Source organism: Pseudophryne corroboree, chromosome 10 (assembly GCF_028390025.1).
Source record: "Pseudophryne corroboree isolate aPseCor3 chromosome 10, aPseCor3.hap2, whole genome shotgun sequence".
Lineage (NCBI taxonomy): Eukaryota > Metazoa > Chordata > Amphibia > Anura > Myobatrachidae > Pseudophryne > Pseudophryne corroboree.
The window spans coordinates 242,762,042-242,834,130 of NC_086453.1; the positions used below are offsets into that span (position 1 = coordinate 242,762,042).

Sequence of the window (72,089 nt, forward strand, 5' to 3'; positions counted from 1 at the left end):
TACTGCTATATATAGTATACTGGTGGTCACTGTGTCAGCAAACTGCAAAACTAAAATGCACCACAGGTATAGAATGTAGATGGATAGTATACTTAATGAATGACGACACAGAGGTAGGTACAGCAGTGGCCTTCCGTACTGCTATATATAGTATACTGGTGGTCACTGTGTCAGCAAACTGCAAAACTAAAATGCACCACAGGTATAGAATGTAGATGGATAGTATACTTAATGAATGACGACACAGAGGTAGGTACAGCAGTGGCCTTCCGTACTGCTATATATAGTATACTGGTGGTCACTGTGTCAGCAAACTGCAAAACTAAAATGCACTACAGGTATAGAATGTAGATGGATAGTATACTTAATGAATGACGACACAGAGGTAGGTACAGCAGTGGCCTTCCGTACTGCTATATATAGTATACTGGTGGTCACTGTGTCAGCAAACTGCAAAACTAAAATGCACCACAGGTATAGAATGTAGATGGATAGTATACTTAATGAATGACAACACAGAGGTAGGTACAGCAGTGGCCTTCCGTACTGCTATAGTATAATGGTGGTCACTGTGTCAGCAAACTGCAAAACTAAAATGCACCACAGGTATGGAATGTAGATGGATAGTATACTTAATGAATGACGACACAGAGGTAGGTACAGCAGTGGCCTTCCGTACTGCTATAGTATACTGGTGGTCACTGTGTCAGCAAACTGCAATACTAAAATGCACCACAGGTATAGAATCTAGATGGATAGTATACTTAATGAATGATGACACAGAGGTAGGTACAGCAGTGGCCTTCCGTACCGTACTGCTATATATAGTATACTGGTGGTCACTGTGTCAGCAAACTGCAAAACTAAAATGCCCCACAGGTATAGAATGTAGATGGATAGTATACTTAATGAATGACGACACAGAGGTAGGTACAGAAGTGGCCTTCCGTACTGCTATATATAGTATACTGGTGGTCACTGTGTCAGCAAACTGCAAAACTAAAATGCACCACAGGTATAGAATGTAGATGGATAGTATACTTAATGAATGACGACACAGAGGTAGGTACAGCAGTGGCCTTCCGTACTGCTATATATAGTATACTGGTGGTCACTGTGTCAGCAAACTGCAAAACTAAAATGCACCACAGGTATAGAATGTAGATGGATAGTATACTTAATGAATGACGACACAGAGGTAGGTACAGCAGTGGCCTTACGTACTGCTATATATAGTATACTGGTGGTCACTGTGTCAGCAAACTGCAAAACTAAAATGCACCACAGGTATAGAATGTAGATGGATAGTATACTTAATGAATGAGGACACAGAGGTAGGTACAGCAGTGGCCTTCCGTACTGCTATATATAGTATACTGGTGGTCACTGTGTCAGCAAACTGCAAAACTAAAATGCACCACAGGTATAGAATGTAGATGGATAGTATACTTAATGAATGACGACACAGAGGTAGGTACAGCAGTGGCCTTCCGTACTGCTATATATAGTATACTGGTGGTCACTGTGTCAGCAAACTGCAAAACTAAAATGCACCACAGGTATAGAATGTAGATGGATAGTATACTTAATGAATGACGACACAGAGGTAGGTACAGCAGTGGCCTTCCGTACTGCTATATATAGTATACTGGTGGTCACTGTGTCAGCAAACTGCAAAACTAAAATGCACCACAGGTATAGAATGTAGATGGATAGTATACTTAATGACGACACAGAGGTAGGAACAGCAGTGGCCTACTGTACCGTAATGCTATATATTATATACTGGTGGTCACTGGTCAGCAAACCTGCACTGTACTCCTCCTATATAATATTATACTGGTGGTCCCCAGTCCCCACAATAAAGCAGCACACTGAGCACAGATATGGAGTGTTTTTCAGGCAGACAACGTATACTGGTGGTCACTGTCAGCAAAACTCTGCACTGTTCTCCTGCTATATAATACAGCTGCTCCCCAGTCCCCACAATTAAGCAGTGTGAGCACAGATACAGATGTGTCCACATACATCTTTGCTATATCCCGCCATGTATGGCACAGTTTTGTATGCCTTAGACTCAGAGATTTAGCCATGCCTTGTTAATTTTCTTAATTTGCCTCTTTAATATGTTACTTTATACATATTCTATTATGGCAAACAAAATTTTTAAAATTCATTAACTCGCTACTCATGATAAACAGCTTAGCCGTGTTTTGCATGTTGTGCCAAATTTGTAAAAAAGCAAAGATGTAAGTGGACACATCTGTATATGCAGCACACTGTGAGCACAGATATGGAGCGTTTTTTTCAGGCAGAGAACGGATAACTGGTGGTCACTGATCAGCAAAACTCTGCACTGTACTCCTCCTATATACAGCTTCTCCCCAGCCCTCCCCACAATTAAGCAATAATGCACAGCACAATCAAGTTCAACAATAACGGAGAGGACGCCAGCCACGTCCTCTCCCTAACATTTCCAATGCACGAGTGAAAATGGCGGCGACGCGCGGCTGCTTATATAGAATCCGAATCTCGTGAGAATCCGACAGCGGGATGATGACGACGTTCGGGCGCGCTCGGGTTACCCGAGCCATACGGGAGAATCCGAGTATGGCTCGGACCCGTGTAAAAAGGGTGAAGTTCGGGGGGGTTCGGTTTCCGAGAAACCGAACTTGCTCATCACTAATGCTAATGTGACTATCTGTTCAACTCATGTAGGGGTTCATTAGTGTGCAAGTGGAAATCCATGCCGCCCATTGATTTTGCACTGGTCACCGCATTCATCATTATTATTTTCTGCATTTGCACTAGCCCCATTCAGGGTGCAAGATTTACATCAGACACAAGCTTCCCTACCCCATATACACAACTGAGCTTTTGATACATGCAATCAACGCTACATTGACACTTTACTAAATTTACGTGCACCATGCTATGTGTGTATCAGCTGCCCCGATAAAAAGCTGGTAGCATCTGGGGACCGAAAGTATCACATACTTCCAGTCTCCAGCTTAAACATTAATACATTCATGTTTGTTTATTTTATATAATCATTTTAATGTTCAGCAATTTTTGAAAAAAACAACAACATATAGTTGTTTACAAACATACCTCTACCACACAGTGTAATACAATGCTCCTTTTTAAAATATAAATGCTACCAAGACACTCCCACAAATGAGAGTGGTTACATGCAATCCCATTGTCACAGCAACAGTTCACTCCCAGAAACACCCTACTTCACGGAAACAGAAGCCAAGCAGGGGGTGCACTCACCAGACTTGAAGATGAGCCAGAAGTTTATTCAGACATACATGTGATATGAAATATCAATGTTTCGGTCCCCACACTCACCTTTACCAAGATATCTGAGGATAGCCCACACTCACCCATATGTACCACACATTTCAGATGTGCATGGGTCTCATCAATACTAGTCAAATACCTCATAATATTATCAGCACTACCAAATGAATCATAGATTATATACAGCGATTACCTGCCTCAAAAACTGCATTCCAGTTTTGCGACCATCTGTGCTGCTGGGTCCAGGAACCGGAAGTGCGCCATCTGGAGTTCAAAATGAGGTCCAATGCGCACTCACCAGCCACCGTTGCCATACAGGAGGCCCCAGATCCCTAGATCCCGAGATCCCACTACTGGAATTGAGTCATTTGATGACTAGGATGTGGTCCAGAGTGCACAAATCTGCTACACCACACAATAGGACACAGTGACCAGAAGTACATCATCCAAAGACCAAAATGAAGTCTGGAGCGCACTGGTCCTCCAACGTTGCTAAGCCGCATATATCACTCTAGCATATTCTCTGGGTGACCGCTATGGAGGCTGCATAGACAGGTGTTCCCCAGGTTGCTAAGCAACCACAAGCCACCAAAATTAAGGTTATATCTATTGACCATCTAGTGGCAAACCCATTGCATTGTGGAACTAATACTATTTATAAGACCATTATAATGCCATTGATTTAATCGGTACACATGTACACCAAAAGGGGAAGAGGAAACCAAAAAAAAAAGTAAATGTAGGCAACTGTAGTAGTCTTAGCTTTATAGTGTAGTGACAAACATCAATTGTTTACAGTATGTAGCTTAAATACCAGCATCAAACCCACAGTTATACACAAAAAACAACAATTCAGATCTCAACAAAAAATTGTGAAAAACCAAAACTAGAAAGAAAAAAAATGAAAAATAAAAAATAAAGATAGGCAGCATCCAATGAATGAAGAAACAAACTTCCAATGGAGATGTAGAAAATCCATAATTTGTAAACACATCAAACTCGATCATTTAGTTATGTGTCCAAGAAGATATCAAAACAAATAGAATCGTTGAGTTCTCTGGGCCACAATGTGTCCAATTAATTATTCCACATAGCCTCCCTACAAAGAAGCATTTTAGCACGATCACATATCTGGGATGGAGGCAGTATATGATCAATGATCATGAATCTCAGGGATGCCAATGAATGTCATGCCACTGGCTTATCTGATGTGCCACCCTCCAGGACCATTTGGATTGACGATCTATGGTTGGCCATGCGACTCCGGAAAGGCCGAATGGTCTTCCCAATGTAGAATAATCAACATGGCCAACATAAGATGTATATCACATAATAGGTAGTGCAAGTTACCCAGTAATTAATCCTCAGTCTGCGTCCTGTATAGTAATGGTGAAATGTTTCACCCATAAGCATACTTCCACAGGTGGTGCATTCAGTACAATTGTAGCACCCCAGCTTCTGGGTCTTAATCCATGTAGTAGTTGTTTGTTTTGAATATAGCACTGGGCGCATCAATAGATCATTGATGTTTCAACCTCTTTTGTAGGTTATGAGAAGTTTATTTGGTAAATTCCCCTGGAATGATGGATCTGTGGTGAGTATTGGCCATTGCTGTCTAATGCTTCTTTGTAGTAATGGACCTGCGATTTCGAAGGATGTAGTGATAACAAACGGCTCTTTAGAATCCTTCTTTCTCACAATGGGGCAGATGTATTAACCTGGAGAAGGCATAAGGAAGTGATAAACCAGTGAGATGTGCAAGGTGATAAAGGCACCAGCCAATCAGTTCCAATATGTAAATGAACAGTTAGGATCTGATTGGCTGGTGCCTTTATCACCTTGCACATATCACTGGTTTATCACTTCTTTATGCCTTTTCCAGGTTAATACATCTGCCCCAATGTTCTTTGCATAGATCTTTCGTGCTTTAAGTAGGCATTTCGTAACCCCTTTGTTTAAAGTGGATAGCCAAGTTGGCAAGTTGTTCTTTAGCAGTATTGGGGTCAGAGTTGTTACGTAAGACCCTAAGAAATTGGGATATCGTAAGATTGCATTTTAAACTTTAAGGATGGAAACTCAAAATTAAGTAATGTGTTGAGATGGGTCAGTTTTCTGTATAGCCTGTGTCCATAGCCCATATCGTTGGTATAGATAGTTACATCCAGAAAATCTATTGAATCTATATTTATATCCATAGTGAATCTAATGGGTGTGTCCAAAGTATTTAAGTCTAACAACATGGCATTAAGGGACTCAACAAAGCCCTGCCATATTATTAAGACATCATCAATTTACCAACGGTAATGGGCAAACTTCCAAATCATGGGATGATATACAGTAGGTGCTCTTGTATGCATCCATGTATAGGTTTGCATATGAGGGCATGATGTTATTACCCATAGCGGAGCCCGAGACCTGGATGAAATAATGCCCACCATTATTTAAATAATTACAGGCTAGTGTTAGTTCCAGGAGTTCAATCAAGAACTCCACTGGAGGGTAACCATGATGTGATTGTATAAGTGCTTTTTTAAAAGTGTGGATATCCTCATTATGGGGGATCACTGTATAAAATGATGACACACCAATCATCACCATGATGGAGTTTTAATTTTTTGGTAATACAACAATGCTGTTAATAAAGTCATTAGTATCTCTAAGAAAACTGTCATTTTCCTGAACAAACGGTTGAATGAAACTATTCAAGTATTGTGCTATGTGTGAAAAGAGAAAATTCCTGGTAGAGATGATAGATCTACCGGGTGGTTGTATCAATGACTTATTAATTTTTGGAGTAAAATATTATATATATATATATATATATATATAAATAGAAAAGACAGCACTCCAAGCCATAATGTTTTATGAAAGGGTGGTGCAAGGCAGCAAAACAATAGTGACACTCACTTTCCCAGCGCATTGGAAAAAGCAGAACAAGCCAGCACTCACGGTTTGATGAAAACTTGTAGAAGATTTATTCCATATTAAAGCGACATATGCAGGTACAGGACAATAGGCACAGCCTACAGCCCTATAGGCTGTGCATATTGTCCTGTACCTGCATATGTCGCTTTAATATGGAATAAATCTTCTACAAGTTTTCATCAAACCGTGAGTGCTGGCTTGTTCTGCTTTTTCCAATGTGCTGGGAAAGTGAGTGTCACTATATATATATATTATATATATATATATATATATATATATATATCAGGACAGATGGGATAAACAGTTTCGAGAAAATGACTTGTGTCTCGGTCAATCCTTTGTTGTTGTAATGTTGTAGTGAGAAGTATATCTACTTTTGTTTAAATGAGGTATTCGGATCCCATCTTAATTTACAATAAATAGTCTGGTCCGCTAGCTGTCTTTTAATCTCTATGTCATAATCACTAGTTTTGAGTACCACAACCACACACCCATTGTCCACAGGTCTAACTGTAATGGATTTATTGTGTCTGAGTTTATTAAAAGCAGCTTTTTCTGCTGTTTGATGGACTGTTGAAACTCAGTCTCTAATAGTCGCAAAAAAGTCTTAATACTGGGATTTTTTGGTAGGTGAGGTCGTGGGTACTTTTCCGCTTAAACGTTGCCATTTTAGGAGTCTCAATTGTAATATTAAAGAACATCTCCTTAAGACGTAATATTTGTGTCATGTTATATCTGTCAATGGACCATCTAAATTTGTCAAAAGGGACAGTAGGCATGAAAGATAATCCTTTAGCCAGTACATTAATCTCTGCATCACTAAAGGTAATCAATGATAAATTTATTATTGACTCTTTGTGGTCTTGGGTTGTTTCTTTTTGGAATTTTTGATAATGGCCCCACCTTGGGTGGGGACTCCTACGTCTAAAGGGGGATTGCTTAGTTGAGATCATGTATTGGCATGGGGAAGCAGTGATTTGCCGTTAGTATGTGAATCTGAAAATCACGTTCAGATGATGAAGCAGAATAACCACTGTCTAACTCAAAGCGGTACTTAGTGTTATGCTGTATAGGTAAATGTGTCTCTGCTCCTGAGATCCACTAGTACACAGGGTGTTCCTGATAGTCACGTCTAACCCTCTCAAGCTTGGTACATTTAAAGGTTAGAAGTTCTTTATGATATCTGTCAACTTGATTTTTCAGTATGTCAAGTCAAGCTTCCAATGGATCTGACTGCAGTTGGTTAAGAGCTGAGAGGTGAAAGGAGCTAATATCAGATCTCACCTTATTAAGGTCAGATCCCACCTCCTCTATCACCAACAATAGCAGATCTAATGAGCATCTGCTGAGAACTACTTCACGGAAAGATATATTCATCTATGGTGTGGCTGACTCCGAATATGACAAACATGTGCAAGATGTTTAGGGGGTAATTCAGATCTGATCGCTGGGTTGCTAATTTTGTTGTCCTGCGATCAGATAGTTACTGCCTCCAGGGGGAGTGTAAATTCGCCGTGCAAGTGTGCGATCGCATGTGTACGCCGAGCTGCAAAAATCCTCTTTGTGCAGTCTGTGTGCAACCAAGGACTTACTCCTCCAGTGCGATGAGAACAGGCTGATCAGGGCCGGAGCTGATGTTGGGCACCCTCCCTTAAAATACTTGGGCACACCTGTGTTTTTCCAGATACTCCCTGTAAATGCTCAGTTGCCACCCACAAACAGCCTCTTCCTGTCAATCACCTTGCGAACACCTGTGCATTTGGATTTTTCGCACCATCTTGTCGCTGACTGGCGATGCCCATTATTGATGTCCGATGCACGTGCACATTGCTGTGCATACACATGCACCGTTAGGACCTGATCGCCCGCTGTGTAAAAACGCACAGCAGCGATTAGATCTCAATTACCCCCCTAGGTTTGCTTCTGCAGAGGTGCTGTATGCAAATACTCACCTTTTATGTCCGTGAACAGAGATGTGAGTGACTCAGAATCAGCCCCGTAACTGGGTTCTGGATGTGTTGTTTGGGAATTTGCCATCTGGTGTCTCATCACAACTTTATTATTACTAATACTTTACTCAACTTTGACTTACTATTAACACTAGAAATTCAAAGGCAAATTCTAAGGACAGTAGTATAATTTTTGGTATCGTCATTACCATCTATATCATCACACTATATTATTTGAGTTGCACAAACACTATAAGCTGGTATAATTGGAAAGGATACTTACCTGTATAACAACTATGTACAAAACTGTATACTAACTGATCTATAATAATCACCACTAACCCAACCTCCATCATTTGTTTTTATAATCTTTATATAGTGGCATTATCATACCATCATTGATTTGTCTCTCCCTTAACTTCATCATTATACATAGTTTTTGCTGCAAATGCTGTAAATTGTCTGCTAAGCGCCTTGAGTCCTATTTGAGAAAGAGAGCTATATGAATAAAATAATATTTATTTTTATTATTACATTTTATTTTAAAATGGCAAACAAGTTTGCATTGTCAATACCAGCATACAAATATCTTTCTTTTTCCCCAAATCCTGCCATTATTGGTTAATGTATTCTTATGTCAAATACATGCTTGTAACATTATGATGTTCAATGCTGTTGTTACTAAGGAAATGTACAATATTTTAACACCATAAATGTGTAAATCAGCTTGTTCCATTCAAATTGTGTAGCTCAATTCAGCATTATACCTCTGCGTTAAGCTTTATAAGGCTGGATAGAGTTAAACAAATAGCAATTGAATTATGTTATTGAATTTGATTACTTAAATTTTAGTAGATTACCTCTCTTGAGAACCATGTTACTGGTCTGCATTTGTACCATATTTTTTTTTTCCTGAAATCTCACTTACTGTAATATTATTTATTATTACTCTATCAAACAAATGGACTGCAATGTCACACAAAAAATAAAAACACACATTTAGCGTTAATATATGGAATTGGGGTTATGCAATGGAGAAAATAAAACATTCATGTACTGAAGTAAGAAGTGGTCTAAGAGAAGAGAGGACCCATGTAAAGCCCCCTCCTTTCTGGCAATGCAGTAGACTAGATATTATGTAGATCAAACTCAGAATACAACTGAGGGATCATAGAACTTAGAAGAAGGGAAGGTTAAGATTTTTAACCTTAGTTCTCATACACTAAAGAATAATGAAAGAACCCTACTACAAAAGGGTCTAAAATCTGGCCTGCAACTAAAATTATTTTGACCTTTTGTGGATATGCAATAATTCATACAAAATTGACCATTAAAAAAGTTATTTCTATGGGAATTGGACACTGGGATAACGGAGGAAGGGGTAACTACCCAGTTTAGACCAAGGTCCAATTTTTATCCCTCACATGTAAAGGGGAGTTTCATAGATGCATTTGGAATCTAAGTGCTAAAAGATATGAGTAGCACAGAAACCAAGAAAATTAAGTATAATTTGAGTCATAACTAGAGACAGGCCCTAAAATAGCTAAAGAGAAGTGAAAACTTGGTTATAAAGAAAAGCACAAAGCACAGACAACACTAGCAGACTAATTTTAAAAAGATTTTATTTATCTTAGATCATAAAATGAATTGATAATTCCTTTCTATACCTCTATATTTGGTTCTGTATAGATTTATATTTATATATTACTATCTCACAGACATAGTAGAAACAGAAACATTTGTCTCATTTCATCTCATTCAGTAATACAATGTAACTAAGCTCCACTCTATACTTTGTATCCTTATCGGCACAAGCTTCAGATATTAATTTGTTAGTGATATTAGCAGGCTGTTGCAACAAAGTCTCTTTATCCAATTATAAAGATGTTGATTATCCAATGACCCATACAGCTTTCATAAACCTTGAAGCATACTATTTCTGCAGCTGTATTTATTAGTTGATTAACTTGCAGGATCTCAAAGCAGTTATTTAGATAGAACAAGTTTTTTAATGCAAACAGCTGTTAATTAAACATGGCCATGTTAGTGCATTACCACATCCTCCACCTGGGTTAAAATACTTTTCAAACTCCGGCTCTGGTGCTTAAAACCTTCTTAGCAAGCCTTATCCGGAGATCAGATGGAGATTCCCCCAGTCATGAGGCAAGTTGTTTTGATGATGTATACCAATATGAGGTAATCAGGATCAATTTTAAAACTTTAAAAGACGTGCTTCCCTGCCTGTAGATTCATGTCAGCATCTTCCTCAGTCAGATGTTCAAACTCTCCGTTCTGCTTTTATATCCCCAGTATTTGCAGTCTGCGCTCCAAGCCTCACTTTCATTTACAGCCGTAACTCGGCTGTCCACGGTCTCTGCTATCATCCATGTGTTCCATAGTAATTAATTCAAGCTCACACAGCTGCATACCTTCTCATCAGTCCTCATCAAAAAGGACTCAAAACGGACTTCAGATTTAATAGAGCTTATCAGATCTGTAAATTCTCACCATTAAAATCCAGTATATATAGATTATCATAAGTCCAATATTATATAAAAGTTGCTTATTAGTAAAACAGAGTGAAGATCTAGAGTTCAATACTTATAATTAAACATACACACGTTTAGAATATCTGAGCTAATAAATACACTTTACCGCTCTTTTAGCACATTACATAAAATCCTACCAATATTTCCTGTCTTTTATTTACATTGCAGGATCCTCTTTGATAAAAATACATGTAATGAGGTGCAGGCATCTTTAATCTATCTCTTATTTATACATACAATCAGGACAATTTTTTAATATTATAATATTCCTTTTATCTTATCTTCTACATCCCACGTATTTTCAGCAGAATACTAATTACTACATCCAATTCTCTTTATGTTCCCTTCGCATGTCAATGCATGGTATTTCATTCCTTATAGTGCTTTATTAGACAAGTGTTCCCTTCCGATAATTAAGGAACTCTAACAAGGGTGACCCAGATGGACCTCTGATGTCTACCCAATATTAGAATAAACCTTTAACCCCATATCAACCCCCCACATAAACCTGAAAAGAAACCCAAAGGACCCCATATCATCTAAGCTATATTTATTACCTTCCCTAATTATAGTATACTTTATTCAATATGGTTCAGTTCCACCATATAATTTAAACGATTAGGGTACAGTGTACCCAGCCAATATATCCAAAAATCTTCTCTTCAGCAGAGGGTATTAAATCTATGGATAGTCATTTTAATATGTTAAATTCCCATTACTTTGATGGTGCTAGATGTATAGATATTACATTGTGCCATGTGGTTGGACCAAGGGTGTGATCTCACATTTTTATTTAAGTTCCGCCAATGTTCCATAAATCTTGTATGTAACATTCATGTTGTGCATCTGACATATTGTTTGTCGCAACCACATTGCACAACATAAATCACAAACTTTGATCTACAATTCATAAAGCTTTTTATTTGGAACTTTTCGACACTTTGGTTTGAAACAAATTCTGTTTCCTTTTTATTTGTATGTAAACATGTACTGCATGTAGGATTCCCACATTTATGGAAAGCCAGAGGTCTAATGGGTATCCATGTATGGGTTATCTGAAATGGTTCCAATTTTTATTGTTTAAAATTACTGGTCGTTAGTATTTGTTTCAAATTATCGGATTTTCTAAAAATCAATTTCCCATCTAGAGTCACTGTTTCTCTCAGCACTGTATCCAATTTTAATAATTCTGAATGTTTCTTTATTATTTTTTTAATATCATATGAATAATTGTTATATTGTGTAATTAATAGGGATGATCTATCATCCTTAACTCCATTTTCCAAATCCATATTTCCACATGTATCCTTTATAGTCCTTTTCTCCATATTAAGCAGTGTATCTCTCTCCGTATTTTCTACTTCTCTTAAAGCCCTCTGTAGAGTCTCCCTTGAATACCCTTGTTCTAAGAAAGAATCAAAGATCAAACCTGCCTGTCTTTTAAATGACTCTTCAGTTGAACAGTTACATCTGATTCTAATGAACTGTCCCTTAGGAATGTTCATTTTCCTTACCTCCGCATGAGAGCATTTAAAATTTAAGTATTTACTTTGATCTACTGGCTTTATGTATGTCTCTGTTGAGGTCTCTCCTTCCTCTATCAATACTGCAATATCCAAAAAACTTATCATGGTTTTGCTTTGATTGGACATAAATTTCAAACCATAATAATTTTTATTTAAATCGTGAATAAATGTGTCTAGCGAATGTGCATCCCCATCCCAAACAAAAAAATAAATCACCTATAAATCTGCCATAGAGGACGAGGTTTGCACCGAACTCCCCGCCCCACACATGCTCCTCCTCAAACTGCCTCATGTATAGGTTAGCGAAGCTTGGCATGAACCTCATCCCCATCACAGTCCCCTGTGTCTGTAAATAAACTTTAGTGTCAAACAAAACATAATTGTGTTTCAAAATAAAATCTATTGAATTTAATATAAAGCCACGTAGGGAGTCGGACACCATCTCCAAATCTCTGTCCAGAAAATATTTAACCGCCTCCACTCCCAAATCATGTGAGATATTTAAACACAGTGCCTCAATGTCACAGGTTATAAAGGAATATCCCTCTTTCCATTTTACAGTTTTTATTAAATTTAGAAAATTCTTAGTGTCCTTGATATGGGATTTAAGTCTCCCTACGTGGCTCTGTAAAGAATAATCCACAAAAAAGATAAATTATTAGTGAGTGACCCAATTCCTGAAATTATAGGATGACCTGGGGGTAAAATAAGTGTCTTGTGGGTTTTGTTGTACTTTGTTTTGTTTTGGTTATAAAACCCACCAACAAGAGTGGAGAGGGGTAGGGGGGTTTATCACGAATACAGTGGGCTATGAAAGTGAAGTGTATAGGCAGTTGGAGGATAGAACCACCTAAAATATATTGTGGAATGGCACCACTGAATCTTTTTTAATTGAACTTACAACATTAATTTATTTTTATGGAAATATGGTACCATAAGTAACCCAGAGACCACATTTTTAATTCCAGAGAGTACTGTACACACTTCCAAAGGTACATAAAGATAAAAAAACCTGGGCATCTAAAGATCTCAGAGATTACCGCAATGAGTGCAAATCTTTCTCAAGATATAGAATTTCACCTCCAACCCCTGGTAGCGAAAAACAGGTCCCAGTTGAAAAACACAAGGGACTTTCTGAACATCTTAGAGAATGTTAGATGGGAGGAAACATTCTGGCTGGTCAGTGCTGACATCAGCTTTCTTTTCACTATAAATGAGAATTCACAAGGTATAGAAACTTCTCTAAGAGTGTAGAACTGTCAAAAATTATTAGTTACAGACTTTACTGTTAAGAGCATTCATCATATTTTACAACATAATCACTTTTTATTTAAGGATACCTTTTATCTACAGAATAGAGGCACATCCATGGGTGCCAGGTTTTCTCCAAGTTATGCCAACTTATTTATGGGACAATTGGAAGAGATAAACATCTGGAATAATAACCCATTTGGAGCAAACCTGGTGTCCTGGTCACACAATGTTGATGACATTTTCTTTATTTGGAGAAGTGATCAAGTCACTTTAAATAATTTTTGTAAATCACTTAACAATAATAATATCTTCAAATTAACATTTGATAAAAGTAAAATATCATTAGATTTTTTAGATGCCACAGTGTATATTAAAGATAACAAAATTCATACAAAAAATTATAGAAAGACCACAAACTCCATGTCATATATAACAGCTGCAAGTTGTCACCATACAAACTGGCTTAATTCAATCCCAGGGGAAGAATTTTAATTTTAATTTAAATGCTTAAGGCATAACTGTACAGAAATGGAAATCTCTGAGGACATAAAGTGAGTCTTTATATCATGTGGCTATAATAGGGAAACACTGGGAAAAGTTCTAAATATAGCACACAATGCCCAAAGGGAAGATCTATTGATGACAAGAGCAAGTGATAAATCTCCTAATGACAAAATTTTATTGGGATTTATCACTGATTATAATACTTATCATAAAGAACTAGAATGAGTCCTTAATAAGCACTGGTTCCTTTTGCTAAGAAACACTGTCATAGGACCATGTGTCCCCATGAAGCCATCTTATATTTATAGGAAAGCTTCAAATCTGAAAAAATGTTTAGTGACTAGTGCCCATCCTAAGAAAGAAAAATTAGATGGGAATAGATGGGAAAATTATGTCAGTGGGTTTTTAAAGGTATTTTATGGAGGATGCATTTATAGGTATGGAGGATGTATTGTACTTAAGAATGCTACACACTGGCTGATTGGCTGACGAGGTACCCGATGGCTAATATGGCTGATGGACAACCTGGTGGGGGAGTGGGTTTGATGGGGCCCCATAGCCCTGCATGCTAATATGGACAATATTGTCCATATTGGCTTGCCTGCATAAATTAGCTGGCACCAACGATGATCTAGCGCGGGGCCGTGCATCATTCAACATTGGTGCATACACACTGAAAGATATGAATGATATCTCATTTATTAATGAACGACATCATTCATATCTTTCAGTGTAATCGACCAGTGTGTAGGGCCCATAAGAAGTGTGAATCCATTATGAATTATAGGAAAAAAAATATGAAACCAAAGAATTTATCACTAGTAGCACAAACAATGTAATATATGCAGCAGAGTGCTCCTGTTATAAATTCTATATAGGGAGGACTACTAGACCCCTAAAAGAGAGATTAGGAGAACATTTAAAAAAACACCAAAAATGGGAAGAAATGCATTCATTATCTGCACATTTCAACAGCAAGCATTCATCTTCAGTGGTATTCAATTGGTGAAACAGTCAGAGATGTAATGTAGTAATATTAACTAGACTATTACTAGGAATAAGATGAAAATGATCTATCAGTATGGCACACTTATACCTGGTGGCTTGAATAGTGATTTTTAAGTAAATGGCTTTTATAAGAAGCAGTGTACGCACGATGGGCCGGCTTCCACCCGCTGGGTCCGAAGACAGCGGGAATCCAAGGCTGGCATGATAAGACCAAGCAGCCTGGAACAGCCTGGTGAGCCAAGTATTTAATCCAAAAGATCCAGGCAAAAGCACCAGAGACGTCTGTGAGTGCTGTATATTAATTCAGCTGGCGTGCTAAATGATGTGGGTAGGGAAAAATCCTAAAACCTCTCATAAGGCTGTATGAATGAATGATTACTAATTTTGTGGCCACTAACAAATGGAGCTGTCTATGTTGTGTGAGATCAAATATACTAACCAAATGCTGAGAATATTGACTGCTAAATTTGCACGTTGCTTCTTGAACTAAGGAACTTCACTAACTGAAACAGATTGCTCCATATCTGCTTCTGGCTAATACTAATATACTAATTATGTTCTTATCAGAAAAATCTTTTAATTAATGATCACACAGTTGTTGATGAATTAACGTGAATAGATTATATTTATGTGCTATATATATATATGATAATTTAATTTATGTTTATTGAATAATTACCCATTTTTATATGGACAGCACATTCTTCCTTTTTTTCTGCTTATTGATGTGGATGATGCTTGACTTCCGGCAGGACGTGATCCACCTAAGGCAACATTTGGACCATTGGAATATGATCACTTCCAGTCAGAGATGCCAGAAGTTGTGAAGTTTGACGGGAACCAGAACTACGGGAGAACCTTTATATTTATATGTTTATGTTAGAGATGAGCGGGTTCGGCTCCCTGAGAACCGAACCCTACCGAACTTTACGTCCCGAGCCCGGATCAGAGTCTGGCTTGGGACTTTCCTCCAGACTCGGAAACCAGAACGAGGCAAAACGTCATAATCCCGTTGTCGTATTCTCGCGGGTTTTGGATTCCATATAAGGAGCCGTGCGTCGCCGCCATTTTCACTCCAGTACTGGAGAGTGTAGTGAGAGGGCGTGTCTCTCTCCTCAGTGTCTGTCTGTGTGGGAAAGTGGTGTGGCAACCTGCTCTGTCCTATGTATCATTCCAGTGCTGTCTTGTACTGCATCAGTCCAGTGGTGGTGTCTTGTGCTGCATCAGTCCAGTCACAGTGGTGGTGTCCTCTGCTGCCATATGTCCAGTGCTGCTGTATAAGTCCAGTCCAGTGGTGCTGTGTTGTGCTGCATCAGTCCAGTGGTGGTGTCTTGTGCTGCATCAGTCCAGTCACAGTGGTGGTGTCCTCTGCTGCCATATGTCCAATGCTGCTTTATAAGTCCAGTCCAGTGCAGTGGTGCTGTGTTGGCTTGCATCACTCTAGTGGTAGTGTCCCTGTGCTGCGATAAGTCCAGTGATACTGCCATATAAATCCAGTGATACTGCCGTATAAATCCAGTGATACTGCCGTATAAGTCAAGTGATACTGCCATATAAGTCCAGTGGTACTGCTATATAAGTCCACTGGTACTGCCGTATAACTCTAGTGGTACTGCCATATAAGTCCAGTGGTACTGCCATATAAGTCCAGTCCAGTGGTGCAGCCGTATAAGTTCAGGGGTACTTCCGTATAAGTCCACTGGTGCTCTCCTGTGCTTTATATTACTTACTCCAAATAAAGGGGTTTAATATTTAATCCAAATAATTTTTACAGGGTTTGCCCTGTGTGGTTTAGGGGTACGCTCTTCTGTGCTACATATTGTTACATATCTCTGTCCAAATAAAAGGGTTAATATTATCCAAGTTATTTTTAAAGGCTTTGCCATGTGTGTATGGTTTAGGGGTATACTCTCCTGTGCAACCAATATTCTACGTGTATTACATCTGCGCAAATTCCAGCATGTCCTATGTTTTGCACATACAATTCATTTGGTGATGCAGAATTTTTTGAGAAATGACAGGGGCGTGCAGGAGATGCTGTCGGTGGCCCGAAAAATTGCGGGCCACTTTTGTCATTCAGCCACTGAGTGCCACTCCTAGATAGGCCAGGTGTTTGTGCCGCACAATTGTGTCGCTTAGCTTAGCCATCCAGCGACCTTGGTGCACCTCTTTTTTTCTTTGCTTGATGTGCTGTTTGGGGACTAGTTTTTTTAAGTGCCATCCTGTCTGACACTTCAGTGCCACTCCTAGATGGGCCAGGTGTTTGTGCCGCACACTTGTGTTGCTTAGCTTAGTCATCCAGCGACCTTGGTGCAACATTTAGGCCTAAAAAACAATATAGTGAGGTGTGAGGTGTTCAGAATAGACTGGAAATGAGTGAGAATGAATGTTATTGGGGTTAATAATACCGTAGGATCAAAATTACCCCCAAATTCTGTGATTTTAGCTATTTTTATGTTTTTTTCAAAAATCATCCAGATATAAAACAAAAACCCGAAAGTTTGGTTTTGGCAAAACCTGTCCAGATCCAAAACACGAGCAGGTATCCAGATCCAAAACCAAAACACGAAAAGTGCCCGCCGCACATCCCTAGTTTATATAGGCATGATAACAGCTTGAATATGTTTATAAATGGTACAAAGTTTAGATAGTTTCAATTGGTGGATGGTTCATTGATCAGGGTATATACAGGTATATGTAATTTTGTCAAAGTCCCAGTACTCATTGAAAAAGATACTGGATGGATCGAAACACATTAGTGGGACATCTGGCTTGTACAATGGACTATACCTAAATGAATAAGACGGACTTCATGTGACTTTTTCAGGATCACTTATCATCTATCACTCAGTCTTTTCCTGTATGGGTATGAGAACCACTTACCTGTTTTAAATATTTTAATAAATTGTTTTGACTTTTTATCTAAATCTGGATATCCCAATAAATATGTACTACACATCTGGACCATGAGAGAGTGCTACTGGAATTTTTGTTCAAAGATTTTATGACATCCCCAATTGCAAGCGGTATGTTGTGAGTGCATCTCCAAAAACTTTATTGCACTAAGGTGATGGTGCTTTATAGTCTGGCTTTGTGCCAGAGTCTACTACTCATGTGCTAGTTTCTGGAAACACGGCGCCCATTATTCATTCCAGGAGACTTCTCTATTGTGCCCTGTGTCATTTACCCAGTGACTTCTGGTGTTCTGCAGCACAACACAATGCGGGACTCCAGAGCAGTGAGTATAATTATGGGTGCATGGTGTGCGTGGTGGGTTCCATGGAACCAGGGGCCCATGTGCATTGCACACCCTGCAGCTAATGCCTGAAATGTTATTAACCTACCAGTTGTCACGATCCGGGTATCTGGACGCCATTTCTTACCCATCAGATGCCTCCTAAGGCTGGCTCAGCGCTCCAGGACCGGATCCCATCTGTTATCCTAATGTTCACATTCCTGCATCCTCTCCTGTCTCTCTGAGACGCTGTCACAGTAACGCCTTATTACATCTGGCATGGCGTCTCCCGCGGCCTCCGCCGCCGTCCCTGAGCTTCTGCATGCAGAGTGTCAGAGTGGCGATTACGTCAGCCGCGGCCTCCGCTGTGTCCGCGTGGTTGGATGTGCACTTGTCAGCCTGGCGTCTCCTGTCTCCAGTGGCCGGCGCCGCCATTACTGTTTTCATTACCACATGGATTACAAACCAAACTTCCCTCCAAGTGTCTGCATGGGCGCAGCCATCTTGGATTCTGTCAGCTGATCATTTCCTCCAATCTGTTGTCAGTATTGTTAATCTGCATAATTGCCTAGCCAATCCCTTCCTTGCTGCAGGTATAAATACACTGTGCCTGAGCAAGGAAGGCGTCAGTGCTTTGGTTGTCAAACCTAGTTCCTGTTTGTCTCTCTCCTGTGATTGTCTTCCAGGTTCCAGCTCCTGTCTCAAGACTTCCACCATAGAGACCCGCACCAGCATTCCACCTGCGGTGTAGCCTGACTCTCCAATCCATTGTGGATTCATTTGTTTCCAGCTACAACATTACCTGCTTCCAGCCCAGCTTCCAGCAGAGTACAGCTTCTCTTAAAGGGCCGGTGTCCTTTCTACACTTTACCACTCTCCACCGGTATTATTATTTCTCCGCTCTCAAGTTCTACATTTCAGCTCATATTTCATCGCTCCCAAGTTCATTTATTATTTAACTGGTTCCAGCCAGTATCCACTCCGTGCTAACAACAGTCTGGTTCCAGCCAGTATCCACAGCAGCCGTTTTATCTTCAGCAACCCAGCTTTTCCTGGAACACCAGCTGGTACAATCCTGGGTTATCTCCATTGCTACAGTCGGGCCTGGTAAGGACTTTCCATCTAGAAGATTATAAGAACTATCTCACACTACCAGTGCCCTGTGGCTCCTGCCATCCTGTAGTACCCAGGAACTGTATTTATTCTTTGCTGACTTTTACGTTTTCTTTTACTGCTGCTGTGTTGCGGAGTTGTCATAATAAACATCATTGACTTTTATCTAAGTTGTCGTGGTCACGCCTTCGGGCAGTTATTATTCATGTTACTTACATGTCCAGGGGTCTGATACAACCTCCCAGGTTCCGGTACATCTCAGCCCCTACAACTGAGGCTGCCTCCCGTCAGCTCAGGCCCTCAGTTGTGACAGTAAGCACTGACCTAATGAATCCAGCCGGAGACCAGGATCAAGCGGCCAGGCCGATGCAAGAACTGGCAGCCCGACTAGAACATCAGGAGGCTGCACAGGGCCACATCATCCGCTGTCTCCAGGATCTCTCTACTCGGCTGGATGGGATTCAGACAACTCTCCGTGGATCAGGCGCGTCTGGTGCGTCAACCACAGTGACTTCAGCTATAACCCCACCCACCTTACCCATTTCTGCTCCACGTCTTCATCTTCCAACGCCAGCAAAATTTGACGGATCTCCAAGATTCTGCAGGGGATTTCTCAACCAGTGTGAGATTCAGTTTGAGCTACAACCTGGCAATTTTCCCAGTGACCGTACAAAAATTGCCTACATTATTTCTCTTCTCAGTGGCTCGGCCCTTGATTGGGCATCACCGTTATGGGAGAGGTCCGACACCCTGCTATCTTTCTACACTGCCTTCGTGTCAACATTCAGGCGCATCTTCGACGAGCCAGGCCGGGTAACCTCAGCTTCATCCGAGATTCTCCGTTTACGCCAGGGGTCACGTACTGTAGGACAATATCTGATACAGTTCCAGATCCTGGCATCCGAACTGGCATGGAACGACGAGGCCCTGTATGCTGCATTCTGGCATGGCTTATCTGAGCGTATTAAAGATGAGTTAGCTACCAGAGACTTACCCTCTAAGTTAGATGAGCTAATCTCACTCTGCACGAAAGTTGATTTACGTTTCAGAGAGAGAGCAACTGAGCGTGGAAGATCATCTGCTCCAAAATCTTCTGCTCCTCCTCCTCGCCAACTGTCACCAACTAAAGATGAGCCCATGCAAATTGGCCGTTCCCGTTTAACTCCTGCTGAGCGCCGAAGACGTCTCTCCGAGTCTCTCTGTCTTTATTGTGCAGCTCCGTCTCACACCATTAATGCCTGTCCCAAACGTCCGGGAAACTCCAAATCCTAGCTCGCCAAGGAGAGGGCCGGCTAGGAGTAATGATCTCCTCTCCATCTCCTCAAGATTGTAATCTCCCAGTCTCGCTTCAAGTTGCTCAGCGTTATCGGAACGTCATTGCCCTCCTTGATTCCGGAGCAGCTTGGAACTTTATTACCGAAGCCTATGTTAAACGGTGGTCCCTACCCACCGAGAGACTTCCTTCGTCCATTTCTTTAACTGCCGTGGATGGCAGTAAAATTTTTGATGCAGTTATTTCTTTAAGGACTCTACCAGTTCGTCTGAGAGTGGGAGTTCTTCATTCCGAACTTATTTCTTTTTTAGTGATTCCAAGAGCCACACATCCTGTGGTCCTGGGCCTTCCATGGCTCCGTCTTCACAATCCTACAATTGATTGGACGACTACGCAAATCCTGGCATGGGGTTCCTCCTGTGCTGAGACATGTTTGTTTAAAGTATTGCCTGTCTGTTCTTCCTCCCCCAGGTTGTCTGATGTTCCACCTCCTCCATATCAAGATTTCACGGATGTGTTCAGTAAAGCTTCTGCTGATATCCTTCCTCCTCATAGAGAATGGGACTGCCCGATTGATCTCGTTCCAGGGAAGGTTCCACCTCGAGGCCGAACTTATCCGTTGTCTCTGCCTGAGATGCATTCTATGGAGGAATACATTAAAGAGAACCTAGCAAAGGGGTTCATTCGACCTTCTTCTTCCCCAGCCGGCGCAGGCTTCTTTTTTGTAAAAAAGAAAGATGGTGGTCTGCGGCCGTGCATCGACTACAGAGGTTTGAACGACATTACCATCAAGAACCGTTATCCTTTACCCCTGATTACTGAGCTCTTTGACAGAGTTAGCGGAGCTACCATCTTTACAAAGCTGGACTTGAGAGGTGCATACAATCTCATCCGGATCCGTGAGGGTGACGAGTGGAAGACCGCCTTTAACACCCGTGACGGACATTATGAGTACCTCGTCATGCCCTTCGGATTGAGCAATGCTCCAGCTGTCTTCCAGCATTTTGTCAATGAGATCTTCAGAGACATTCTATACCGTCATGTCGTGGTCTATCTAGACGATATCCTCATTTTTGCCAACGATTTAGAGGAACATCGTTTTTGGGTTAAAGAGGTTCTGTCCCGTCTCCGTGTCAATCATCTCTATTGCAAATTAGAGAAATGCGTCTTTGAAGTCAAGTCCATTCCGTTTCTAGGGTACATTGTGTCCGGTTCCGGACTAGAGATGGATCCTGAGAAACTACAAGCAATCCAAAATTGGCCGATACCCTTAACCCTCAAAGGGGTCCAGAGGTTCTTGGGGTTCGCCAACTATTACCGAAAGTTTATACGAGACTTTTCCACCATTGTGGCGCCTATTACTGCTTTCACTAAGAAGGGTGCTAACCCGTCCAAGTGGTCTGAAGAAGCCATGCAAGCATTTCATCTTTTAAAACAAAGGTTCATCTCTGCGCCTGTTCTGAAACAGCCTGACATCGACTCTCCTTTCATCTTAGAGGTGGATGCCTCCTCCGTTGGAGTAGGAGCGGTGTTATCTCAGAGGGCTAAAGATGGCCATTTACACCCTTGCAGTTTCTTCTCCCGGAAGTTCTCCCCAGCTGAGCGCAACTATGCCATTGGCGACCAGGAGTTGCTAGCCATCAAGCTCGCTCTAGAAGAGTGGAGGTATCTGTTGGAGGGAGCTTCTCATTCAGTCACCATACTTACAGACCACAAGAACCTTTTATATCTGAAAGGCGCACAATGTCTCAACCCTCGTCAGGCCAGATGGGCACTTTTCTTTTCCAGGTTCGACTTTAAACTTCAGTTCTGTCCGGGCTCTCAGAATCGCAAGGCCGATGCCCTTTCCCGCTCATGGGAGCAAGAAAATGTGTCAGAGTCTTCAGACAAGCATCCTATTATAAATCCGTTGGCATTCTCCACGGTAGGGATGGACTCTACGCCCCCATCAGGGAAAAGTTTTGTGAAACCGATGCTAAGGAAGAAGCTCATGCATTGGGCCCATGCTTCCCGTTTTGCCGGACATACAGGTATCCAAAAAACCCTGGAGTTTATCTCTAGGTCCTATTGGTGGCCAACTCTGAAAAAGGACGTCTTGGAGTTTATTGCATCTTGCCCAAAGTGTGCTCAACATAAGGTATCCCGCCAGTCGCCTGCGGGGCAACTGGTTCCACTATCTGTTCCCCGTCGACCTTGGACCCATTTGTCGATGGATTTTATTACAGATTTACCCATGTGCAACAAGTTCAATACCATCTGGGTGGTAGTTGACCGGTTCACCAAGATGGCACACTTCATTCCTCTCACCGGTCTTCCGTCAGCTTCCAAGTTGGCTCAAGTATTCATACAAGAGATCTTCCGACTCCACGGTCTTCCTGAAGAAATTATCTCAGATCGAGGAGTTCAATTCACAGCCAAATTCTGGCGAAGTTTATGTCAAGTCCTTCAAATCAAGCTAAAGTTTTCCACGGCTTACCATCCTCAGACCAATGGTCAAACCGAGAGGGTGAATCAGGACTTGGAGGCCTTCCTCCGCATCTATGTGTCCTCCTCTCAAGATGACTGGGTTCAATTACTTCCCTGGGCCGAGTTCTGTCATAACAACCAGTATCATTCTTCATCTGCTTCAACACCATTCTTCACTAACTTTGGATTCCACCCTAAAGTCCCTGAGTTCCAACCGCTTCCAGCAACTTCTGTTCCCGCAGTGGATATCACCTTGCATCAGTTTGCCAATATCTGGAAGAGCGTACGATCAGCTCTGCTCAAGGCATCGTTCAGGTACAAGAAGTTTGCGGATAAGAAGCGTCGAGCAGTTCCTGCTCTCAAGGTGGGTGATCGGGTATGGTTATCCACGAAGAATTTGAGGTTAAGAGTTCCCAGTATGAAGTTTGCACCTCGCTATATCGGTCCTTTCAAGATTGAACAAGTCATCAATCCTGTTGCTTACAGACTTCAGTTGCCTCCCTTCTTAAAAATACCCAGGACATTCCATGTTTCCCTGTTGAAACCGCTGATCTTGAATCGGTTTCATTCCTCACTTCCTCCAACTCCGAAAGTCCAAACTCAACGAGGCGTTGAGTATGAAGTGGCCAAGATCCTGGACTCACGTCACCGTTACGGTCAACTACAGTATCTTATTGACTGGAAGGGTTACGGCCCTGAGGAACGTTCATGGACCAATGCTTCTGATGTCCATGCTCCTGCCTTGGTCCGGAGATTCCATTCCAAGTTTCCTCAAAAGCCAAAGAAGTGTCCTGGGGCCACTCCTAAAGGGGGGGGTGCTGTCACGATCCGGGTATCTGGACGCCATTTCTTACCCATCAGATGCCTCCTAAGGCTGGCTCAGCGCTCCAGGACCGGATCCCATCTGTTATCCTAATGTTCACATTCCTGCATCCTCTCCTGTCTCTCTGAGACGCTGTCACAGTAACGCCTTATTACATCTGGCATGGCGTCTCCCGCGGCCTCCGCCGCCGTCCCTGAGCTTCTGCATGCAGAGTGTCAGAGTGGCGATTACGTCAGCCGCGGCCTCTGCTGTGTCCGCGTGGTTGGATGTGCACTTGTCAGCCTGGCGTCTCCTGTCTCCAGTGGCCGGCGCCGCCATTACTGTTTTCATTACCACATGGATTACAAACCAAACTTCCCTCCAAGTGTCTGCATGGGCGCAGCCATCTTGGATTCTGTCAGCTGATCATTTCCTCCAATCTGTTGTCAGTATTGTTAATCTGCATAATTGCCTAGCCAATCCCTTCCTTGCTGCAGGTATAAATACACTGTGCCTGAGCAAGGAAGGCGTCAGTGCTTTGGTTGTCAAACCTAGTTCCTGTTTGTCTCTCTCCTGTGATTGTCTTCCAGGTTCCAGCTCCTGTCTCAAGACTTCCACCATAGAGACCCGCACCAGCATTCCACCTGCGGTGTAGCCTGACTCTCCAATCCATTGTGGATTCATTTGTTTCCAGCTACAACATTACCTGCTTCCAGCCCAGCTTCCAGCAGAGTACAGCTTCTCTTAAAGGGCCGGTGTCCTTTCTACACTTTACCACTCTCCACCGGTATTATTATTTCTCCGCTCTCAAGTTCTACATTTCAGCTCATATTTCATCGCTCCCAAGTTCATTTATTATTTAACTGGTTCCAGCCAGTATCCACTCCGTGCTAACAACAGTCTGGTTCCAGCCAGTATCAACAGCAGCCGTTTTATCTTCAGCAACCCAGCTTTTCCTGGAACACCAGCTGGTACAATCCTGGGTTATCTCCATTGCTACAGTCGGGCCTGGTAAGGACTTTCCATCTAGAAGATTATAAGAACTATCTCACACTACCAGTGCCCTGTGGCTCCTGCCATCCTGTAGTACCCAGGAACTGTATTTATTCTTTGCTGACTTTTACGTTTTCTTTTACTGCTGCTGTGTTGCGGAGTTGTCATAATAAACATCATTGACTTTTATCTAAGTTGTCGTGGTCACGCCTTCGGGCAGTTATTATTCATGTTACTTACATGTCCAGGGGTCAGATACAACCTCCCAGGTTCCGGTACATCTCAGCCCCTACAACTGAGGCTGCCTCCCGTCAGCTCAGGCCTTCAGTTGTGACACCAGTATATTTTGGGATTGTGGGAGGAAACCAGAGCGCAGAGTATGGGGAGAATAGACAAACACCACACAGTAAGGGCCATGGTGAGAACCGAACCCATGACTTCAGTGCTGTGAGACAGTAATGCTAACCATTAGACCATCCACACTGGTGATTTGATCAATAGGTATTATCCACTGGCCAGTGTGCAAAAATTAACCAGTTTAGTCATCTCTATAGTAATGTACATGGAAGAAAGATCAAAATGTATGGTTATAATGTAATTGTGATGGATATAGTACAGTGGATCATCAAGATCAAAATGAATGGTAAGGATTTCAACTGCAACCACAGCTCTACTGAACTGAGGGCCTAATTCAGAGTTGATCGCAGCAGCAAAGTTGTTAGCATTTGGGTAAAACCATGGCCCTCATTCCGAGTTGATCGCTCGCTAGCTGCTTTTAGCAGCAGTGCAAACGCTAAGCCACCACCCTCTAGGAGTGTATCTTAGCTTAGCAGAAGTGCGAACAAAAGGTTAGCAGAATAGTGTTGAAATTTTTTCAAGCAGTTTCAGGGTAGCTGAAAACCTACTCCTTCCTTGCGATCACTTCAGACTGTTTGGTTCAAGGTTTGACGTCACAAACACGCCCTGCGTTCGGCCAGCCACTACCCCTTTTCTCCCTGCATTTTTACCTGACACGCCTGTGTTTTTTAGCACACTCCTGGAAAACGGGCAGTTACCACCCAGAAACACCCACTTCCTGTCAATCACTCTACGATCAGCAGAGCGACTGAAAAGCGTCGCTCGGCCTTGTGTGAAACTGCATAGTTTTGTGTGAAAGTAGGTCGCGCGTGCATACTGCGGCCTGTACGCATGCGCAAAAATGCAGATTTTTAGCCTGATCGCTGTGCTGCGAACAACGGCAGCTAGCGATCAACTCGGAATGACCCCCCATGTGCACTGCAGGGGGGGCAGATATAACTTGTGCAGAGAGAGTTAGATTTGGGTGGTGTGTGTTCAAACTTTAATCTAAATTGCAGTGTAAAAATAAAGCAGCCAGTATTTACCCTGCACAGAAACAAAATAACCCACCCTAATCTAACTCTCTCTGCAAATTTTATATCTGACACACCAGGGACGTGCGGTGAGCTAAAAAGCTCAGGAGGCACTGACTAGCACCAGAGCCAGATTTACATGCAATATATGAGCCAAAACGTACATCTGGGCATTATACACAAGTGCAGCAGTATAAACTCCTAGAAATTTGGTGAGTTTTGATCAGAGATGTGTGGAAAAGATAAGTAGGTGAGGCACTGCCTCACCTGCCATAGACTTTTTACTCCAGAGTTTTGTCTATAAAAATTATTAGAATAATGCAAAGAAGATATTTCAAACATATTTTTTGTATTTTTCATATACTTTACGCAGTCAAAACTCTGGCACAAACATTAGTATGACAGGAAAGGCTCTGCCTCACCCCACCGCACGTCACTGTGACACACCTGCAGCGCACATGGGGGGTCATTCTGATCTGATCGCTCGCTGTATTTCTTCGCAGCGCAGCGATCAGGTCAGTACTGTTCATGCGCCGGCACCGCAGTGCGCCGGCGCATGGCTGACAGTCGACAGCTGTCATTGCCTAGCGATTGCCTCTGCCTTATTGACAGGCAGAGACAGTCACTGGGCGGGAGGGGGCGGCACAGCAGCGCTTGGATGCCATTTTGTGGGTGCAGTCCTCTTGCACCTCTTTTACATCTTTGCATGATGTGCTGTTTGGGGTCTTTTTTTATATCTGCCATCCTGTCTGCCATTGCAGTGCCACTCCTAGATGGGCCAGGTGTTTGTGCCGCAAACTTGTGTCACTTAGCTTAGTCATCCAGCAACCTCATTGCTCCTCTTTTTCTTCTTTGTATGATGTGCTGTTTGGGGCCTAGTTTTTTTAAGTGCCATCCCGTCTGCCACTGCAGTGCCACTCCTAGATAAGCCAGGTATTTTCGCCGCACACTTGTGTCGCTTAGCTTAGTCATACAGCCACCTCGGTGCAACCTTTTGAACTAAAAACAATATTGTGATGTGTGAGGTGGAAATGAGTGGAAATGAATGTTATTGAGGTTAATAATATCATATGATCAAAATTACCCCCAAATTCTGTGATTTTAGCTGTTTTTATGTTTTTTTTCAAAAATCTTTCTGATCCAAAACCAAAACACGAAAGGGTGGTATTGGCAAAACCAATCCAAAACCAAAACACGAGCAGGGAATTAGAACCAAAACCAAAACACAAAAAACTCTCGTTGCAATATGTCTGCATTTTTGTGACCATTACCCGATTCCTCCCCCAAATGTCCACTGTTTGTCAGTCACTCTGCATTTTAATCCTGTCTGCATCTGCCGTCTCAAGACCATTGCGGCACATGCGCAGTGTGACTAAGACACGTGCAGTACTAAAACCATCAGTCAGCTGCATCCGAATCATCATTGCTTGCACCTCTACATCAGGCCCAGTATGAGCAATAATAACCACACACACTTTTTACGTCTGTGAAAGAAAATAAGTACAATACGTAAATACAGTACAAAGCACCCAGTGATCAATACTGTACATCTGTTAGCAACTATTAGCCAGTGAGATAAAATAAAAACCTAATAGCCAGTAATAATATAAAATTTTTCTGTGGCACAATGAAGCAAGATCAATATAAATTGTACAAATTTCAGATGCTCTATAGCAGTGATGGGGAACCTTTGGCACTCCAGCTGTTGTTGCACTACACATCCCAGAATGCCCTACTACAGTTTTGCTATATGGCAATGCTAAAATTGTAGCAGGGCATGCTGGGATGTGTAGTTCAATAACAGCTGGAGTGCCAAAGGTTCCCTATCACTGCTCTATAGAGTACAGCTGCGCCTAACTGACAGTGGCCCTCATTCATATCCCAAAGGGAGCATCATCTGCAGATCTGCGGTGTATGCTGCAAAGTACCTATGTTTGGTACTTTGCACATGCAACGGACTCGTACTGCGCATGTGCAGTACAAATCTTTGACGGCCGATGCATGATGGCATCAGACTGTCAGTGATTGGCAGCCTGATGCCATTTGGGGGCCGGGGCAGTGATGGCCTCCGTTTCATAATACGGAGGTGTGACGACAGCATTGTGGGAGAGGGAGAAGGCCAGGATCTCCATCTGAGGATGGAGATTTCCTGGCCTCCGTGTAGCAAATGGTTCAAACAGCTAGCCGATGGTATCAGAAATGATCCGATACTGCGTCCTAGGACACAGTTCGGATCAGTAATGCATGCAGGATGCATTAGGCCTCCTGCTGCATTACTATATTAGTGCTATTGCTGCTGCTTCTACGTAAGCATCAGCTATATCCAGGTCCACCATCAAGGGAGGATGGTGGGTACTGCAGTCCTGGGCCAGGACTGAGATGGGGCCCAGGTGGTTGTAGTTATTATTATTATTATTATTACATTTTATTTATAAGGTGCCGCATGTGTTTCGCAGCGCCGTACAAAGGACAGTACAGGGAGACAAAACATAGCAGTACAATAAATAAATAACAGAAATAGAGTACAGGTAACAGAGCACCACACATTCTCAAGACATAATACAGCTAAGATGTAATTAGTGAGGGAGTGATCATCGTACTACTAGTGGCTGGTGGCCATAGATGGAGATGAGCATTTACTAGCAGGGTAAAGATGGTCGTTGAGTAGGGGAGAGATGTGAGTGAAATGTGTCGAGACGAGGGCTTAGATAACAAGTGGAAAGAGGGCCCTGCTCTGAAGAGCTAACAATCTAGTGGGGAGGGGCGACAGACAGATGACAAGAGGTGCAGGCAAGCGGGAGGTAGCTTGGATGCAGTGTGGAAGCAAAGCTGAGATGATTCATGGCATGAGGCAGGGGGGTGGAGGCGTGGCTTCAGGACTGGGTTATGCATTGGGAGGGTATGCTTTGATGAATAGGTGGGTTTTTAGTACCCGTTTGAAGCTTTATAAAGTCAGGGAGAGTCTAATGGAGCGGGGGAGTGCGTTCCACTGAAGGGGTGCAGCACGGGCATAGTCTTGAACACGAGCATGGGAAGCAGTGACCAGGGCGGTGGAGAGGCGACGGTCATTGATCGACCGTAGGGGGCGAGAGGGAGTGCAAAGGGAGAGGAGGTTGGAGATGTAGGGAGCAGTGGGATTAGAGATTGCCTTGTATGTGAGGGTGAGGAGTTTGAAGAGGATTCTGTAGGGGAATGGGAGCCAGTGTAAATTCTGTCGAAGGGGAGTGGCAGATGTGGTGCAGTGGGAGAGGAAGATAAGCCTAGCTGTGGAGTTCATGACAGATTGGAGGGGAGCAAGATGTGAGCAAGCGAGGCTAGTGAGGAGAACATTGCAGTAGTCAAGTCGTGAGATGACCATTGCAATACGGAATATTCCGAAATACGGACTTTTTTGAGTGAGAGTGAGATAGTGAAACCTTTGTTTTTTGATGGCTCAATGTACACAAACTTTGTTTAATACACAAAGTTATTAAAAATATTGTATTAAATGACCTCCCGGCTGTGTGTTTATAAGGAGTATATGAAAAATAAATGAATTGTGTGAATGTAGACACACTTTGTTTAATGCACAAAGTTATAAAAAATATTGGCTAAAATGACCTTCAGGCTGTGTGTATAAGGTGTATATGCAACATAAATGCATTCTGTGCTTAGACTTAGGTCCCATCACCATGATATCTCATTATGGTATGCAATTATTCCAAAATACAGAAAAATCCCATATCCAAAATACCACTGCTCCCAAGCATTTTGGATAAGGGAGACTCAACCTGTACTGAGCTTCAAAGTATGACATTGCTTTTCATTTTCTTTTTTTCCAGTTTTTGAAGTTTTGGCATGTAGAATGTTTATGTCTGTATGTTTATGTAGGGCAGTACAGATGGTGTAATGGTTAGCATTACTGCCTCACAGCACTAAGGTCATGGGTTCAATTCCCACCATGGCCCTTACTGTGTGGCGTATGTATATTCTCCCCGTACTTGCGTGGGTTTCCTCCGGGTATTTCGGTTTCCTCCCACAATCCAAAAATATACTGGTAGGTTAATTGGCTTCTGACAAAATTAATCCTAGTATGACTGTGTGTGCATATAAATGCGCTAGGGAATATAGATTGTAAGCTCCACTGAGGCAGGGACTGTAGTTTATGGACAAAATATTCTCTGTAAAGCACTGCGGAATATGTGTGCGCTATATAAATAACTGGTAATAAATAATAAAATAATATTCCAAGTGTCAGTTTGTTATGTATATTTCTGTTTGACTGCTCTATTTTTTTTTTATCTGGTTAAAATCTCACATAAGAAAAAAAACACATTTCAAATAAGTAATACCCAACCCACTAGCACCAAATCATCTATTCCACTTTTATTCTGATTAGCCCCACTCTAGTGGAACCATACTGGCCAATTAAAACCCTCTTCACAGCAAAAGTCCAGCTTACCAATCAATACTAGGTTAACACAAGGATGAGATTAAAATTAAAGTACATTGGCCCATTCACTCTGGGAATAAAACCCAAGAAACAGCTAATCAGCACGGCTGTAAGTCAATCAACCTCTCCCTCTTTGTTCTTCCTGCACATGCAGTAATTTCACAGATTCCCCAAGGCGGCTTACTCTAAAATTAATACTTTCAGAGAAATAAAATAACAGGTTTTCTTCAAACCCGTATCCATGAAAAAAGAATGCAGAACCATTTAAGAGTATGAATGCAGAACATCTGCTGGAATCCACAATTAAGTAGGTTTAGGTCATAACAGTTTATCGTGAAGTTATTTCTTTCTTTTACTTTTTATATTATTTAGTGTGTTGAAGGCTTGTGTATTACATTATGCAGCTGTGACCAAGTTTAAAAAAGCCAACAAAAAAAACTAACATTTTTATTGCAGCAAGTTTTCTGTATCATGTGTCTGGTCTTGAGACATCAAATGTCCTTTAAGTTGCTCATCTTGGGACCCTGAAAATGAATTTAGAAAATATTCCAATTATTTGTCCCATTTTTTTAGGTATAACATGTACAGTATATAGTATTGTTTGCATGTAAATGATTCAACAGTCCCTACAGAGTGCATAAAGTTTTGAAGTGCAGTGCAACATGGAGGTAACCCAGGTAATACAAAATAGAAAATATTATGAATTCCGAAAATAGTTCCTTCAGTCATTCAAATTATCTACATTGTAGGATAATCATATTGTACAGCCAGTATGAATAATCTACAGTATGTACAGAACTCTCAAAAAATATGCAATGCCCTGATAATACATATGTGTAATTTGACTTCTGGGCTAATAGTTTTGTGTTTGTCAAAAAGATTAATAGATTTTTTTATTATTAGTTAAAAGACAATAAAAATGGAACAAGACAATTTGAAGATATAAATAGTGATATACAGTAAGGTGCAGTTAAATTGTAACAATTCTTTCACACATTTGACAAAATTAATTTTTTACAAAAACAACATTTGCAAATCAGTTTTAAATCGAAAATGATAGAAAATCATCTATCTGAAAATACCATATTACACTAAATAACTTATAATTGCTTTTATAATGGCTGCCTGGGAGCAATTATTGTACATTTCTAAACCGCTCACAATGCTGACAGACATAAACATCGTCTTTCCCCCACTACCTTCACAGAAGTACATCTTAAAAAGCAAATCTGATATGATTGTTAAATGTATTTAATTAAATCTAAAAGTTAGCTAGAAAGACATCACTGAACTGTATATACAATACGTACTGTATAAAATACTATTTATGAATAAAATAAACATGGTTGTTTTATTTAAATATAGTAGTAAGCTGTCCTCTTACAAAGCTATGGTATATGACAGTGCTTCTCGAACTTGGTCCTCCAAATATACTTCACGTTTAAGGATATCCATGCTTGAGCACAGGTAATTTACAGGCATATTTATTGGGTCCTAGATCAGATATTTATAATTTGTTTTCACAGTTGTTTGTAGCAATAACAATTCAGAATTTGCCCAAATGTATTATAAAAGACTAGCAGGGACAAGGGCTCCAAAAGTAGTCCTGTGAAGGGAGTGCATTAGTGATCCCTTCACTTCTGTGGGAGCTTTGCGCAATATTGCGGGGTCTGCTAGCCACACATCTGTGAGAGGAGAGTGCTGGGGTAGATCTTTAGGATCCCTGTCCTACCACTTTTTATGATATGTAGTCTACAATGGCTAACAACATTTTCAGATGGCATTAGCTGCTGAGGCCAAGCACCACAATACATCACAATTGGATCTTGGTAAATTCTGCAAAAAAATAGCCCCCATAGAAAACAAATCCAATATCTGCTATGATCACACATACATACTGTACATTTGGGGGATATTTATTATTTGTGGATACCCATTTTCTGGGGATATCCCAGAAATTATAATTGATAAACAGAGTTTGAGAAGAACTGGTAAAGAAAATAGCAACCACCAATAAATATACACTGAAGTGCCAAAAGTCATGGGATACCATTTCCAAGGAGCGGTGCCATCCTGGAAATGGCCAGACCTGCATCAATTGTAATCTAACATCTTGTGAGTCAGTTTCAACACTGGCAAGGCATCATGAATTATTGGAGTTTGTACTGGGCATTATAGTGGGTGCCTGACAGATGGGACATTCTGTGAAGCTGTGAAACATTTACCATTCCTTGATCTATAGAGTCATGTGTATACCAGGAATACCTTATGGAAGGCATTATCCTCCACCGTGGACAAGATGGTGGCCAACCATGGGTGCTTAATGATTGTGACCAGGGGTGTCTGGTCAAAATTGTCTGTGGTGACTTACAAGTAACACTGGCTCAAATCACATCCACATTCAAGAGGTTCCAGATGCATATACAGCAGGTCAGTGCAGTGCTCTTTAGTCTCCATAGAATATGGAAGCAGAAGACCTACGGAAGTGCCCCTGTTAACACTACAACACCAGACACAGCGCCTCACCTGGCCTTATGACACTGTTTTTGAACTCTAGAGGACTGACAACATGTGGCTTGGTCCCACAGTTCCAATTGTTTTGGGCTGATGATAGGGTTCGGGTATAAACTCATGAAGTAGGCTGGTGGTGGTTCCATAATGGTGTGGGGTGTGCTTACATGGCATGGGTTGGGCCCGCTGTTTCACCTGAACACTTAATTGAAAATAAACTGCTAAGCTGCAGTGCTTGGTGACCATTTGCAGCAAAGGTACATGTATTACATACTTATATTTTTATTATATGCATTGTTCACCATTGGGTTGTACATAAGGGTCCTTATAAACTTTTGCCTTGGGGCGTACAGTATATATAGTTATGTCCCTGGAGCTGCTCATTGTAATTTGGTATAAAATGAACTGGAGGCCATTACTTAATATGAACTGGGGACACTGTAATGTGGTACAGTATGAACAGGGTCACTGTAATGTGACATACTGTAATATAAACTGGGGGCATTGTTTTATCATATTATAAATTAGAGGTAATGTGGGGCATAATATGTACTGGCAGCCCCACAGCATGACTTAATGTGAATTACAATTACAGTATACAGTAGTTCATAAAATGAACTAGGGCACTACTATGTGGCATAACATTAACAGCTGCTATGGAGAGGTATTTCTCTAGAAGCATTAGGACATGGGTTCCTTCAATATTGCAATGTGACCCACAAAGTTCTGGCTACATCCCCTTCACTATACTAGGCACTTATCCCATGACTTTTGGCACTTCTGTCCTGTGTATATCCCCCTTAGTTAGATGTAATGGGGTACTTTTAGTTGTCTGAGGTATGGGACATTGGGCAAGAATGCCCATATCTTTTAAATCGGCAATAATTTACAAGGCAAAACTGGGTTGGCTCTCGCCCGAAGTCCCACGCCACTGTCAACTCACACCCTATTGCATTTACCCCAATGTTGTTATTATATTTTAATATTAGCTGAACTCTCACATATATCCCTTTAGGTAAATTTACCCAACACCCTCATATGTGAGGTCTAGGACATCAGAAACAGAGGACAATAATGGCCCCCACAACCTAAAAGCTGTGGGCGATGAAAAAGACTTAGTGCTTGGTGAGTGACAGACAGGCAGATATGGGTATAACCTCCCAAATTCAGTTGGTTAGTTCAATCCCAACATTAGCCATTTCCCATTTTCTTTTGTTTAAATTTCTTCAGCACTATATTATAAATTGTGTACTTACATCATCTGACATCATCACAGCCATATCTACTGTATATATGTCTATTCTAATCTGTTTATACATCTCAAACTTAGGGGCATATTTATTAAACAATATTTGTGGGATATTTTGTTTTCAGGGGTACCCCCATATTTAGGATCTCCTGGATTTACCTTTTAGGAACTGCAACAGATATCTCCAATATCTGCCAAGGTTCCTCCATGTCCGATGCAATCCAGCCCCTGTAAGTTTCTATGGGGGGCTGCTTTACAGTCAGATTTAACAAGCTGCAGGTGACATTACCAGCACTTCTGCACTGATGACACTGCCGTGAACACCACACAGAGAACACAGCCTTCACCCCCACACTGCCGACATCACTGACACCCCAGCACAAAGGACACCACTGCCACCCTCACACTGCCGACATCCCCACACAGAGAACACAGCCGGCACTGACAACACAGTTGGCACCACCATACAGAAGACACAACTGGCATCCCAGCACTGCTGTAACTGCCGGCACCACCGCACAGACCACATAGCTGGCTTTCACACACAGAGAATAGTCGTACAACCAGCACATCCACACTGCTGACACAGCTGACACAACAGCACAGAGGACACCATTGGCATTCCGCACTGCAGGCACCAACAGCATCATCCTCACGGACACCACCTAAGACATTTATCATAGAGGCCTCCCTCCCGCCTGCTGTCACAGTAAGTGCACTATTGGTGTATCCAACCCACACTGTATCCTGCACTGTATCCAACCTGCACTGTATCGAACCCGCACTGTATATAACTCACAGTGTATATGACCCACACTGTATCTGAATTACACTGTCTGTAACTTGCACTGTATCCAACTAGAAATGAGCGGTTCGGATTCCACAGAATCCAAACAGCTCAGAACACAGCCCGGCTCACGAACGTTACGCCTGGCTTGGGGTTCCAGAAGATGCCGAACATCATAATCCCGCATCGGATTCTCGTGAGACTTCGAGTCTATAAAGACTCAGCGTCCTGCAGCTTGACGCCATTTCCCTGCATGCTTCCATGCTGTGCAGAGCTCTGCTGTTGCGCACTGTCAGTCTGTCCTTTTAAGGGCAGGCTGTCATAGTGTCCATCAGGGGCTGTGTCAGAGTGTTCATCAGAGGCTGTAATTCAGAGTGTCCATAAGGGGCTGTCAGAGTGTCCTTGAGGGGCTGTCAGTCAGAGTGTCCATCAGGGGCTGTCAGAGTGTCCATCAGAAGCTGTAATTCAGAGTATCCATAAGGGGCTGTCCGAGTGTCCTTAAGGGGCTGTCAGTCAGAGTGTCCATAAGGGGCTGTCAGAGTGTCCTTAAGGGGCTGTCAGTCAGAGTGTCCATCAGGGGCTGTCAGTCAAAGGTTTCTTTAGGGGCTGTCAGTCACAGTGTCCATCAGGAGCTGTCAGTCATTGTGTCCAGAACAGCAAGTGGTTCTTTGTGGGGGCTATCACTGTCCATCTAAGGGGCTGTGGTGCTGTCACTGAGTCCAGTGACCAGTCCCCTAAAACCATCACAGTGGTACTGCAGTGAATACGCAGGCCCCACCCTCTGTGTGTGTGAAAGTGGTCTGACTCCTCACAGTGTGGGACAAGGTGCATCCCCTAAAAAATAAAACAGATAAAAGTAATATGTTTGCTCTTCTTTACATTGTTTGTTGTGTGCACTGCACACCAGTACACAATAGTTATATAGTACCATGTGTGAAAGTGGTCTGAATACACAAAGTGTGGGACAAGGTGCGTCCCCCGAAAAATTAAATAAAATTGTTTTTTGTGTGCACTGCACCCCAGTATACCACAGTTAACACAGTAACATAGTTTCTGCGGTTGAAAAAAGACAATTTTTCCATCGAGTTCAACCTATTTCTGGTCTCCTACACTGTATTATTTTTAGGACTAATTTTGTCTGTTGCTAATGTTGACCATTGTGTTCATTCCTCCTTTTTTATTTTTTTATAACTATAGTGCTTCACTACACACCATAACCCGGTATATCTTTTTCCATTAGTTACTTACCTAGCCAACTCTTAAGGTGTTGACTGAGTCCACCAATACTACTCTCTTAGGCAGGAAATTCCAAACACGTATTTACCTTACTGTGAAGAAACCTTTACATCTCTGTGTGCAAAATATCCTTTACTCCAACCTAAGTGGGTGTCCACGTGTCCTCTGCCTTGATCTTACAAAAAAAAAGATCCCCGCAAGCTCTGTGTATTGTCCCCTTTTATATTTGTAAATGTTGATCATGTCCCCTCTTAGTCTCCTCTTTTCCAGTGTAAACATGCCTAGTCTTACAAGCTTTTCCTCGCATTCCAGCATTCCAGCATCTCTATCCCCTTAATTAGTTTGGTCAAACGCCTCTGAACCTTTTCTAGTTCCAGGATATCCCTTTTGTAGTATGGTGCCCAAAAGTGTGCACAGTATTCAAGATGTGGCCTCATTAGGAATTTATATAATGGGAGTATAACACTCTCATCCCTTGCATCAATTCCCCACTTTATACATGCTAATACCTTGTTAGCCTTCTTTGCTGCAATCCTACTTTGTGAACTGCTGCTTAGTTTGCTATCTATGTGAACACCTAAGTCTTTTTCCAGTACAGAATCCCCTAATATTACCCCATTTAGTATGTTTGTGTTATGTTTGTTCTTCTACCAAGTGCATTACATTACACTTGTCTGTATTGAAGCTCATTCTCAATTTTGCTGCCCATGCTTCCAGCTTAACTAAGTCGTTATGAAGAGACTCAGCATCACCCTCCATATTTATAACCTTAACAATTTGGAATCTTCTGCAAAAATTGACACCATGCTCTCTAGATCTACTGCTAGATCGTTAATGAAAATGTTGAACAATAGTGCTTCAGTCCAATTTGAAAAAGTTCCATTTACCACAATGCGCTGCACCCTATTATCTTACCTATTTCTGACCCAAGTGCATATTGTACTCCCTAGCCTTAGTTCTTGTAACTTATAGATAAATCTCATGTGCAGTACTGTGTTGAAAGCTTTAGCAAAGTCTAAAAAGATTACATCCATCTCATTACCCTGATCAAGGTTCGCACTAACCATTTCATAAAAGCCTAGTAAGTTTGTTTGACATGATTTATCCTTCACAAATCCATGGTGGTTCCTATTAATAACCTTATTGGCTTCAATGAACTTCTGTATGCTATCCCTTAGAATACCTTCCAGTACTTTCCCCACTATAGATGTAAGACTAACTGGTCTATAATGACCCATTTCAGCTTTACTTCCCTTTTTGAATATCGGCACTACTTCTGCTTTACGCCAGTCATTGGGAACCATGCCTGATGTAAATGATTAATTGAAGATCAAAAATAGTGGTCTTGCTAGTTCAGAGTGAAGCTCCATGAGAACCCTTGGGTGAATTCCATTGGGACCAGGTGACTTATTAATCTTATTTTTTTTACTCAGTCACAGACTACCTCCTCACTTAAATAAGCACTTAGCAGTGAGACATTATCTTTGTTGAGATTGTGTGTTAATCCCTGCATCTTGTCCTCTCTTGTGAATATCAATGAGAAAAACTCATTTAATTTATCCGAAATGTCATTATCGTTTTTGATTAAGTCTCCCAGCTGGTCCTTTAAAGGGCCTATACTCTCCTTCTTTAATCTTTTGCTGTTGATATATTTCAAAAAAATTGGGGTTTGATTTGATTTCCTTTGCTACTAGCTTTTCAGTTTCTACTTTAGCCGCTCTTATTTCTTTTTTGCTTATTTTGTTACAATCCTGCTGGAATGACTCTGCATTCCCGTCTGATTTGTATTTTTGAATGCTCACCTTTTTTTGCCCATTAGTTCCTTAATCTTTTTGTTAAGCCACATTGGTTTGGAATTTTTAGTCCTTTGTTTGCTGCCCATGGGAATACATTTGTGAGTATTAGTAATGAGCAGTGATTTTATTACCTCCCATTTCTCTGTATTATTTTTTCCATGAAATCGCTGCAGACTTTGACCTACATAAAGTGGATGAAAACAACATTGTGAACTATAAGGTGGTCAAAATTGTTTGTAAATGACTGGAAATTAATGTTATTGAGGTCATTAATACTCTATGGACAAAAAAAATGCAAAAATTATGTGATTTTGGCATTTTTTGATAATTTCTGGAAAAAAAAATCCAATTCCAAATCCAAAACCTGTCACGGCTGTTTGGCAAATCCAATCCAAATCCTGCCGACTAATCCAAATCCAAATCATCTCTATATCCAACCCACAATGTATCCGACCTACACTGTTTCTGACCTGCACTGTCTGTAACCTGCACTGTATCCAACCCACACTGTATCCGACCTGCACTGTATTTAACCTGCACTGTATCTGACCTGCACTGTCTGTAGCCTGCACTGTATTCTACCCACACTGTTTCCAATGCACACTGTATCTGACCCACACAGCATCTAACCTACACTGTATCCGACCAGCACTGTAATCTGCACTCTACCAGACCTGCACTGTATCAAACCCACACTGTATCCAACTCACACTGTATCTGACCTTCACTGTCTGCATCCTACACTGTATCTGACCTACACTGTATCCAACCCACACAATCTGCAACCTGCACTGTATCTGACCTGCACTGTATCCAACTCACACTGTATCTGACGTGCACTGTATTTGACCCACACTTTATCTGACCCATACTGTATCCAACCTGCACTGGAACACTCTTTTTATGGTTGGGGAGATTTTGGAGAACTGCTCAACAAAATGGCTGATTGCTAAACATTTTTAAACAGAAATAACTGCTGTGTGTTTGTGCCACTGCTCAGCTGCTTAGTTTAGCCAGCCTTTGGGCTATGCTGATGAACAATATTGTGAGCTGTGAGGTGGTCAAAACTGACTGGAAATAACTGGAAATTAATAATTTTAGAGGGTAATAATACAGTAGTAATGGAAACAGGCCCAAATTATGTGACTTCAGCTGTTTTTATGATTATTAAAAAAAAAATATAGATCCAAAACAAAGCCAAATACAGATCCAAAACCAAAACCCATGACGGGGGCCGATGCATATCCCTATTTAGGAGATCATTCAGAGTTGTTAGCAAACCATAAATGTTAGCAATTGGGCAAAACTATGTGCACTGCCGGTGGGGTAGAAGTAACGTGTAGTGAGAGATTTGGCAACGCCAATATTGTTCTGCACATCTATGGACCAAGAGCTTTAAGTGTCTATTTACTAAGCCTTGAAAAGAGATAAAGTGGATGGAGATAAAGTACCAGCCAATCAGTTTCTAACTGCCATGTCACAGGCTGGGTTTGAAAATGACAGTTAGGAGCTGGTTGGCTGGTACTTTATCTCCGTGCACTTTATCTCCATCTAAGGCTTAGTAAATAGACCCCTATATTTGTTATATGATTTGCGCAGCTCAGGCAACAGCGTCATAAAAATAAGTCACTCATAAAAATCGTCCTTACGCTATTAATAGTGTACAGTAGCTGTTACTATCTACTGTATGTAAAATATTTAATTTATATTTACAATTGGTCCATGACAGGAAAATTAATTCCCATTTGATTGTTTCTCCTGTCATCAAACAAGTGCATAGAACACTGTTCATCTGACGCATATACTAGCTTTGTGGAGCTGAACACATTTTGTGACAGCTTTGCAACATACGCAATATGTGTTCACAATTTATGGCTGTTTTCTTGTCACAATGGCCCTCATTCCGAGTTGATCGCTCGCTAGCTGCTTTTAGCAGCAGTGCAAACGCTAAGCCGCCGCCCTCTGGGAGTGTATCTTAGCTTAGCAGAAGTGCGAACGAAAGGTTAGCAGAATAGTGCTGACATTTTTCCAAGCAGTTTCTGAGTAGCTGCAGACCTACTCCTACCTTGCGATCACTGCAGTCTACTTACTTCCTGTTTTGATGTCACAAACACGCCCTGCGTCAGGCCAGCCACTCCCCCGTTTCCCCAGGCACGCCTGCGTTTTTAACTGACACACCTGCGTTTTTTAGCACACTCCCGGAAAACGGTCAGTTACCACCCAGAAACACCCACTTCCTGTCAATCACTCACCGATCAGCAGTGTGACTGAAAAGCATCGCTCGACCTTGTGTGAAACTGCATAGTTTTTTGTGTGAAAGTACGTCGCGCGTGCGCACTGCGGCCCATACGCGTGCGCAGAAATGCCGATTTTTAGCCTGATCGCTGCGCTGCGAACAACGGCAGCTAGCGATCAACTCGGAATGACCCCCAATATGCCTATCACTCCATGGCCTATATGTAATAGCCTGCAAGATGTGGGACCTGCACAATTCCACCAATTTAGCCCATAGTTTTAAAGCAGCAACAATTTAACGCAGATTCAGGTAAAAAAGGCAAAACCAAGCTTAGGTCCTAATTCAGACCTGATCGCAACAGCAACATTTTTCTCTAATGGGCAAAGCCATGTGCAGTGCAGGTGGGGCAGATGTAATATGTGCAGAGAAAGTTAGATTTGGGAGTGGTGTGTTCAAACTGAAATCTAAATTGCAGTGTATAAATAAAGCAGCCAGTATTTATCCTGCACAGAAACAATATAACCCACCAAATTCTAACTCTCTCTGCACATGTTATATTTGCCCCACCTGCAGTGCACATAGGGGGTAATTCCAAGTTGATCGCAGCAGGAAATTTTTTAGCAGTTGGGCAAAACCATGTGCACTGCAGGGGGGCAGATATAACATGTGCATAGAGAGTTAGATTTGGGTGGGGTGTGTTCAAACTGAAATCTAAATTGCAGTGTAAAAATAAAGCAGCCAGTATTTACCCTGCACAGAAACAAAATAACCCACCCCAATCTAACTCTCTCAGCAAATGTTATATCTGCCCCCCCTGCAGTGCACATGGTTTTGCCCAACTGCTAAAAAATTTCCTGCTGCGATCAACTTGGAATTACCCCCACAGTTTTGCCCATTAGAGAAAGATTTTGCTTTTGCGATCAGGTCTGAATTAGGCCCTGTGTTTTGCCTTTTTCACTGAATCCGCTTTAAACTTAAAGCTATGGGCTGAATCCAAGAACTGCATTCATTTCTGCATCTCGCAGGCTGTTACATGGACCTGTATGCTTTTTTCCACTTTTTTCCCTTTTTTTGGTCCATAGAGCCAGATTCCTTCGCTATCATACACTATCTAGTGTGAAGTACCACTGGGAGCATCTATGAGGTTTGTGCAGCAAGGGACCAGGGCCGGTGCTAGGGTGTTCGGCGCCCCCCTGCAAACTATAAATTTGCGCCCTCCCTCTCATACGGTAGTTAATAAAATGAGAGCGTGCGTCGGAGGCAGCAAAAAAGGATTATGGTTTCCCACGGGGTGTGACCACACAACAGTACCCCCAATTCAAATTATGTCACACAGTAGCACAATCTTATTCACATTTTACCGCACATAGAATGAGACGAAATTCACATTATAGCACACAGAATGAGCCGAAATTCACATTATAGCACACGGTAGGACCCGAAATTCACATTATACCACACGGTATGAGCTGAAATTCACATTATAGCACACAGAATGAGCCAAAATTCCCAGTATACCACACGGTATGAGACGAAATTCAAATAATAGCACATAGAATGAGCCTAAATTCACATTATAGCACACAGAATGAGCCGAAATTCACATTATAGCACACAGCATGAGCCGAAATTCCCAGTATACCACACGGTATGAGACGAAATTCAAATAATAGCACATAGAATGAGCCTAAATTCACATTATAGCACACAGCATGAGCCGAAATTCACATTATAGCACACAGAATGAGCCGAAATTCAAATGATGCCATATGGAGACAAAATTCAGGGAGAGTGACAGCAGGGACAGGGAGAGAGAGAGGGAAAGTGACAGCAGGGACATAGGGACAGAAGGAGGGAAAGTGACAGCAGGACATAGGGACAGAAGGAGGGAAAGTGACAGCAGGGACATAGGGACAGGCAGCGTGACAGAGAGAGGGATAGTAAGGGCATACAATAGGGACTAGGGAGAGAGAAAGGCAGCAGGGTAAGATTACCTATTTAGCAGCGGCGGTGCTGAGGATGCTGTGGTCTGCGGTGCGGTGTATTAGGAGGCTGTGGTCGGCATGGTGCGGTAGTGCAGAGAAGGACTGAGGGCGGCGGCAGGGCGCAAGGAGGAGGAAGCTGTGGTTGGCGGCACTGCGGCTCCTATGACCACAGCGCCACTATTTCAAATCCGCCGTTGACCTGCAGCCAATCCGGAGGGGGCAGGATAAGATCAGTGGTGAGGAGCAGGAGGGGACAGGATGGGAGCAGGAGGGGGCAGGATGGGAGCAATGGTGCGCAGCAGGAGGGGGCAAGATGGTAGTGGTGCGGAGCAGGATAGGAGCAGTGGTGCAGAGCAGGGGGGCAGGATGGGAGCAGTGGTGCGGAGCAGGGGGGGGCAGGATGGTAGTGAAAGGTACTCGCTCTCGCTCGCTAAGTTAAACAAGAATGTCACCTGCTCCCCACAGCTCCCGGGTCCCGACCGCCGTTGTTCCCTCTGTGGACAGGAGCCGCGGCGCTAAGACAGATAGCCAGAGCAAGTGTGATTAGAGCTCCCGTCGTGTCCTGCTCCTCCATCTCCTCACAAGTCCCATCAACAGAGCAGCTCTCCTGTGCTCCAGGAGGCTCATACCGGGGAGTCGTCAGGAGAAGCATGGAGACACTACATGGCACATGAACGACACGTGACCGGGCGCCTCGAGGGCGCATTAATCGGCAGCATGGGAGGACACATTAACCAGCGGCAAGCTTGTGAGTGGGGGGGTGCCAAGATGCCTTTGGTCGGCACACTGCTATTAGTAAAATAAAAACAAAAAACTTTCATACATACATTACACATACATTATAATAAGAATTTACTTACCGATAATTCTATTTCTCATAGTCCGTAGTGGATGCTGGGGACTCCGTAAGGACCATGGGGAATAGCGGCTCCGCAGGAGACTGGGCACATCTAAAGAAAGCTTTAGGACTAACTGGTGTGCACTGGCTCCTCCCCCTATGACCCTCCTCCAAGCCTCAGTTAGGATACTGTGCCCGGACGAGCGTACACAATAAGGAAGGATTTTGAATCCCGGGTAAGACTCATATCAGCCACACCAATCACACCGTATAACTTGTGATCTGAACCCAGTTAACAGTATGATAACAGAGGAGCCTCTGAAAAGATGGCTCCCAACAATAATAACCCGATTTTTGTAACAATAACTATGTACAAGTATTGCAGACAATCCGCACTTGGGATGGGCGCCCAGCATCCACTACGGACTATGAGAAATAGAATTATCGGTAAGTAAATTCTTATTTTCTCTAACGTCCTAAGTGGATGCTGGGGACTCCGTAAGGACCATGGGGATTATACCAAAGCTCCCAAACGGGCGGGAGAGTGCGGATGACTCTGCAGCACCAAATGAGAGAACTCCAGGTCCTCCTCAGCCAGGGTATCAAATTTGTAGAATTTAGCAAACGTGTTTGCCCCTGACCAAGTAGCTGCTCGGCAAAGTTGTAAAGCCGAGACCCCTCGGGCAGCCGCCCAAGATGAGCCCACTTTCCTTGTGGAACGGGCTTTTACAGATTTTAGCTGTGGCAGGCCTGCCACAGAATGTGCAAGCTGAATTGTACTACAAATCCAACGAGCAATAGTCTGCTTAGAAGCAGGAGCACCCAGCATGTTGGGTGCATAGAGGATAAACAGCGAGTCAGATTTCCTGACTCCAGCCGTCCTGGAAACATATTTTCAGGGCCCTGACAACATCCAGCAACTTGGATTCCTCCAAGTCCCTAGTAGCCGCAGGCACCACAATAGGTTGGTTCAGGTGAAAACGCTGGAACCACCTTAGGGAGAAACTGAGGACGAGTCCTCAATTCCGCCCTGTCCGAATGGAAAATCAGATAAGGGCTTTTACAGGATAAAGCCGCCAATTCTGACACGCGCCTGGCCCAGGCCAGGGCCAACAGCATGACCACTTTCCATGTGAGATATTTTAACTCCACAGATTTAAGTGGTTCAAACCAATGTGACTTTTGGAACCCAAACTACATTGAGATCCCAAATTGCCACTGGAGGCACAACAGGAGGCTGTATATGCAGTACCCCTTTTACAAACGTCTAAACTTCAGGGACTAAAGCTAGTTCTTTTTTTGGAAGAAAATTGACAGGGCCGAAATCTGAACCTTAATGGACCCCAATTTCAGGCCCATAGACACTCCTGTTTGCAGGAATGTAGGAATCGACCCAGTTGAATTTCCTCCGTCGGGCCTTACTGGCCTCGCAGTACGCAACATATTTTCGCCAATTGCGGTGATAATGTTTTTGCGGTTACATCCTTCCTGGCTTTTGATCAGGATAGGGATGACTTCATCCGGAATGCTTTTTTTTTTTTTCTTCAGGATCCGGTGTTCAACCGCCATGCCGTCAAACGCAGCCGCGGTAAGTCTTGGAACAGACAGGGTCCTTGCTGGAGCAGGTCCCTTCTTAGAGGTAGAGGCCACGGATCCTCCGTGAGCCTCTCTTGAAGTTCCGGTTACCAAGTCCTTCTTGGCCAATCCGGAGCCACGAATATAGTGCTTTCTCCTCTCCATCTTATCAATCTCAGTACCTTGAGTATGAGAGGCAGAGGAGGGAACACATACACTGACTGGTACACCCACGGTGTTACCAGAGCGTCTACAACTATTGCCTGAGGGTCTCTTGACCTGGCGCAATACCTGTCGAGTTTTTTAATCATGTGGACGACTTCTGGGTGAAGTCCCCACTCTCCCGGGTGGAGGTCGTGCTGAGGAAGTCTGCTTCCCAGTTGTCCACTCCCGGAATGAATACTGTTGACAGTGCTATCACATGATTTTCCGCCCAGCGAAGAATCCTTGCAGCTTCTGCCATTGCCCTCCTGCTTCTTGTGCCACCCTGTCTGTTTACGTGGGGGACTGCCATGATGTTGTCCGACTGGATCAACACCGGCTGACCTTGAAGCAGAGGTCTCGCTAAGCTTAGAGCATTGTAAATGGCCCTTAGCTTCAGGATATTTATGTGAAGTGATGTATCCAGGCTTGACCCTAAGCCCTGGATATTCCTTCCCTGTGTGACTGCTCCCCAGCCTCGCAGGCTGGCATCCGTGGTCATCAGGACCCAGTCCTGAATGCCGAATCTGCGGCCCTCTAGAAGATGAGCACTCTGCAACCACCACAGGATGGATACCCTTGTCCTTGGTGACAGGGTTATCCGCTGATGCATCTGAAAATGCGACCCGGACCATTTGTCCAGTAGGTTCCACTGGAAAGTTCTTGCATGGAATCTAACGAATGGGATTGCTTCGTAGGAAGCCACCATTTTTACCCAGAACCCTTGTGCATTGATGCACTGAGACTTGGTTCGGTTTTAGGAGGTTCCTGATTAGCTCGGATAACTCCCTGGCTTTCTCTTCCGGGAGAAACACCTTTTTTCTGGACTGTGTCCAGCATCATCCCTAGGAAACAGAAGACAAGTCGTCGGAACCAGCTGCGATTTTGGAATATTGAGAATCCAATCGTGCTGCCGCAACACTACCTGAGATAGTGCTACACCTACCTCCAACTGTTCCCTGGATCTTACCCTTATCAGGGAATCGTCCAAGTAAGGGATAACTAAAATTCCCTTCCTTCGAAGGGATATCATTTCGGCCATTACCTTGGTAAAGACCCGGGGTGCCGTGGACCATCCCTACGGCAGCGTCTGAACTGATAGTGACAGTTCTGTACCATAACCTGAGGTACCCTTGGTGAGAAGGGTAAATTTTGACATGAAGGTAAGCATCCTTGATGTCCCGAGACATCATGTAGTCCCCTTCTTCCAGGTTCGCAATCACTGCTCTGAGTGACTCAATCTTGAATTTGAACCTCTGTATGTAAGTGTTCAAAGATTTTAGATTTTAGATTTAGAATCGGTCTCACCGAGCCGTCTGGCTTCGGTACCACAATAGTGTGGAATAATACCCCGTTCCCTGTTGCAGGAGGGGTACCTTGATTATCACCTGCTGGGAATACAGCTTGTGAATGGCTTCCAAAACTGCCTCCCTGTCAGAGGGAGACGTCGGTAAAGCCGACTTTTGGAAACGGCGAGGGGGAGACGTCTCGAATTCCAATATGTACCCCTGAGATATTACCTGAAGGAGACAGGGGTCTACTTGCGAGTGAGCCCACTGCGCACTGAAATTCATTGAGAACGGGCCCCCACCGTGCCTGAGCTTGTAAAGCCCTAGCGTCATACTGAGGGCTTGGCAGAGGCGGGAAAGGGTTTCTGTTCCTGGGAACTGGCTGATCTCTGCAGCCTTTTTCCTCTCCCTCTGTCACGAGCAGAAAAGAGGAACCTTTTGTCCGCTTGCCAACAAAGGACTGCGCCTGATAATACGGCGTCTTATTTTGAGAGGCGACCTGGGGTACAAACGTGGATTTCCCAGCTGTTGCCGTGGCCACCAGGTCTAAAAGACCGACCCCAAATGTCCCCTTTCAAAGGCAATACTTCCAAATGCCGTTTGGAATCCGCATCACCTGACCATTTTACTGGTAGAATTGGACAACGCACTTATACTTGATGCCAGTCGGCAATTATTCTGCTGTGCATCATGCATATATAGAAATGCATCTTTTAAATGCTCTATAGGCAATAATATACTATCCTAATATTTCCAGTCAGGGAATCCGACCATGCCCACCCAGCACTGCACCTCCAGGCTGAGGCGATAGCTGGTCGCAGTATAACACCAGTATGTGTGTAAATACCTTTTTGGATACCCTCCTGCCTTCTATCAGCAGGATCCTTAAGGGCGACCATCTCAAGAGAGGGTAGAGCCCTTGTTCTTACAAGCGTGTGAGCGCCTTATCCCCCCTAGGGGGTGTTTCCCAACGCACCCTAACCTCTGGCGGGAAAGGGTATGCAGCCAATACTTTTTAAGAAATTATCAATTGTTATCGGGGGGAAACCCACGCATCATCACACACCTCATTTTATTTCTCAGATTCAGGAAAACTACAGGTAGTTTTTCCCTCACCGAACATAATACCCCTTTTTGGTGGTACTCGTATTATCAGAAATGTATAAAAACATTTGCCATTGTCTCAATCATGTAACGTGTGGCCCTACTGGAAATCACGGTTGTCTCTTCACCGTCGACACAGGAGTCAGTATCCGTGTCGGCGTCTGTATCTGCCATCTGAGGTAACGGCCGCTTTAGAGCCCCTGACGGCCTAAGAGACATCTGGACAGGCACAAGCTGAGTAGCCGGCTGTCTCATGTCAACCACTGGTTTTTTTTTTTATATAGAGCTGACACTGTCACGTAATTTTCAACAGTACATACACTCAGGTGTCGACCCCCTAGGGGGTGACATCACTGTTACAGACACTCTGCTCCGTCTCCACATCATTTTTCTCCTCATACATGTCGACACAAACGTACCGACACACAGCACACACACAGGGAATGCTCTGAAAGAGGACAGGACCCCACTAGCCCTTTGGGGAGACAGAGGGAGAGTATGCCAGCACACACCAGAGCGCTATATATATACAGGGATAACCTTATATAAGTGTTTTTCCCCTTATAGCTGCTGTATGTTTTAATACTGCGCCTAAATAGTGCCCCCCTTTCTTTTTTTAACCCTTTCTGTAGTGCAGGGAAGAGCCAGGGAGCTTCCCTCCAACTGAGCTGTGAGGGAAAATGGCGCCAGTGTGCTGAGGAGATAGGCTCCGCCCCCTTTTCGGCGGCCTTATCTCCCGGTCTTTTGTATATTCTGGCAGGGGTTAAATGCATCCATATAGCCCAGGAGCTATATGTGATGCATTTTTTGCCATGTAAGGTAGTTCTGTCATGTTTTATTGCGTCTCAGGGCGCCCCCCCCCAGCGCCCTGCACCCTCAGTGACCGGAGTGTGAAGTGTGCTGAGAGCAATGGCGCACAGCTGCAGTGCTGTGCGCTACCTTATTTGAAGACAGGAACGTCTTCTGCCGCCGCTTTCTCCGGACCTCTTCGCTCTTCTGGCTCTGTAAGGGGGCCGGCGGCGCGGCTCCGGGACCCATCCAGGCTGAACCTGTGATCGTCCCTCTGGAGCTAGTGTCCAGTAGCCAAGAAGCCCAATCCACTCTGCACGCAGGTGAGTTCGCTTCTTCTCCCCTTAGTCCCTCGATGCAGTGAGCCTGTTGCCAGCAGGTCTCACTGAAAATAAAAAACCTAAACTAAAACTTTCACTAAGAAGCTCAGGAGAGCCCCTAGTATGCACCCTTCTCGTCGGGCACAGAAATCTAACTGAGGCTTGGAGGAGGGTCATAGGGGGAGGAGCCAGTGCACACCAGTTAGTCCTAAAGCTTTCTTTAGATGTGCCCAGTCTCCTGCGGAGCCGCTATTCCCCATGGTCCTTACGGAGTCCCCAGCATCCACTTAGGACGTTAGAGAAAAATAATTATACATACATTACATATACATTATACATAATTATACATACCGTCCACAGGAGGGGACGGGTGCAGTGTGGTGCTGAACAATTAATTAAGAGGTGGGGAGGAGAGGGGAGGGAGACCGTGACCTCACCAGAGAAGAGAGCCGTGTGGACCGGTGAAGAAGAGCCGCTTCTCGTTGCAGGAGACGCAATGAGAAGAGGGAGTAAGGTAGCCGACGCCAGGACGCTACAGTGTGACAAGTGCACAGCAGCAGGGATGCTGATCAGGGACAGCGCCTCTCCAGCCCAGTGCTCTGTGCTTTGCATCCCTTCGCTGAGCGTGTTATGCCGGGCCTGGTGACAGGAGGGGCAGGTCAGGGAGGGGAGGAGACCACCTTTCTCCTTGCAGCAGCTCAACGTTATTAGTCCTGCTGACTGAGCCACTGGTTGAGGGCCCCCAAGTGCTGTGGGCACCATGCATTGCACTGGCTGCTGCGGCGAAAGTTCCACCTCAGCCATCTTCCGTTAATGCCTGCAGACAGGCCCTGCGCTACCTGCTCAGCAAAGAGATGCAAAGCAAGTAGGCGCCTGATTGGAGAGGAGCCTTCCTGCTCTGCATCCCTGTGCTGCGCTGCCCTGAGCCTGGCCTGACCCCCTGCAAATGCAGAATGCAACGGCACCAGGAGCCAATGTTCTGGTATCTGGGAAAGAAAGGTCAGGAGGAAAAAGTATAGCAGTTAGATGGCACCGCCAGGCCCTGGAAGGGGGCTTTGGTCCTCGATGTGTGACAGTAGGATCCTTATAGAGCATATTAGCAAATGCAGGTGAAAGATGACTATTATCATCTATCATGTCATCATCCATCTGTGTACTAACAGGCCACAGCAAAACCAGACATGATTCAACTATTTAGCCCAATTGGCAAACTGAGCCGAGTTTAGACAAGTGACTGTATCAGCCGATGTGTGACATTAACTTATGTTTACCAGTAACTGGTAAATACTGCATGAGTAAGGGATTGTAAGCGCTTGCAGCTTGGTACCAACTTGTGGTGGAGGTGTCCTGCACCCTGTTCTCTGCATTATAAGCAGACTTTATACAGTAGGGACAGGGCCGTTTCTAGACAATTTGGCTCCCGGTGCGAGATTTCAAAATGCGCCCCCCCCCCCCCCCCCCATTGCTATAAAAAAAAATTGCGTGCCCCCCCCCCCCCCCCCCATATAGCCAGAAAAAAAACATGCGCGCGCCGAAGGTGCGCGCGCTCCCGACAAGGCTGTGTAGCCTGATTGAAATGGGCGTGGTCTCATTACAGTGGGCGTGGCCTCGTCTGATATCACGCCCACCACAGGGGGAAAAAATAAAAATAAAAAAGTCCCCTTTTTACACATTACACCAGGCAAGTGTCCCCATATTACACAGCGCGGCAGGCAGGTGTCCCCATTTTACAAAGTGCGGCAGGCAGGTGTCCCCATTTTACAAAGTGCGGCAGGCAGGTGTCCCCATTTTACAAAGTGCGGCAGGCAGGTGTCCCCATTTTACACAGTACGCAGGCAGGTGTCCCCATTTTACACAGTACGCAGGCACGTGCCCCCATTTTACACAGTACGCAGGCAGATGTCCCCATTTTACACAGTGCGGCAGGTATCCCCATTTTACACAGTGCGGCAGGTGCCCCCATTTTACACAGTGCGGCAGGTATCCCCATTTTACACAGTGCGGCAGGTGTCCCCATTTTACACAGTGCGGCAGGTGCCCCCATTTTACACAGTGCGGCAGGTATCCCCATTTACACAGTGCGGCAGGTGCCCCCATTTTACACAGTGCGGCAGGTATCCCCATTTTACACAGTGCGGCAGGTATCCCCATTTTACAGAGTGCGGCAGGTATCCCCATTTTACAGAGTGCGGCAGGTATCCCCATTTTACACAGTGCGGCAGGTGCCCCCATTTTACACAGTGCGGCAGGTATCCCCATTTTACACAGTGCGGCAGGTATCCCCATTTTACAGAGTGCAGCAGGTATCCCCATTTTACACAGTGCGGCAGGTGTCAAGTGGGGGGAGGGAGAGAGAGAGAGAGAGAGAGAGAGAGAGAGAAAAAGAATACTTACAACTTGCCGCTCTTCGGGTCCCGCGCGCCGGCCGCCTCCTCTGTAGATGGTTATCTCCAGTCCTCCTCTCCTCCCCCCGAGCGCTCCTGCTCGGGGGGCGGGGCTTCGCGGAATGACGCGTTTGCGTCGTGACGTCACGACGCAAACGCGTCATTCCGCGAAGCCCCGCCCCCCGAGCAGGAGCGCTCGGGGGGAGGAAGAGGGAGGAGAGCAGTGGTCACAAAGTGCCGCGGCGGGCGCCACGTGCGGTTGCACGGCTCGCCCGCCGCTAGAAACGGCACTGAGTAGGGATTTATTGATTTATACGAAGTTTGTTGTTTATACCACCTGGATGCTGGATAGGCCGAAAATAGAGGCGTTCATTCATCATGCAGTTCATTCATCATGCAGTTCATTCATCATGCAGTTTAGACATCAACTTGTTTATAGGGCGGAATCGGAGTTGTATGATAATCCTGCTGCAACTGCAACCCCATACTCAGGTAAAGTGCTAAAATGCTAGTTTACGTTTCCCCCACATGTACAAGCCAGAAATGGACTGTATAATACGTGAAACACGTACTTTACTTATCTGAGCACTGTGCAGATCCCTCAGCTGGCCCATGCACTCCCCCAGGCTGCAGAAGTGAAACTTATACACACACAAACACAAATACATACATATACACATACATACACACATATACATATATACAGACAGTACATACACACAGTACATACACACACTTTCTCTCACCTTTTTTCCATCCACTTACAGACAGTATCACAGGCTGGTTGGAGGGAAGGGATCTGCCTCAGCTTGGGGATCCCGTTTAGCCCCGCCCCTTTTCGTTCGTGTAACCCCGCCCCCTTTAGTTCGTGTAGCTCCGCCCATCTTCCATCCGCTCATCATGCCTCTGTAGGGAAGGAGGGAGGGCTTTAAACGGACGGCGCTGCTGCCTGTCAGTTTGCATTTGCAGGCGGCAGCAGCAGGGGGTCAGGCCAGGCTCAGGGCAGCGCAGCACAGGGATGCAGAGCAAGAAGGCGCCTCTCCAATCAGGCGCCTACCTGCTTTGCATCCCTTTGCTGAGCGGGTAGCGCCGGGCCTGCAAGGGACCCTAGTAGCTATGTGAGTAAAGAATTATAAGTTCTAGCTTCTAGATTGTTGGTCATCCTGACTGTAATAGTAGACCTAACTACATTTTAGCAACTCAAAATAAAGAGTAACCACACTGATGTGTATGATGCTGGGCTGACCATAAACTATAGTGATTTGAGGTTTTAATAAAACTGGTAAAGGAAGATTGCAGTGTCACCATATGAAAGGCAGTTCATACATCAAACTTGTTATTGTTGATCTATATATCACTATTAAAATGCTTAATTTATAATTAACTATTTATATATTCATTCATATCAAACCACCAGAGCACTCAGACTCCAGACTGTGGTTGCTTACGGCCTGAAAATAAAGTTACCACATTCAAATCAATTCTTGTTGTTTGAGAACTGCCTTACCTACTGTTGTCATCTATCTTACAGTCATTGTAGCAAACATTAGTTGTGACCTGTCCATGGTACAGTACTGTATTTTCAATACATGTTCCTTGAAAAAGTTGGCTTACCCAATACCCATCACATACAGTATATTACACTTCCCAAAGGTATTATAGGGTTAAACTAGTGTCAGATGCTGATTTAGACCCAAGATAATGGTCTTTTGCCCTTCTGGTCAGGTCTCTGCATGTTCTGTGTGAATGATCTGGCTTGATTGAAGAGAGCTTGCTCCTCATTCACAAAGCTCTGCAGGGTGTGATGGAATGACTCATATAATTCTGGGAAATGCGGGAAGCAACAGGAAGCTGATGACATTTTTTCTGATGAATCACATTATCTACTTCCGAGAGAAATAAACAGCTTTCCTTCTTCTCTTTTTATTTCTCTTTTCATGTGAACGGATTCTTCATTAAGTGGAAGGATCAAATGAGAGAGAATGTGGTGTGTATTTCCTATTAGTTTAACCCCAGATGAACATCTAGTGCGGGCACGTGTATGTACAGATGTAAAATCAGACAATCATCCCACAAGGCAAGACAATCTTTTTATCCATGTTTTTTCTTCTTTTGTTATTCACGGCTCAAGAAACAAAGTAGAAACTATATATCATCTTCTCTGTCAGTAAATCCTGCTGTTCAGGAGAAAGTAAGCATATTTTCAGAATTTTAAATTCTATCAAATTAAAAAGAAAGTTACCTGGTATAAAAGAGCATCCAATAATATTCATGAAATGGGACTAATTCAGAGTTGGGATCAAAGCACAGTAAAGGAGTAACTGCACCTGGGCATAACCATGTTGCACGACAGGTGTGGCAGAAGTAATAAGGGCAGAGAGATTTAGATTTGGCATGTCCTAGCTGAACTCTAAATTGCAGTGTAGAAATAAAGCTGTGCAATATTTGTGGGCTGCATGCAAAAGCAGCCATTATTTACCTAGCATGCAAAAAAAGAGTGTATTTGCACCCCTCGCATTTTGGTTTGCAACACAGTGTGTCCAGGTGCAAAGTAACTCCTTATTTATTTGTTTATTTATTTGCTTTTGAGTTTTGAGTTCCATTATTTTGTTAGGGCTTGGTATACCTGACATCATTTTATTTGTTGTGCGGTTAAGCAACAACTTTTTGACAACATGTGGCGTAACCTGTGCTTCTTGTTTACCTGGTCACATGGAGTGTGGATTTAAGGGGGGAGGGGGAGAGGCTAGAAGAAGCTAAGTTGAGGAACCCGAGGTAATAATGTTATACTGTAAGAGGGGTTTCCTAGTGCTCAACTGGTGGTGTTTAGGGTTTATAGGAATCCATCCTCTTTCATGACTTCTTTTCATGATGGCATCTGTTCTTGAATGTCAGCATTTTTCTGCAAAATAAGACAGAAAACTAAATGTGCTGTATTTTATATTTAAAAAGAGTACATTGAAACATAGTTAACACATGCAAACTTTTATATTGCCTACTGTATTAATATAGTGTTGCAGTGAGAATAATGTACAGAAGAATACAACAGGTTGAACCTGATATACCATGGTATTTAAGAGCATAAACAGAAGTTTATAAGACAATTTAGTGGTGCAATTAGAATGGAGAAAATCAAAAGCAGAGGCAGCTCCTACCTTAAGACTAAATGGGGTCTGCAATTGCCTAGCTAATGCTGGTTACACACAGTCAAGGGCGTAGCGAGGGTGGCGCAAGTGGAGCTCATGCTCCAGGCGCCTGTCTCTGGCAAGGGCGACGCGTCCGCAGTCCTTCCAGTAGCAGATCAGCATCTTCTCTGCGGGAGGGGAGGGATGGATGCTCCCCCCCCCGATGACCCCAGCACAATAAAGTTTTTAGTTTTTTTGGCACAGCGCGCAACGTCATGACATCCGTGCGCTGTGACTGAAGATCAGGAGCCACCGCTGCAGTGACGAGGTTCTCAGCAGTGATCTGAGATGAAGGCATGACATGTAACTGGAGAGACACGGGGGGGGGGGGGAGCGGACTGAGACACATGAGGGCAGCCATGCAGAGACACAGGGGGGGCAGCCATGCTGAGACACAGGGGGGCAGCCATGCAGAGACATGGGGGGGCAGCCATGCAGAGACACTGGGGGCAGCCATGCAAAGACACTGGGAGGCAGCCATGCAGAGACACTGGGGGCAGCCATGCAAAGACACTGGGAGGCAGCCATGCAAAGACACTGGGGGGCAGCCATGCAGAGTCAAGATATGGGGAGGGAGCCATGGAAAGACACAGCGGGAAGGCAGCCATGGGAATACAGAGGGCGGGAGACAGTGTTGCGGAGCTAAAGGGGAGGAAGGCAGCCATGGGAGACACCGGGGGAGGGGAGGCAGCCATGGGGAGACACAGGGGGGAGCTAGTCATGGGGAGATACCCCTTTAATTAAACCCTATGTGCACACTTGGGGGGGTGCCATAGCACGCACATGCTCCGAGCGCCGTGGCTACACGCTACACCTCTGCACACAGTACACCACATTTAGATAATCTACTTTAAATAACCTTAAGCTATGGCACACAGCAACACTCCTATAAAATGCCCACAAAACTATGCATTTCTGTGCTTCTGAATAGCCACTGCCCAGGAATGCCCCAAAACACTTCCAATATATGTTTTAGACTGTGGTGCCTATTCATGTACAAAATGAAAAATAAATGATTACTTATCACTATACATAGCATCAGTTCTATGCAATATATAGCTTTGGTAAGTAGCAATTCATGTATACTCACCTTTCAGGTGATGCAATCTGGTATCCTGGCCTCCGGCGGTGCTGTCTTCTCCTGTGGTTCCCTCTGCATTGATTGAAGTCAGCCGGCGGGTACCTTCTGCGCATGTGTCGCAGGCTGAGATCGCGGGAGGCTACAGGGGCTGCTGGGAGTTCAGGTGGTGAAGCTAGTGCCGGGTGCCAGGCAGAGAGCAGGGGAGCATTGAGCTTCCCTGCCAATTTTGTACTGAGGTTCAGATTGTGCCATCCTGAGATTGCAAATCTGAACTTCATGGAATAGAGTAAAGTTGAGCTTTCCGTTCTTTCATGAATCTCAAGTATGGTGATGCGATTCAGGCACCAAGCAGGGGTGCCGCTGAAGAAGTCAGGATCTTCTCCACGGTAACCCGCTCTGTGAATAGCCCAAGCAAAGAAAAGCCCTGTTACCACAAAACAGGGATTTTGAATAGAACCCTGTGCGTCTCAATCGCCAATGTGCGTCTGTGAGCATACACTGTGGAATGCATGGGCAGTGCAACTTTTAGTGACTTAGACATATGCACAGCTGAAAAAATAATTTCAACATTTGTGTGAATATTGACATTGTGGGGGAAATGTAATAGGGTATGACAGGGGTGGCCAACCAGTCAGAGGCAAAGAGCCCAAAAAATGTGTTAGGTACGTCAAAGAGCCGACATCGAGCCGAAGGCGAGCATGCAAATATGGGGTGTGGCCTTGTGGTTGTTAGGCGACGCCCCTGGTATAAAATACACTGAAAAAGCCAGATCCAACATAAAATACATTGAAAAAGCCACGTCCACATAAAATATTTTGAAAAAGTCAGATTCACGTAATACAATTCAGCTCACCCATGTGTCACTTCAGCTCCCCCATGTGTCACTTCAGCTCCCCCATGTGTCACTTCAGCTCGCACCCTCTTGTCACTCCAACCAGCACTCTCTTGTCACTTCAGCAAGCACCCTGCAGTGTCACTTCAGCCAGATCCCCCATGTGTCACTTCAGCTTCCCCCAACTTGCTGGTGGGTGTCTCATCTCTAGTATCTGGCTCCCTCAGTTCTAAGTCCCCATAGTGCTGCTGCGTGTCTTTCTGGAGTGCACTGGTTACCGAATCTGTTGTGGTCATGTGACTTTGTGTTTTAGGAGCCACATTTGAAGAAAGAAAGAGCCGCATGTGGCTCAAGAGCCACTGGTTGGCCACCACTGGGGTATGAGAATCAGAAAGTGAGAGATTTTGGTAAAATTCTCCTATTTTTTTAAAGTGGCAATCGTTTACATGGCAAAATCAACCTGGTTTTGCCATGTAAATGATTGCCACTTTTAAAAAAAACAGGAGAATTTTACCAAAATCTCTCACTTTCTGATTCTCTCACCCTATTACATTTCCCCATGTGTGTGAATCAGGCCCAATGTGTTTGCGCTATGGATGGTTTAGGGTTCACAATAAACAAAGTTACATCGGATACAATTATTTATCATGGGTAATGTATGTATGTGTGTGTGTGTGTGTGTGTGTGTATATATATATATATAAATTCCAATAAGCCCAGCACTCCTCTCATCCACGTTAACTGCTGCAGTGCCATCCAGGTGGAATATCCAAATTCCACAATACAGAATCAGGTGTAAATGGCGGCACTCAAGCAGACTGATACAACTGTTCAATGAGATGTCAGTTTAATGGGCCCATTAAACTGACATCTCATTGAACAGTTATATCAGTCTGCTTGAGTGCCGCCGTTTACACCTACTTTTATATATATATATATATATATATATACTGGGAATATGTCCGGCACTCCAACAAATTTAAATAACTGCGCCCGGTGCCCTCATAACCATGAATGGATAAATATGAAGTGTAAAACAGCGGCACTCACAGCTTGTAGAAACGGGTAATCCTGACGACAATCTTTGATTGAAACGTTAATTTGCTATACGGACTGTGGCTGTTTATTTACCCGTTTCTACAAGCTGTGAGTGCCGCTGTTTTACACTTCATATATATATATATATATATATATATATATATATCAAGGGTAGCAGTATGAGTCACCGATGTCTGGTAAGCCAACAGGGGTGAGTAAGGGGGAATTTCCCCACTCCCTAACCCCAACCCCTAACGCTCCCTCCCTGCGCCCTAACCCTAAACTGCCCCCTTGGTGCCTAACCCTAACCACCCCCAGTAGGTGCCTAACCCTAGCCCTCTGTCCCCGCTGCCTAAACCTAACCCTCTCCTTGCAGCCTAACCCTAACCCTTCACCCTCCAAGAGGGGTGCCTAACCCTAACTGCCCCTACCCGCAGCCTAACCCTATCCCCCCAGAATGCAGCCCAAACCTAGGGAGGCTTATGTGGGATGGTCCGAAATATGAAAAGCTTGTCTAAAGAGGTGAGTTTTTAGGAAACACTTGAAGGTTTGGAGACTAGAGGTGAGTCTTATTGTGCATGGGAGGGCAATCCACAGAGTGGGGGTAGCCCAGATAAATTCCTGTAATTTTGAGTGAGAGCAAGTAATGCGTGTGGATGATAGATGCAGATCTTGTGCAGAGCAGAGAGCTTGGGTAGGGAGATATTTTGAGATGAGCGAAGAGATGTATGTTGGTGCAGTTTGGCACATAGCCTTGTATGTTAGTAAAAGTATTTTATATTGAATACGGTAGAATACGATAACCAATGGAGGGACTGACACAGTGGATCAATAAATATCTAGCGAGGAAAATCAGCCTCGCAGCTGCATTTAAAATGGATTGTAGTGGTGAGAGCCTATATTTGGGAAGACAAGTCAGGAGACTATTGCAAATATAAATGTGTGATATAATGAGTACATGGATTAGAGTTTTTGCTGTGTCTTGTGTAAAATATGGTCATATTTTGGATATATTACTTAGATGTAAGTAACATGATTTTGAGACCGATTGAATGTGAGGAACAAAGGACAGTTTAGAGTCAAGAATGAAACCTAGGCAGCGAAAATGTGGGGTAGGGTTGATTGTTGAGTTACCAGCAGTGCTAGAGATATAGGGTTGTTAACTATTATTGTCCGGTGGAAATATAACTAATTCTGTTTTGGAGATATTAAGTTCGAGGTGGTGAGATGTCATCCAAGATGAAATGGCAAAAGGCATTCAGTGACACGACCCAATACAGATGATAACAAATCTGGGGAGGATAGGTAGATTTAAGTATCATCCTCATACAGATGATGCTGAAATCTGAAAGAGATGATTAGTTTGCCAAGAGATGTGGTATAGATTGAGAGAAGCAGAGAACCTAAGACTGGGCCTTCCGGTACTCCAACTGATAGAGGTAGCAAAGAGGAGATGGATTCAGAGAAATGAACACTGAAAGAGTGACTAGATAGGTAGGTTGAGAACCAACAAAGATCTGTGCTCTGGAGACCTAGGGATTGTTGTGTTTGTATGAGAAGAGAGTGGTCAACAGTGTCAAAAGCAGCACAGAGATCAAGAAGAATATCCAGCTGTCTCTTTTCTATTCCCGGCTGCATGAAGAAAAGTTACATTAGACCACCCAGTTTCCATCCAGGCCTTACTGATCCCATCCCAGCTACTGTACAACACCTAGTCTGTGTCCACAGCCAAACATCCGTGACAGAAGTAAGCTCAAAAATGTCCATGTATTTGACTTTCCAAATGCATTTGTGCTTTCTATTCCATGAGTCATGCAGCACAGCGTTGTTGACACACTGCATGACAACACCTAGGTGCCTATCAGTACTATCAGTACTATTATCCCTCGATGATCTAGAACATTTAGTGTGCTTATGGGACTTGTGCTTACTATACCTCCTACGCTTAACTCACCTGCATATCGATTCCTGAAAGGAACTTGATGACTCAGTAAATAAAGAAGACAATGCAACAGCTGTGTCTGGTCATAGCGCTAAGGTAGAAAGTGCATCACCTGAAGCACCAGATTGATCTGACACATGACCCATGGCTGACATATTTGAAGAATAGTACAGTAAGTAGTTATGCCCAAACCTAAGGGGGAAGCAATTGGTGAAGAAATCCACTCCCAAAGACACAATATTAGACTTACTGTAGTACTGTACTTACAAATGGCAAAAGAGAATCCAGTGACCATCAAGTACTATGGTTTAGTATAAAGGCAGAGACCGACAAAAAAAAGGTGTTTGATTTTAGGAAGGCTGGGTTTGTAGAGATGAGAAAATGTGTAAGTGATTTTTGTCAGCGTGAAATCACTTAAAGGACTAAAGCAGAAGTGGGAAATGAAAAAGTGCAATACTAAAAGCAACAGACTTTTGTATCAAAAGGGTTACAAAAAGCACAAGGAAATAGAAGCCAGTGTGGTTTGCAAAAGAAGTAGCAAGTATTGTGAAAGTAAAAAAAAAAGTTATTGTAGAATTATAAGCAGACTCAGAATAATGAAGAGAAAGTGGCGTATCTTGTCAGACAGAAGGAAGCTAAGAAGTTGATAAGATGTGCAAAGGCTCAAGCTAAAGAGAAAATGGCAATTTTTGTAGATAAAGGAGGCAAAACAGTTTTTTAGGTTTATAAGTAAAAAATAAGGAGGGATATCAATAAGACTAAAGTAAAAAAGTGAAAGTATCGATAAGGGAGACAATGAAATAGCAGATCTACTTAATAACTATTTTTGTGCAATATTTACTGCAGAAAAAGAGGGGAAGGGGCCGCAGAAAAATGCAAGTATATTCATAAAAAATGAGGTACAGTAGATACAAGAACAGAGAACAGAACTCTCAAACATGAAAGAAGGTAAATCATTAGGGCTAGATGGGATACATCCAATGATACTAAAATAACTAAAAGGGGTGATTGTAACACCATTAACAGATTTATTCAACAAATCACTTGCTACAAGAGTAATTCCAAAAGATCAAACCTTATTCAGGTTTGTTGGCAAACCAAAAAAATAAGCAATTGGGCAAAACCATATTGCACTGTGTAGGTAACATTTACAGAAAGAGTTATATTCGGGTGGGGTGTGTTCAAACTGAAAACTAAATTGCAGTATACAAATTAAGCAGCTAGTTTTTACCCTGCACAGAAACAATATAACCCTCCCAAATCAAAATCTCTCTGCACATGTTACATCTGCCCCACCTGCAATGCAATATTGTTATGCCCAGATGCTTACTTTTTTGGTTTGCTAACATACCTGAATAACCCCCATAGTCCCACTGCACAAAAGTGGAAGCAAGAAGGAACTACTGACCAGTAAGCCTTAAGCTGGGAACATACTTGTTCGATCCTGGCTGATTGGGTAAAACACTCCTATCAGCCAGGCTGTGTGTGTATACAGCTGTGACACATGTGGCAGCATCGGGGAATGGGGGGGTAGCGGCTCCACTATGGCGATCGGGACCTACCAGTCCTGACCATTGAAGCTTTTGATTACATTATATCTGAATTTATTACAGTTGTAGCTTTAATCTTAAAATCACTTTTTGTTTGCAGCAGTAGTGCGTTATATACAATATAATTATATTATATTCCTGAACTTTGCATTGGTATGCCCATGTGCATGTGATCATTGTGGTTATTATCTGTATTTTGACTTTCATTTTACATTGGTAAATGCATAGAAACATAAAATTTGATGGTAGATAAGAACCACTTGGCCAATCTAGTCTGCCCATGTACATGCACACATTATGGATAATTTTTGTTGGGATCCAATTAACTTACTAGTATATTTTTGGATTGTGAGGGGAAACCAGAGTACATAGGTTTATTTTTATATTTTATATATAGCATTTTCAGATATCATTATTGTATCTACCATATCAGATGTGGAGCCGAATATAATGACGCCTGAGTTCGGTGGCCATGTGGGATGCAGGCTGAACTCAGACATTTTTTAAAAGGGGCAAAAACTTACAAGGCAAAACCATGACTTTTAAGTCAGTGCCCCTTTAAAAAAAAGCCTGAGTTCGGTCGGCATCCCGTACGACTGCCAAACTCGGGCGTCATAACATCCGGTCTGTGGTGTTTTGTAAATATATGCCTTCCAATAGTACACAGAAGGAAATCATTTTGGCCACACATTTACATTTTATTTTTCGTGGCATGGATCTGGGGCTAATCATTATCATCATCATCATCATCATGAAATTATTATTATTATTATTATTATTATTACTACTACTATTACTACTACTACTACTACTACTACTACTACTACTACTACTACTACTACAACTACTACTACTATTATGTAAACTGTGCATTCATGTAGAATATACATTTTGTGGTGAAACACAAAGATAGAATAGTATCAATATGATGTGCCTACCTTTCTTGGATATAGGAAATCTTGGCCTGCTTTTCCAGCCAGAATCCTGACAACGAGGCAGCGAGACCCCTTGTGGTTTCAGGTGCGGTGGCTTGCTTTGCTCGCCACATTATTATATTCCCACTCGGGGGGTGGCTTGGACCCACCACCCAAATGGGAATACCGGGCTGCGGTCGGGATTTCGACCACCAGCATTTCCCATGCTGTCAGGATTCCTGCCTGACGCATTGTTGTTCTGTTGTCCTGTTGTTCTGTTGTCTGTTGTTCGGGAAATTAACTGCATCCCAGTAAATCATGGCCTGCTTTTTGCAGGTACATTAAATGCAGAAATTGTAAAGTGTGATGGAATATTCTGGTGCTATATATGTAAATGCTAATAAATAAATGGAAGATAAAATATTTTAATGGGAATGAATGGTTTGTGTCAGACTCTGTTCTCATATTTAATGTGGTCACAGAAAGGACAGGAAGAATGAATATGTTTGTCCCTAACTGTGGAATTGCCAAACTTAGAAAAAGAAAAAACGTTGCAATTAGTTTTAATTAGAGCTAAACAATAGGACACTATGGACAGTTACAGTTGGCAAAACTGACACAGCAGTAATTACTGCAATGCTCTTTTGTGATATTAGAAAATTGGAAGCCAGAGTCACAGACAGGATAGAAGCACACTGCAGACAAGGATTCTTCTGAAAAATGTTCGGCATTCCCAGCTTGTGATTCTGATCATTTCTGACAACTGTTACACCAATGGCACTTTCTTATAAAAGGGTTTCTAATGTAAAAGGTTTTCTTTTGAAAGTGTTGAAAATGCCAGGCTGTCTTATTGCAGGAAAATTAAACAATTTTTTTTTAAATTCCATGCAGTCATGCTTCTTCATGTCCGATAAAATGTCTTCATCCTTCTCTATATAGTGTGAATCTCGATGAATGTACCCAAAGTAGTGTTCTTATTGGTGCTGCCTTATTCACATAAACAGTGGCAATACCAAAAATTGCCAGTCGACAGAAGAGAATTGGGATTGCTATTATAAACGGCTATTTTGTTTGATGCTTTAGACTAGGGCCAAAGCACCTCTTTGTTATTAGTCGTCATCTCCTGCTCATCTGTGGTCCATAATCTGTTGGTTGGAATAGGACAACCTGTAGCCAATAAGGTTATTATTGGAATAGTCACAGTAGCAAGCAGTATTGTATTTCAGAAGATGTGTGTTCTGGTCTTGTGGGTTGCATTAACCAGCCCAACCACGTCATTAATTAAATGAGAAAGTCGGTAAGTGAGCCTAGAGGTTACATGTGACAGTAGCAGTATAGCACATTCTCCTAAAGAGGTGGAATCACTAGGTAGACAAGAAAGCTTGTCAATGATGCATCTAAAAAAATGTTTGTTTCACCAAGATGAACATTTATTTGCTTTGCTTTTATACCTACAAACCAGTCATTATGTGAAAACATGAGTTATACTGATAAGTGAAGGTCACTGTGTATTGCAGGGGTCAACACATCCACAAAGCCTTTCAAGGGTCTGTTTGTAGTTTATATCTGCAGCTGCGAAAGTTTTCAAAAGTTTGTATTTAAAACCTACATGCAAACACACCAATTATCTCTAGTCAAATTCAATTAACCTCTTCACTCTACAGCCTCCTCAGTTGATACAAAAACTTTTAATGGAATCTAACAACATTGTCAGGATGTGAGGAAGGGATGGAGTGAAGCAGGAAGCCACACACTGAGAGTTCCATAGTGAAAGAAATGGCTGCACAATAGATTTGTGAGGCTTATGCCTTTATGATGTGGGAAACCTGGAAACAAAATTAATTTATCCATGCGTTGTTTTGCTACAACAGAATACAAATTATAACCAGAAATCCTTTGGCAATGAAGTAAATTTGGCAGAACAGTTCTTTGTGTGGCGAACAGACCAAAATTGTGGTTTACAAAATGCAAAGGAAAACCCCTCAATAGAAGCTTGTTGTATTAACTTCAGCATACTGTATATTCGTTTACGCCCTGCCAAGCTCTATATGGGACCATTTGTATTCCTTTGTGTGACCAGCTATAAGTTGAACCTGATCCACTATGGATTTTAAATTGATAATTTATTTATTGTTTAGGATGAAGTTGCACAATTGGGACATGATTTTATTTCTTTTCTTAAAACTAATGTTTTTCTGTTTAAATTCACGAATATGTATAGTGAAGCATCTATTGCTTTTCTGGATCTTCTGGGCCACTTTTTAAGAACAAAAGTCATTATCATCATATTGAATGGCGACTAAGCAGCATAATGAAGCACTACGTAGGTCAGTGGTTCCTAAACTTAGTCTTCAAGGGCCCCTAACAGTTCATGTTTTCCAGGTCACCAGGCAGCTGCACTGTGTATCACCAACTGTCACATTTTAAAAATCCACAGGTAACCTGGAAAACGTGAAGTATTAGCGTTCCAGACTGTTGTTATTAAAAAGTGGTCCAGAAGATCCAGAAAATCTATATACTGTATGTTGGTGAATTTAAACTGAAAATATGCCCAGTAATAATTGACTCACAATTCGTTGTATGGAATCACATACAAAAGTGGAAATTAAGATGAAAAATATTGTGTCCATGTAATGAACCAGTATAAGTATAAAGTAAAAATGTATTAAATTGATAAACATTGGCCCTCATTCCGAGTTGTTCGCTCGGTAAATTTCATCGCATCGCAGCGATTTTCCGCTTAGTGCGCATGCGCAATGTCCGCACTGCGACTGCGCCAAGTAAATTTGCTATGAAGTTAGGATTTTTACTCACGGCTTTTTCTTCGCTCAGGCGATCGTAGTGTGATTGACAGGAAATGGGTGTTTCTGGGCGGAAACAGGCCGTTTTATGGGCGTGTGGGAAAAAACGCTACCGTTTCCGGAAAAAACGCAGGAGTGGCTGGAGAAACGGAGGAGTGTCTGGGCGAACGCTGGGTGTGTTTGTGACGTCAAACCAGGAACGACAAGCACTGAACTGATCGCAGATGCCGAGTAAGTCTGAAGCTACTCTGAAACTGCTAAGAAGTTTGTAATCGCAAAATTGCGAATACGTCGTTCGCAATTTTAAGGTGCTAAGATTCACTCCCAGTAGGCGGCGGCTTAGCGTGAGCAACTCTGCTAAAATCGCCTTGCGAGCGAACAACTCGGATTGACCTCCATTATACCTATATTTCAGGACATAATTCTCATAAAGTATGTGTGACTCAGCATAGTACAGTGGTTCCCAAACTTTTTTGAATCACGGCGCCCTAGAAGATCAGAATTTTTTTCACTGCACCGATGGGCCAAAAATTGGTTATTGAGAAATTTAGAAATAAATATTAAATCATGTTTATATGTCATCTTTAGGTTCAATTGTGTAGTGAGGGGCAGGATTTGCTTCTGTTTGTCCACATATGTTATGATTGACAGCCACCAGCACTGGTTGTGCCTTTTACATTGACCATAAATAATTTCAATTGATCCTGGGCTACCAATCCAAGGCACCCCTGCAAGTGTCCTGAGAAGGGGATGAACTCCTGGAGGCAATGGAGTCAGTTGCCGCCAGGATCCAGCCCTGAAGGGGGCACATGACTCCTCCATTGTCTCCCAACCCTCACCTGCCTGTTTCAACAGAAGAGCCACCAAGCAGAGGTGGAGCATCAATCAACATCAGTGCGGGGCTCCCCCTCTGTGACCTAGCGACTCGGTGCTCACATATGGAGCATATGGTGGCAGTGTCCATGTCCTACCCCCCCTCCTCCCATTACACTATAACAGACTCTCTCGCACCAGACCCAAGACCTGGATGTCTCGCGCAGCATAGGAGACCATGCTGGTGTGACTGTACACAGGCGGAACTCAGATCTAGGATCGGCACCACCAACATGGGCAGTCAAGCCCTTAGCAGCACATCCATCCCAAACAGTGGAGAGTGAGGACACATAAAACAACTCACTGCCATTGAGGGGTCAGGATGCTGCTCCACTGTACACTCGAACCAATTCTCATGTGTCTCCCTCTCTATCTCTCTTCCTCTCTATCACACTTCCTCCTTGGCTCTTCCCCCACTCTCCATGTCTCTCTCCCCCTCTCTCCCTGTCTCTATCTCCCTCTCCTGGCCTCTGTGTCCCTGTCTCTCTCCCTGTCTCCCTCTCCCCATCTCTCTCTCTCCCCTTCCCTCTCCCTATCTCTCTTTCCCCATCTCTCTCCCTGTCCCCATCTCTCTCTCTCACTGTTTCACTCTCCTTCTGTGTCTGTCTCCCTCTCTCTACCTCCCTGTCTCTATCTCTCTCCTTCTCTCCCCCCATCTCTCTCTCCCTGTCTCTCTTCCTCTCTCTTCCTGTCTCTGTCCCCTCTCTCTCTCACTGTTTCACTCTCCGTCTATGTTTCTCTCCCTCCATCTCTGCCTCTCTCTCCCTCCGTATCTGCCTCTCCATGTCTCCCTCCATCTCTCCCTGTCTCTCTTCCTCAGTCTCTCTGTCTCTCTCCCTCCATCTCTGTCTCTCTCCCTCAGTTTCTGTGTTTCTCTCCCTGTCCCCATCTCTCTCCCTCATCCTGTTTCTGTGTCTCTTTCTCTCTTCCTGTCTGTCACTCTCCCCATCTCTTTCCCTGTCTCTCTCTCCCTCCACCCATCTCTCTCCCTCCTTCCCCCTATGTCTCTCTCCCCGTCACTCTCTCTGTCTCTGTATCTCTCTCCCTCTGCCTCTGTCCCTCTGTCTCCATCTCTCTCCCCGTCACTCTTTCTCTATCCCTCCAACTTTTTCCCTGTGTCTCTCCTTCCATTTGTCTCTCTCTCTTCCATTTCCCTTCTCCCTGTCTCTCTCTTGCCCTGTCTCTGCGTTAATCTCTCTCCCTCCGTCTCTCCCTATCTCTCTCCCCATCTCTCTCTCTTCTTATTTCTGTGTCTGTCTCTCCCCCTCTTTTTCCATATTTCTTTCTCTGCCTGTCTTTGCATCTCTCTACCTGTCACTCCCTCACTCCCTCCATCTCTGTTTCTCTTTCCCTCTCTCTCTCTCCCTCTCTCTTCTCTCTCACCGTCTCTCTCTCTTAGCCCATAGTAGATCACCTCTCTGTCAGCCTTACCTGACATGCACAGTAAATGCACAGAATCAGAACGCTGAAGCAGAATGTAATAGTGTTTTTGAATGTCCTTAAAATTTAGCAAAGCTAAAATTACTGGAAACAGTGTAAAAATTAAGCTTTGCAGCATTTGGGGGCCATTGGCAAAAGCAACCATTATTTACCCTTCATGCAAAAAAATGGATGTGCACACCTTGTTTTGCAAAATTTTATTTTTTTTCTTTGCTACTCAGAATCAGCCCCAATGCATATATACCTACTCTCCAGGAAGGTGCAGGAGACTACAGATTTTTTCAGGTATTCTACCAAACTTCTGGAAAAGTGGGTGGATCTCCCACATTCCGCTCACTTCCTAAATAAACGGGTAGAATGGAGAGATAATACCATGAACCGTGGGCAGGGCCGCCATCAAGCGGGTGCCGCGGGTGCCCTGTGTACACTTGTCCCGGGCCCGGCCACTCTGATAGAGAGTGGAGGGCACCGGGCTGTTCAAACAGCCTGTCATAGCTAAGCCCGGCGGTGACTGCCGCCACTCCCCTTCCCCTGAGGTTGTCATTGGCGGGCCGCAGGCTGCTCCCCTCTGCCTGCCACCGTCCACCGCAGATCCACGCTGCCCGCCACCGATCTTCTCCTGTACTTTGCTCTCTGCCCTCCGTGCTCTCCCCCGTCTATAAGAATAGGCCCCGCCCCCTACATTCAGTCCGCCCCCTTCTTCCCCTGTACCTTGCTGTCTGCCATCCGCGCTGTCTCCTGTCTGTATCAATAGGCCCCGCCCCTTCTTCTCCTGTACCTTGCTCTTTCATCTGTGCTCTCTTTTCTGTAGGAATAGGCACCGCCCCGCCATGCCCTCAGCCCGCCCCCTTCTTCCCCTGTACCTTGCTCTCTGCCATTCCTGCTCTCCCGTCTGTAGGAATGGGCACCGCCCCCTTCCTCTCAGCCCGCCCCCTTCATCCCCTGTGCCTTGCTCTCTCCCCTCTGTAGGAATAGGCCCCACCCCTTTATCTCCCCAGCCTGCCCCCTTCTTTCCCTGTACCTAGCTCTCTCCCCTCTGTGCTCTCTCCTGTCTGTAGAACTAGGCCCCGCCCCCTTCTTCCCCTCCACTCTTCTCTCTCCCAAAAAGTAGATCTAGCCTTCCCCCTCCTTACACTCCAGTCTGCTGCTCTCACTCTACTCGGTCTGGAGCTCCGTTGGGGAGAGAAATCACGGTGAGCTCATGTAAAAAGAGTAACTGGGATGTTTTAATTTTATTGTGAGTAGCGTAGTGCAGTGTGGTGATACAGTATGATGTATGGGGGGTATAGTGTAGTTATGTAGTGCAGCAAATGGGGGGTTCTAGCGTAGTGATGTAGTGTGGCATATAGGGACGGGGGTAGCGTAGTGATGTAGTGCAGCGTGTAGGGGGGATGTAGTGTAGTTATGTAGTGCGGTGTTTCGGGGTAAATCACCTTATTTAATGTTACCCCACCTCATAAATATTTAATGATTCCCCACCCCTTGAATATTTCATGACCCCCATCATGTTTGATAATGTATTTTTTTTTTATTTTTTTTAATAAGGTGTTAAATATTTTTTGTAAAAGTGTGTGTGTGTGTGTGTGTGTGTGTGTGTGTGTGGGGGGGGGGGGGGGCTGCCTATTTTGTCAGTCCCGGGCCCCTCAATTTCTGGTGGCAGCCCTGACCACGGGTCTGTATGAAGGGGATAGGGCTGAAATAACTCAAATTGCTCTGTTTATGTTTTGCTCTTTCACACGGACCAGCTATTGGTGGCATTTTGTTGCAAGAGGCCGGACCTAATGACATGAAGCCCCAGCCCTTTAGTATTCAGCTGCAACTTATGTCCAGTAGAAACATAAAATAGGCAGAAATGTCCAAATGTGGATGCACTTCATTAATTGCCTGGCTGCTTGCAGGTTTGCCTAAACAATATACTAGATGGAGAATTACTGTAGTTAAGGATCACAGTAGTGCATGTCTGAACTTGATGAACCTGACTATAAGTGACTCACCTGAAGGTTCAGTATAAGTACTTAAAAATACTTTTTAAGGAGGAGGAGCTGACTGCCTGAGCGAGTGGATGTACATCTCCTGGGCTCTCCTATCTAATTGCCTTCCAGGCCATAAATCTCACTCCCTGAGCTGCCAGCGCTCCACTCCTTTAATCCCCTTACCTTCCTGCCCCTCCTGCCGCCAATGGGTACGGTCCGCGGAATCGGGGAGCATTCCTGTGGATCCCCTCCTCCTCACTTCATATGGCTGGCATCCCGATACCCCCCTCAGGGGATTATGATTATTACTTGATTCTCCACACAGGGGTGACCGTTTCCCCTGTTTTGCCTAATGCTACTTTGACCACAGCCGCATAACAATACGAACCAGTCTGTAACCTGTGACACCCCTTCTACACTACTGCCGACGGGCCCCATGTCCCACTGAACACACCTTACCCCAGCCCTCCAGTGATTCATTCTCTGGCCAACCCGCTTGCACATCAATGTGTGCTGCTTTGGCACTTTATCTGATCCATCCCACCTCGACCAGTCTTTTGTGGCGCTACTATGTCTAAATCCACCGCCGCCACCAGAAAGCGAGCTGGAACGGACATAACCCAACATTTCACCACGGCCGACAGAGCTGACAAACCATCCTCACTCATGGGTCCCCCCTCACCTAGCCTCTCGATGTCGGACAAGGAGGACTCAGCCTCGTCTCCTGCTCTATCCACCAAGGAATTCATTCTGGCCCTAAAATCGCTCATCATGGACTTCAAGGAATTATTGGAGTCCAAGCTGGACAATGTGGTTGCTTCCATTAAATCGGATATAACATCTCTGTCCTCTAGAACCTCCAAACTGGAATACCGACAGGACACTCTTCACAAGGAACAGAGCGAGACCATCAGAGACATCGACCATCTTATTCGGGACATATCGGAATTACGCGACAAGAACGAGGATATGGAGAATCGCGAAAGAAGAAATAACCTCCGCATACGTAATGTTCCAGAGTCCATTCTTCCCGTGACTCTCCAGATGTACCTGCACAAGCTGTTCTCCACCATCGTTCCAACCCTGGGGTCTCGAGCACTACCTTTAGAGAGAGCCCACAGAGCTCTCCAACCTAGACCGCATGATGTTGACCCCCCCAGGGATGTCGTTTTGCGTTTTCTTAACTTTAAGGACAAGGAACTGGTTCTTAATCCAACCCGGAACAAGCCATATATACTATTCGAAAATGCTAAGCTACAATTTTTTCAGGACTTGGCTCCCTCCACGCTACTCAAAGGAAAGATCTTAAAGATCTGACTTCCGCGCTTCGTGTACATGGAATTCGATACCGCTGGGGGTTCCCTTTCAAGCTACTGATAGACCTCAACGGAAAAACAATCATTGTCAAAGACCCGAGAGAAGGTAGAGACTTTCTGTTGCACTTGGAGGACTCAGACTCACCGCCAGCGACAGCCTCCAACCATCAGACAACCTAGCCATTCTCGCATCTATGGATATCTATACTTTCTTTTGATAGACATGCCCTAGCTTACGCATAGCCCAGTTTTATATGCCCTGGATCACTCTACCGGTTAACATTTTATGCATGTTGTGTATTATCTATTATATGTCTCCCTTCTATATGTTCTTAGTGTTTTAAGCCTTGCATTCTCCTGCTGATATTTGCCTTTTTTAAGCATTGCTTAGTTTTTCCACTGTACCTAGCACATCCATATTTTCACATATTAGTTGCAGGATCCTCCCCATCTCGCCTTGATTTTTGTTTTGTTTTTCTGAAGGCGTCCTGGCCATACTGGTTATGTTTCGGCGTATGACCCGGTGTGCCTCACTGGGGAGTATGGCAACTTCCTTGACAATATATTTGAGGAATGATTGTGGAGGTTGCCGTTGACGGGTCCGTCTCGTTGGATCTGTACATGTTTAACCAATGTTACTGTTTATTTTTTAATGGCTTTTGCATACATTCTATGTCACTCCTCTCCCACGACCCTCACCTTATGGCCATTGTCAATTCACTTATTGATTATCCCACCACTGGAGGCCCATGGCCCCTCACTCACTCTATATAATCCACGAGTTCACATCGCTGAACTCTTAACTGTAAACACACTTTTCTTTCATCATATCTCCTTGGAGGGAGTACGGTTAGTACCCGGTACTTCCTCACTCTGGACCAGTTGGTCCTAACTTCTGTGCCTGTTCCTCTTTGCTGGTCTTGAGGAACTTTTGCACGGACCCCTCCCCTTTTCACCACCCTCTCCTGGTTGACTATCTTTTACTCTCCTCTTTCTTCTGACGGGCTGGGACCCCCCACCTGTTCTCTCCCCCCTTTTTTATTCTCTCTCTCTTATTTTCTCTTCTCTTCTTCCTTCTCCATTTAATTGCTTCTCACGATGCACCTGTTGATGGCGTCTCTGAACGTCAAAGGCCTCAACACCCCTCAGAAACGTTCTTCCTTATTTCATTCTCTTTAAACTCTTAAAGCGGGAATAGTACTCATTCAGGAAACTCATTTTAAAGCCCAGTCACAACCAACCCTTACTACCAAACGCTACCCGATGGTTTATTACTCTTCGAGTCATTCAAAACATAGGGGTATATTTACTAAGGTCCCGATTTTGACCGAGATGCCGTTTTTTTCTTCAAAGTGTCATCTCGGTAATTTACTAAGCAAAAATGACGGCAGTGTTGAGGGCATTCGTAATATTTGGAAGTCCTAGGAAAAAATCACGAATCAATACACCATCGGTCAAATACGCCTGCAATTTGCTAGAAATCGGGAATTTACTAAAAAGTGCAAAACACAAACACTGCCGACAATAGCCAAACACTGCCGTGATAAAATACAAATTGTGAAAAAGTGCTAAAAAAAAACAGACCTGCTTTTTTATCCCGTGTTTGTATAGGCATGCACGGATCCATGAGATCCGTGCATGTTTTTCAGTGGGAAGGGGGGGGAAATGTTCTAAATTATCAGAAAAAAAATTGCGTGGGGTCCCCCCTCCTAAGGCAAACCAGCCTCGGGCTCTTTGAGCCGATCCTGGTTGCAGAAATATGGGGAAAAAATGGACAGGGGTTCCCCCATATTTAAGCAACCAGCATCGGGCTCTGCGCCTGGTCCTGGTTCCAAAAATACGGGGGACAAAAAGAGTAGGGGTCCCCCATATTTTTGAAACCAGCACCGGGCTCCACTAGCTGGACAGATAATGCCACAGCCGGAGGTCACTTTTATACAGTGCCTTGCGGCCGTGGCATCAAATATCCAACTAGTCACCCCTGGCCGGGGTACCCTGGGGGAGTGGGGACCCCTTCAATCAAGGGGTCCCCCCCCAGCCACCCAAGGGCCAGGGGTGAAGCCCGAGGCTGTCCCGCCCATCCAATGGGCTGCGGATGGGGGGCTGATAGCCTTTGAGAAAAGTGATTTATATTGTTTT

At 43.7% G+C, this 72,089-nt stretch overlaps 1 long non-coding RNA gene across 1 annotated transcript; it reads right to left on the minus strand.

Annotated features, from left to right (window-relative positions):
* Positions 1-31,136: 31,136 nt before the first annotated feature.
* Positions 31,137-51,938, minus strand: LOC134965468 (uncharacterized). Its single transcript, XR_010188381.1, has 2 exons — positions 51,752-51,938; positions 31,137-31,229 (listed from the first exon to the last, which is right to left on the minus strand). It is a non-coding gene; the product is annotated as an uncharacterized LOC134965468 (long non-coding RNA).
* Between the last annotated feature and the right edge of the window lie 20,151 nt (positions 51,939-72,089).